This window comes from Corylus avellana, chromosome 6, assembly GCF_965113065.1.
Source record: "Corylus avellana chromosome 6, dhCorAvel1.hap1.2, whole genome shotgun sequence".
NCBI classification, from domain to species: domain Eukaryota; kingdom Viridiplantae; phylum Streptophyta; class Magnoliopsida; order Fagales; family Betulaceae; genus Corylus; species Corylus avellana.
Genome location: NC_142495.1, coordinates 11,153,870 through 11,225,655, shown reverse-complemented (window position 1 = coordinate 11,225,655; position 71,786 = coordinate 11,153,870). Strand labels below are relative to the sequence as shown.

General features: G+C 36.0%; 5 protein-coding genes, 1 long non-coding RNA gene and 2 pseudogenes across 9 annotated transcripts; 3 read left to right on the top strand and 5 right to left on the bottom strand.

The window, feature by feature from the left end:
- The first annotated feature begins 337 nt into the window (after window positions 1–337).
- Window positions 338–2,035, top strand: LOC132186499 (GDSL esterase/lipase 1). Its single transcript, XM_088517315.1, has 5 exons — window positions 338–626; window positions 708–838; window positions 963–1,193; window positions 1,302–1,545; window positions 1,634–2,035. The coding sequence occupies exons 1-5, from the start codon at window positions 362–364 to the stop codon at window positions 1,888–1,890; spliced, it is 1,128 nt and encodes a 375-aa protein (XP_088373441.1). The 5' UTR covers window positions 338–361; the 3' UTR covers window positions 1,891–2,035.
- Window positions 2,036–7,363: 5,328 nt separating this feature from the next.
- LOC132178258 (uncharacterized) lies at window positions 7,364–9,678 on the bottom strand. The gene is made up of 6 exons (XM_088517541.1): window positions 9,669–9,678; window positions 8,355–8,434; window positions 8,151–8,234; window positions 8,032–8,066; window positions 7,720–7,804; window positions 7,364–7,450 (listed from the first exon to the last, which is right to left on the bottom strand). The coding sequence occupies exons 1-5, from the start codon at window positions 9,676–9,678 to the stop codon at window positions 7,720–7,722; spliced, it is 294 nt and encodes a 97-aa protein (XP_088373667.1). The 3' UTR covers window positions 7,364–7,450.
- A 3,528-nt stretch (window positions 9,679–13,206) lies between these two features.
- On the bottom strand, window positions 13,207–18,624 carry LOC132183128 (uncharacterized; annotated as a pseudogene).
- A 4,350-nt stretch (window positions 18,625–22,974) lies between these two features.
- On the top strand, window positions 22,975–32,937 carry LOC132187868 (GDSL esterase/lipase 3-like; annotated as a pseudogene).
- Window positions 32,938–36,332: 3,395 nt separating this feature from the next.
- LOC148584867 (uncharacterized) lies at window positions 36,333–37,313 on the top strand. Its single transcript, XM_088517540.1, has one exon. It carries the CDS (start codon window positions 36,333–36,335, stop codon window positions 37,311–37,313), a length of 981 nt encoding a protein of 326 aa, XP_088373666.1.
- Window positions 37,314–42,532: 5,219 nt separating this feature from the next.
- On the bottom strand, window positions 42,533–48,804 carry LOC132188811 (protein MICRORCHIDIA 7-like). Of its 2 annotated transcripts, none has more exons than XM_088517952.1 (7): window positions 48,747–48,804; window positions 43,884–44,163; window positions 43,605–43,680; window positions 43,361–43,489; window positions 42,972–43,069; window positions 42,775–42,876; window positions 42,533–42,662 (listed from the first exon to the last, which is right to left on the bottom strand). In XM_088517952.1, exons 3-6 carry the CDS (start codon window positions 43,605–43,607, stop codon window positions 42,795–42,797), a joined length of 312 nt encoding a protein of 103 aa, XP_088374078.1. In that variant the 5' UTR covers window positions 43,608–43,680; window positions 43,884–44,163; window positions 48,747–48,804; the 3' UTR covers window positions 42,533–42,662; window positions 42,775–42,794. The 2 variants fall into 2 exon arrangements, with proteins under 2 accessions (XP_088374078.1, XP_088374079.1); XM_088517953.1 differs by having other exon boundaries at window positions 43,361–43,472.
- A 75-nt stretch (window positions 48,805–48,879) lies between these two features.
- Window positions 48,880–53,518, bottom strand: LOC132186041 (uncharacterized). 2 transcript variants are annotated; one of them, XR_009440697.2, is made up of 3 exons: window positions 53,416–53,518; window positions 49,080–49,154; window positions 48,880–48,959 (listed from the first exon to the last, which is right to left on the bottom strand). It is a non-coding gene; the product is annotated as an uncharacterized LOC132186041 (long non-coding RNA). The 2 variants fall into 2 exon arrangements; XR_015912615.1 differs by lacking the exon at window positions 53,416–53,518 and adding an exon at window positions 49,820–49,886.
- A 4,371-nt stretch (window positions 53,519–57,889) lies between these two features.
- On the bottom strand, window positions 57,890–59,519 carry LOC132187683 (GDSL esterase/lipase 1). 2 transcript variants are annotated; one of them, XM_059602074.2, is made up of 5 exons: window positions 59,234–59,519; window positions 59,029–59,153; window positions 58,709–58,939; window positions 58,362–58,608; window positions 57,890–58,268 (listed from the first exon to the last, which is right to left on the bottom strand). In XM_059602074.2, exons 1-5 carry the CDS (start codon window positions 59,493–59,495, stop codon window positions 58,030–58,032), a joined length of 1,104 nt encoding a protein of 367 aa, XP_059458057.2. In that variant the 5' UTR covers window positions 59,496–59,519; the 3' UTR covers window positions 57,890–58,029. The 2 variants fall into 2 exon arrangements, with proteins under 2 accessions (XP_059458057.2, XP_059458058.2); XM_059602075.2 differs by having other exon boundaries at window positions 58,512–58,608; window positions 59,234–59,505.
- Between the last annotated feature and the right edge of the window lie 12,267 nt (window positions 59,520–71,786).

Below are 71,786 nucleotides of genomic sequence, written 5' to 3'. Positions count from 1 at the left end.
ACATGCTTTTAAAACTATTTTATTAGTTGTAAAAAGACTCACAATAGAAGAATCTTGCATGCAAGACTCCTTCACACCTTTCAACACCTCCTCTCACAACAAACACGTTTAATATGATGTCACACCTCCTCTCACAACAAACACGTTTAATATGATGTCAGACCCGTGATTGTGTACTTTTTTGTCCTTATTAACCTACCATTTATTCAATCTTAGTGTGTGATTAGCTCACACAACCAATAGTTCAATGAAAATAATGATTTATTTCATTTTTGCTCACCGGCCAGCAAGCAGAAACCAGCCTATAAATGAAAATTACAACTAGTGAGAAATTAGCAGAAGGTACTGAACATGTTTTAACATGATGGGTTTAAGGTTCCATTTCTGTTTCTTGGTTTTGTGTGCATGCCTAATTCTCCCAATCACCCAATGCCTTGCTCACACCTGTCTACCGGAGGAACTTGCTGCCCTGTTTATTTTCGGGGATTCATTATTTGATGCCGGAAACAATAACTATATCAACACCACCACTAATTTTCAGGCAAATGTTTGGCCCTATGGGGAAACCTTCTTCAAGTACCCCACTGGAAGAGCTTCTAATGGCCGTATAATTCCAGATTTCATAGGTAATATACAATCATGGGTTTCTTTCTTTGGTACCTGAATTAAATGTTGCACAATTGACTTTTGAAACATTATTGTTGCAGCTGAGTATGCAAAATTGCCGTTAATTCTACCGTATCTACATCCCGCTTGTCCTCGATATACTGATGGGGCTAACTTTGCATCAGCAGGAGCTCGTGCTCTTAATGTTGAAAATAGCTCTCGTCGGGGATGGGTATGTGTATTTCTATATCTAATTATCAAATATTTTCACTTGATGGCAGCGCATTAATTGATTCTGTTTGCACTTGTTTTTTTGTTTTTTGTTTGTTTTTTTTTGTGTTCTTCGTCATTATCAGGTGATAGACCTAAACACTCAACTTAAATATTTCAAGAACATGGAGACGGTGTTGAAGCGTACACTTGGTGAAGCACAAACAAATAAATTGTTGTCCAGAGCTGTTTACTTATTTAGCATTGGAACCAACGATTACGCAGCCCCTTTCACTACAAACTCCAGCCTGCTTCGATCTTACTCACATGAAGAATATGTAGATATGGTGATTGGCAACTTCACAACTGTGATCAAAGTAATAATAGCAGCCTATTGTTGAATCCAAAATTTAAAACATACTTGATTTTGATTATTCTTGGTTTTCATTTTTAAAGTGCTTTGTAATTATATTTTGATATGTCAGGAAATACATAGGAAAGGAGGAAGGAAATTTGGGTTTCTAAACTTGCCACCAGCGGGTTATTTTCCATCTACGAAAGCAATAATGCCAGAAAATAGTGAGGAAATTACAGCACTGGTTAAACGGCATAATAAAGCACTCTTTCATGCCCTCCAGATCCTCACGAGCCAGCTGGAAGGATTCAAATATTCATATACCAATCTCTACAATTTTATCACCGAAAGAATGAATAACCCTTTAAAATATGGTATGTAATAGCCATTTTCATTTTCAGAATATAGTTTTTTTAATCATAGATCGATTAAAAGCATTTGTAATTTACCTTTTCTATGAAGGTTTCAAAGAAGGGAAGATGGGATGTTGTGGAAGTGGTCCATACAGAGGAATTCAAAGCTGTGGAGGGAAGAGATCAATCAAAGATCAGTATGAATTATGTGGGAACCCCAGTGAATATCTGTTTTTTGACTCTGCTCATCCATCTGAAAAGGCTAACGAGCAACTAGCCAAAATATTATGGAATGGAAATCTTGATGTCACATGGCCTTACAATCTAAAAGCACTATTTGGACAGAAGCAAAGCGAGATTAATTAACCCACAAGCAATTACGCAATATGCTTACTGCACTTGCCTAGCTTGTATGCTCAAGATTTTGAACTAAACTATGTATTTTCGAAGATGCATTAAAGTAATAAGGATTGGATGTTCTAATTTTGTTTCAGTTTCTAATGATATCTGCACTCTGGTGAAGTGCTACATCGTTTTCAATTCATGTCGATGCACTGCACGTACAGATGCTATATATTCAAATCCTTTAAATTTTCTTTTCCTTTACTCCAAATACATTTACCGACAGTGTTGGATCATGGATCAGCTATATTGGGCTCGGTAAAATAATCCATTGGCCCATTACTGAAGCTCGGTTAATTTTTACTGTTCATCAAAACCTATGATCGGTAACTCATACTTATCTGAACTCGGAACACAACGCTCGGTCTTAAGACTCGGTATGCCGAGTCTTACATGGACTACTGAGTGTTACTCTCGGAATATTGGATATATATGCATGATATTTTTTATCCTTCTTTGAATATAAATATTGTTTGACACATGGACCTTCGGTAAAGTCCACAGTGTCAAGTGAATAGTCACAACCTGATGCCTATAAAAGGGGGGTCCCTTCTCAGATTTTTGTAACTTTTCTTTCCTCTCCTTAACAAAATATCCTTATTCTCTCTGCCTTGTTGATCGCTTTCAAAGTTATATTTTATCTTAAACACTGTGACTAACTTAGGCATCAGAGCTATCCACCGTCGGACAATGCCGGCAGCTTTGATCCTTTTCCTTTGATATTTCTTAGCCAAATAATCCCAGCAAAGACCAAGATATTTACAGGGTCCATCCCACATCATCATTCGGAAAACTGTCCAAACCGACAGTAATAGGCTTACAAATATGTTGCATGGAGATTGGGGAACAGTGTATCATTAAGATTTCAAATAATTAAGGGAACAACAAGCTATGGAAAAAAGAGACCAGTACAGAATTTTCAATGGAAAAAAGACACTGATATGATTTTTTTTTTTAAAAGCAAGTCATCAACAACAAACCTATTCCTATCGTTGATAAAAATGTATTAGCTCTAACTTTTGCCTATCAACGCTGTTATGCATACACTTGTAAGGTTTGTGCCCACATTGAGAAAAGTATAAAGAATAAGAGTGGTTAATATACCTAAGTGGACTCAAGCCCATAAGCTTAGGCTTTTGGGCTAGAAGTGGTGTCCTAATATGTATATTAATTTACTTTTGTTTGACTCTCTTGGTGTTTATCTCCCCAACAGTTGATATCATAGCTCATAGTTAGCTTCCGCTGCTGCTAATATGAGTGTCGTTTCTCTTGGAGTATGCGTGACACTCTTGTGTGAGGGGTGTTGGATTGAGCCTTTGACCATCTCATCTAAAAACCAATTGGTGTCTCGTGAGGTAAGCCAAATCATTTTATGGCATTCGAAATCGCACACCGCAAGACCTGTTTTAAGAGCCGTCCAAGTGAGCAGAGTGAAATTGTTGCACCTCAACTTGATACTCTCGCGACTCGAACCCATAACCTTGGCTCTGATATCATTTGAAAAACACTTAAAAGATAAATATCACAGTTTATGTGGGATTAACAGATATTTAAATATATGCAAACAATCACCAAAATATGAATAATCACACACAAGGATTTTGGTGACAAGGAGGAAACTTTTTAGAAAACGATCTAAAAGTAAAACCTTTCCGGGGCAGCCAAACCTAGGAAATCACTATCAAGAGATTATCCAGAAATTACAGACATTAGGAAAACTTACAAACCGATGCAAGACCTTGACTCTGTAAGATCGACAAGCCTCCAACTTGTCTCCTCACTCATAATCTTCTTCAACGTGATTCTCCTTTGTCTGACCCTTCCGATAGACTTCAATTAAGCACAATAAAACTGACACAAAATCCTTTACGAGGAATAATAAGGCTCACAACAATTGATTACTCAAGCACAGCCTCTCACGAACTCTACGGTTCTAAAATTCGTACCTTTCTTTTTCTATAGAGATGTATTTAAAATAGCCCAACAATCCCTAGACCTAGGACACAGTTTGAAATCATTTAAAACTCTTACAGGTAGGTGGCGTCTGGACGGACCCATCCGGACGGACCCGTCCGGATGAGGATTAAATAACACGGCCAAAGTGGAATTTTGGTCATGGCCGTCTGGACGGGGAAAAGTTCAGTCCGGACAGAGCTAGGGAAAATCTCGGGAGCGCATCGCAAACTTTCTTTCTTGGAGCGGCGCATCCGAACGGGGTGCAGACGAGGCTCTCTGGAATTCTTGTTTATCAATCTCATTCGAACGGGGTGCAGACGAGATTACAGACAACGCTCTAAAAAAAATAGAATTCTTCGAGCATTCGAATGGCACGTTTTCCCGTCCGAATGGTACTTGCATGGATGAAGAAACTTAGTACTTTTGGTCCCCATTTTGCTTACCAAATTACGCCTACAAGAACTTACAAATTCTCTCCCTTTGGCAATTTAGTGACAAAATCAATTGCACGAGTCACCCATCATCTCCCCAATTTTACTCCCCCTTTTTGTCTCAAATTGACAAAAGTTATCTTGTTTCCTAAAACACTCAACAAAACTCATCAAAACATATGTGGAACTGGAACAACATAACCAAAACTCATGATCACATATAGGAAAATGCATTAAGATAATGCAAGATCATGAATAACAGAAACTCCCCCTTAATATATGACTTAGTAATCAACAAGAAATTGGAAATCAAAACATGTTTTCCCCCTCAAAATTCAAATGAACACGCATGATACACACATAAAAAACTTATGTATTTTAGCAATAAATATCCCACATGTGCTCCAAATATGCAAAATATATATGAGACTAGAAATGACAAGATATTTTCTTGGTATTTAGGTAACCCAGACAGCTCACGGTCTTCACCTTCGCCAAAGCAAATATATAAGTGGATGTCCTCCATCGTGTAGGTATGGTTGGTGCAAAGCCGTATGCTGCTCCATGTGTATCGGACAGTAAGTTATCTTCTCTGTCTGGGGAACACCGAGGTTAGTGAATATCCACTACAAAAATTATGGTCATTAGCGGCGACTCCAAGTTGCCGCTAATAAGGAAAAAGTTGCCGCTATTCACAAATACCGGCGACTTGCGGCCGCTATTTGGTGGTTGGTAGTAAGTGGACAGTGAAGCTAAATACCGGCGACTTTCAAAGTTGCCGCTATTTGTATGTCATTAGCGGCGACTTAGAGTTGCCGCTAATACTTTTTTTTGTTTTCCGGAAAAAATGGTTCAAAATGGTTCTAAGGTTGCCGCTATTGTATATCATTAGCGGCAACCTTTATGTTGCCGCTATTTGTGTGTCATTAGCGGCAACATAAAGTTGCCGCTAATGATATAAGAAAATTAAAAAAATAAAAAATAAAAAAAGTCAATAGCGGCAACTTGGAGTTGCCGCTATTGCTCTATCATTAGCGGCAACCCATAGTTGCCGCTATTTATCCAGTATTACCGGCAACTTTTAGTTGCCACTATTTGTAATAAGAAAATTAAAATAAAAAAAAAAAAAAATTGGAAAAGGTCAATAGCGGCAACTTGAAGTTGCCGTTATTCCTCTATCATTAGCGGCAACCTAAAGTTGCCGCTATTTGTCTGTAATTAGCGGCAACTTAGATGTTGCCGCTAATGAATTAAAAAATAGAAACTCAATAGAGGCGACCTAAGGGTCGCCGCTATTGAAAAAAAAAAAGAAAAAAAAGGAGCACATATATATATATATATATATATATATATATTCATATGCAAACACTACACACTTGAACCAGGAAAGAAAAAACTCCAAAATAACATTATTCAAAAGCAAGAATACAAGAAAAATACCTTACTTAAAAAGGGTCCTGTTCAAATAGCTATATACCTCCTCATGGAGTAGAAGAGTGCAACTTTCTATTTAATCTTAGTCAATCAGCAATCAAGATTCAGTCAATTTTAAGCAACATAGAAGCATGAAAGGAGGAGGTAATAAAAGTATTTGTAACTACAATACAATCTTATCAGTTTGTAATTTGATGAAAAAAATAATTTTACAAGCCAAGTTTTATCTGTATCTTTAAAAATAATATCCATAACCTACATTACACACACCACCACTTAGAACCAACAATTAAAAGTGAAAAGGAGTAATTTATCATGATTTATTACCTAAATACTGTTCTACATTTGACAGGGGTAGGCAGATAGAAGTTTCTTTGGCAAAGGTTACATGACTTTGGCTAAAGATTTGATTGCCATGGTAATACACAATCCAAAATATAAAATTACTTAAGCTTTTCAATTATATACCAAGGTACATATTAACTGCTAAATCACAAGGCCTGTCAACTAGTTTATAATAGACCAAGAAAGAGATGGGAGTAGACGGTGAGGGGTTAGTCACATAACTGATGTTCAGATGATATCAAGCATATAATTTGAAGAAAACATGCAGGTACCAACTTGAATGTACAAATTCATTTAGCAGCCTTTTGAAAATCCCAAAAACATAGTCACCTGAACATGCACTGACCAGCTTTTGATTCTCTTAGTTTGGTAAAGGCAAGCATGCTGTTTGAAAGTTAATAATTTTGGCAAAATTGCATTGCGCTAAAAACAAATCTTAACTGAGCTCAAAGCATATAGCGCAATGAATGAGAGTGGCAACATTTGGTCCCCCACCAGAAATCTCCTAACAGACCCTTTATCAGGCCAATTCTTAGTCTAGAAAACCCTCAAATCAGTATCTCCGTCAATATTTGCATTCCCTACAATCATCCATTTTTAATAAATGCAACCCTCAAGTATGCATCTCATGATATAATTGCATGAAAAGGAAAAGAATGGGAAGTGTTCCACCTCCGGTTTGAGATCTCGATGCACCACACCCTGAAGATGACAAAATGCTACCACATTCAGTATCTGTACCATGACAGCCTTTGCCTCATCTTCTGAGTATTTTCCACCCCTACAAAAGTAATAGAATAACTAGTTGACGACTACAGTGATGCACATCTGAAAGCCCCAGAGAAAAAACCTACAAAAATAAAGAAATAAAATAAATGACTACCTTGAAAGTATTCTGTCTAGAAGCTCCCCTCCTTCACATAACCTGAAATATTCACAATAAGAATTAAATTCCATAAGGTCGAAGGTCTAGTACAATGCAGTGAGCAATCATTCCAGGGACTTCTATGTTATAAAATCATATTTAGTCAGCCACAATTACAGATACCATATGCTTGTATTTAAGAGAGGCACAAGAATATTGGTAAATAAATAAATAAATTGTTATAAAGCCCTCATGAACCATCCATAGAAACATAAATTCATCATTCATGTCAACCAGTTATTATTTATATGAGCTGCAGTAAAACATTTGATGTCAAAAAGCAGAGTTTGTTCCAAGCTTACTCCATTACTATGTAGACATTATCGTGGTCTTCAAATGCATCATAGAATTGTACTAGATTGTTATGTCCTGTCAAGGCTCGCAATATTTTCACCTCCCTTCGCACATCTTCAATCGCAATTGCTGATGTCATCTGGCAACAAGGATTAGAACAGCATGAAAAAATAACAATGAACAACCCATAATTGAGCACTATAAAATTTTGTTAAATATTTCAAATATCCAGTTATCCACCAACTCCCAAAAGTTTACTAAATTGAAAAAAAAAAAGACCATACGAATAAAATTTTGGAAGCTAACCAAGACGTAAAGAACCAAAGCAGCCCAAAAGGTTATAAGAAGCCCTTTACTTATCCACTAAAGAAAAGGTCATTAGAAATTCTAAAAGACATGATTTATTACCTAAATCTTTCTTAGCTTGTTCTGTTTTCCCTGTTCTTGCAATTTCATATATCGCTCATGAGCTTTCTGTTTCTCTATCTCCTCTCTGCATGATACACAAAAGTTGATAATAAATACAATTGCTTTACATGCAAATCTGTTCAAAGTATAAAGAAGTATGTACTCCACAGAAGATTTGTGTCATAGGACTGAAAAAGAATCAAAGAAAACCACAAAGATATATTTAAAATAAAAAATAAAAAATATGGACTCCCACTTCGAAATAGAACATAAATATGTCCTCTTGAAGAACAAAAGTGACCATTAACAAACCTTTCACGCCTTGAAAGTTCAGTTGTTTTCCCCAACTGCACAGGAAGAAAAAACATTACTTCTTTTTTTGGCATAAGTTAATAAATGAAGAATGCATGAGAAAATTTGGTGGAGCTTACATCGATATCTCTGGCTTTCAAGGACTTTTGCTTTACCAAATTAGGATTTTCAATCTGGATAATACCTTGAGTGCCTTTCAGCTTCTGCTAAACATTAATTGAGAAAAAGACAATGGAATCATGTTGATGAGCAACACCCATAAAACAATCCAAAACATAAGCACAATAAAGCCATCAAAGTAACAGCTGGTCATTATTACTAACTTCATTATTTCCTTCAGATTCTTCTTCAGATCCTTTTTGAGATCCTTCTTCCTCAGAAACTTCCTCTTCATATTCAGCTTCTTGCCAATTACATCAAATTTATGGAAAAAGTGATGCATAACAACATAAAACAACTCAATAATAAGAAACAGGAAAGGCAACCTATTCCATAACAGACTCTTGTTGCAGAATCAATGGCACTTTCAATTAATCAATAATCTGCATTGCTACAAAATGTGTGTGAGAGTGAGTGTGTGTGTGTGTGTGAGAGAGAGAGAGAGAAACCTTTCTAAAAGTGCGATGACAGGAAGAAGTACCAGCAACTGCAATAATTAAATCACACAAAAAAAATATTTGATGTCAACAAGACTAAACTTTACCCACCATTAAATTATTACTTATCTCATATTGAAATTGAAACCAAAAAACAAATGAAAACCTACAGAAAATACATCATTAGGTTAGAGTACTACTGAATATATATATATATATATATATATATATATATATATATATATATATATATATATATATATATATATATATTCTTCTTTCTAAGCTTCCTCGTGAACATAATAGGAAAGAAATTACACTAATTTGTAATGACCATGGAGCAGGCATTCACATCATAACAGGAAGCACTTGCACGGGTACTTTCAAGTTACTTTTTACTCTACCCTAATTCTTCCTCTCCTCTCTCTGTCAAGAATAGAATAAAAGTGGGACTCTTACTTAAAGTAGTTGAACGTTTAGAACCACATTCTTTCACTTGCTATGATGTCTACCAAACCGTGTTCAACAAAAGCAAGAATCTCCTCAACATATATTTGACAAATTCCACAAGAACAAATTCAGTCCTTTCTTTGGGATTTTTTAAGAATATCTAATAAATCACAATCCTCTTTTATCTCACACTAGAATGCTTTATTGAATATGTTAAGCTTGTGCTCCTATCCCACTTCAGCAAGCATGTTGACAATTATCACCAATCCTTGGTAGCAACATAGAAATTCATGCTCTGTGATCAACTCAGAGATCATTTCAAAATTCACAAAACAACACAAACTCTTATTAATTGCACCTAATGCGAGCTATAAATGACTTCTTCCTCCCAAATCCTAGGAATAAATTCAAAAATAAAAAATAAATAATAACTGAGTTGAAGCAATAGCATCAAATCTCTCCCCCTGTATGATTGCAGTGAAAATCGAAAAAAAAAAAACAAAATATTACCTTAAACTAAGCATAGGAGAACAACAAATTGTTACTCTTCCCCAGAATCCAAGCATAGGAGAAATAGAATTACATTGTTACCTGAAACCATAAGTTATGAACTATTCTAATATTAAATTGAATTTAACTTACCCATTGTTATTTGAGTCCTTTAGCGCCACAACTCCTTACACATCTTCCACTCGTGCCATCCTGTATACACTTAAAAATGAAATATTGTTATATAACAATATTACTCTCTTGCAATGTTTACTCAACTTGATAAACATGTCAAGGGAGGTTCACTAACTCAAAGTTTTTAAACAAAAAACTAGTTGAAGTTGTTACCTTCTAACACAAACCAAATTTGTTATAATTTTTATAATATCAAGACAACTTCTTAACAATGTACACACAAGAGCTCTCTCCAAGTTCTTAAACAAAAAACTATTTGAAGTTCTTACCCTCTAATACAAACCAAAATTGTTATAATCATTATAATATCAAAACAAAGTCTTAAACAAAATACAACAAAAGCTCCCTCAAACGTTGCTTTCGCTTGCTTGAGATCCATGAGAGTTCCCTTCAAGCCTAGGAATAATAGAATTCATAACATAATCAATGATCTTTCTAACAATTGCTTGATATGTGTGTGTGAAATTAAATAAATTAAAAAAAAAAAAAAAAGTGACAGGCAAAATTCTCTTACCCTCCGAAATGTTTTAGTAGCATATTCACTTGTGCCTGCAAAGTAGCTCGGGATGCTTTTGATTCCTCCATTTCAGCCTTCATGGCAGCTTGTGTTTCCTGCATTTCAGCCTTCATAGCAGCTTGTGATTGCTGCATAGTAGCTTGTATTTCCTCCAACTTTTCACATTTCTCTAGTGATTCAGCTAGCTTCTTTTCAGTTTCTAGCTGTTTAGCCAAGCATTCATCATGGTGTTGTGTTGATGAGGAATTTAACTGGATAGGTATGGCACCACAACCCTGTCCTCTAACATGTCCTGAGCGGTGTCCACCTAGCACCTTCAAGACAATGCCTTCTTGGCTAATGTTGTCGGAGTTAGAGGAATCTATTGATTTCATTTCATCCTGCACAAGCCATATAAACCTCAACTAAATAAGTCATGCAAATTCATTAGACATATTCATCATGAGTACTCATTTCATTCACTTACATATTTACTCTCAGCGTAGTCACTCACAAATGTTCCATCCTTTTTTCTAACATGCGTTTGCTTGTAGATTTCTATGGGATTGGGTATGGACTTAGTAATCTTTGCCTGCACATAATACACCTAATTAGCTGGTACATTGAAGAACATTACTATAAAACCTTAACACTATATATTCTTACCTTTTTGTGAATAACATTGACGAATGACGAGGTGCCAGCGGTATGATTTGTTTGCATCTCTACTCTATTTTTCTTATTTCGCTCAGATTTTTCCTGCAAAAATTCAACCAAACATATTCATTTCATTTTTTATAGCTGAATACAAATCTTAGAAATAATAATTGACTATTTATTTGAATAAGATACATTTACCTTCCACAAGACGGTTTCGAATGAATCACATATAGCAGGCCATTGTTCTGGAGAAATACCTTCTGGAACATTGGCCCTCGCCTCAAGTTTAGCATTGGCCACCGCTGCCAAATCCTCACTGTTCACATTTTCAAAATGAATTTTGTAGTGATCTAAGTGCAAATCGGAGCGATGTCTCCTATAGGCTAGACGTAATTGATACTTTAAGCAATCCCTGTGCTTCTTTAGCTCCATATCCAAAGCAAACTTACCTTGAGACATAGTAATTACGAAAATAATGGTCAAACGTTTGTCACATTATTTGTAGCGACATAATACACATACAAAATCAGATTTATACCTTCACACGTTCTTCCAAGTTCTTCACCATTACATTCGGGACCTTGCTCCAACAATCATAATGGAGGTCGCAATGATCCCACACAATCGTAGAAATTATCCTTGACCACGATGCCGCATTTTCACCCACAGGTACCCGATACTTAGGATCGAATTCCAAAGTAAGCGGACCATCCTTATTTATCATAGCATTGAACCTCAAATTCTTGTTTTTACCCCTTGGCCGTCTAACGGATGTGCTAGCTATTAATCAAAATATGGAAACGTAGTTAGTTGTATCTAGTGAAGTAGTTTGCAAAGTGTCAGCAACAAATTAATAAGAAAAAGACCGTATATTCACTTACAGCTTGCGGTGGGTGCAACTCCTGATGAGTGTATGTGATCAGAAGGCTCTTCGAAAGGATGGGCCTCCGCCGAGTCAGGGGGCACCATTGATAGCATGTCCATATCGTCAACTGCATCAACTAGAGTCGACCTGTCACGGTCCTCGACATGACACAGGCCTCGACCTTGGCCTCGAACTCGGCCATGACCTTGGCTTTGGCCTATCACCATTTCTAGTTGCTATGATAGATCTGCAAACAACACAAAACAAATGCGGATCAATCATATAACCATAATATTGCATGTTAAACGGTTTGGACAAAAAAAATTGTTCATATACTTAATTTAGTTAATTGCAAATAAGTGGGCAATTTTTAAAAAAAGAAAAACCAAAATTAAAATATAAGTGCAAAGCTTCATACAATATGTTAATCCAATTCATACTTGGTCATTCTGTCTCATAGTCTGTATCATTGTTGCTTGAGGAGGACTGTTCATGTTCAGAGTTCTCTGTGTGTTCAGAATCTGTATCATAGTTACTACTTAACTCTTCTTCATTATCGGAGTTAGTATTATGCTCCTCAATCAAAAGGTTATCGTTAATGAACATGCTTGCATCAAGTTGCACATATAATTTATCAATAGGTATTGTTGAATCATCTCTACGTAACATAGTAGAGTTTTCAACAATGGCAATATTACCCCCAGCACATTCATTTTCTTGGTATACCTCATTGTTGGTTCTTTGGTCATCATTGTCACTATCTTCCCCTACCACTGTTGGATTATAGTATGTGTTTCTATTGGTCAACACCTGCGCCACTTTCCAACTACCACCCAATTTAGGATCATTCAAGTAAAACACTTGCGCAGCTTGGCATGCTAATATGAACGGATCGGATTCATACCATTTCCGAGAAGTATTCACAATTGTAAAACCTTGTTCCTTTCTTATTCCCCGCGTATTACTCCCAGTGTCCCACCAATCGCACTCAAATAGATACACCAAATTTCGGCCCGGGTAACATAATTCAAAAATATTCTTCAACTCACCATAGTACTCATCATCTAACGTGTTGTACCCACCTTTAACAACAATTTCACTGTTCTGGGTAGTACGAGTTTCTGCACATTCTTTTGTGTGGAACCTAACCCCATTCACAATGCAACCTCTATACGATCTAACTTGACGATCAGGCCCGAGTGAAAGATGATATAATTGTTCTGGGACATTTTCTGCATTACGCCCACCACTATATATATTATCTCGAAACCAACGCTCAAATGCGACCTCATGCTTCTTCTCAATGTCATGGCCGCCTTCCTTTTCAATTATTTGATAGTGTTCACTGCATATAAAAGTGTATGTTGTTAGTAATCATCTAGTGTCATGAATGAACATAACGTAAGGAACCCACAATTATATACTTAGTGCAAGTATGAAGCCGTTTCATTACAGTTGCCAAGCACATACCATCGAGCCCTTGCAAAAATGTTCTCATCAAGTGTCATATATTTTGCCGCACCCAACGGTCGAACTCGCTGAGAGAACACATCAAGGCCTTGTTCCGTTTCTTCCAGACAGCCATCAACATTTTGCTCTTCACGATTCCATCTCGTCTCAATACCACGAAGATACATTGAGCAAAACGTCAAACACTCATCAACTAAATAAGCCTCAGCAATTGAACCCTCCGGTCGCGCTTTGTTCCGCACACTCCTCTTATGTTTACCAAGCGTCCTTTCCATTGGATACATCCAATGGTTTTGTACTGGTCCCCCAAGCTCAGCCTCTCGAGGTAAATGAACTGCTAGATGGACCATAACATCGAAAAATGCTGGTGAAAATATTTGTTCCATCTTGCATAGAATGACGACAATGTCAACCTTCATTTGCTTCAAAATATCTACTTTTAATGTACGTGCACACAACTGCTTAAAAAAATTAACCATCTCAATCAATGTTGTTTCTATTTCAGGCGTCAATTTTCCACGGATTGCAACAGGAAGTAAGCGCTATAAAAAGACATGACAATTGTGGCTTTTCATTCCTGATATCCTGCCAGGTTGCTTGTTCACACATCGACCAATGTTAGACGCATACCCGTCAGGAAATTTCACACATTTCAGCCACTCACATAATTGGTTCTTCTCATCTCTTGTCAAAGTATACGCCGCAAGTGGCATCGTGGTTGTGGCACCATTTGTCTGCAAGTGCAATTCTTTACGTATACCCATCTCACGTAAATCTCTTTGTGCATTGGTTGTGTCCTTTGTCTTTCCAGGAATATTCATTAATGTACCCAAGATACTATCACATATGTTCTTCTCAATATGCATGACATCTAAATTGTGTCGTAGTTTCAATGTTGACCAGTAAGGCAACTTAAAGAAAATACTTTTCTTCCTCCAATTCGACACATTTAGATCAACACCACTTGTGCGACGCTTTCTCTTGTTCCCACTATGTTTCCCAAACTGCACATTTTCAACATGTATTAGTTGTTGCAACAGTTGATCTCTAGACATTTCTTCAGGTTCCAATCTATGCTCCTCTGTACCATCGAACAATTCTCTTTCTTGGCGCCACTCATGGTCTCGAGGAAGCCACCTACGATGACACATGTAACACTCTTTAGACCCATACTTCAACCTATAAGACATTGTATCCTTGTTACATATCGGACATGCCAGCTCTCCCTTTGTAGAATACCCAGACAAGTTCTCATACGCAGGAAAATCATTTATGGTCCGTAGTAATGCTGCATGCAACTGAAATGTCTCTTTAGTCGAAGAATCATAAGTGGTTACACCTTCATTCCATAATTCATGCAAATCATCAACTAGAGGCCGCAAATACACATCAATGTCGTTTTCCAGGTGATGTACGACCAGGGATAATTAATGACAATATCATATTTGGATCCTTTATACACATCCATGGAGGTAAATTGTACGACATTACTACTACTGGCCATATGCTATATGTGGTACTCATATTACCAAATGAGTTGAAACCATCACTTGCCAAACCAAGTCGCACGTTGCGGGAATCACAAGCAAACCATTCATGTTCTTTATCAAACTCTTTCCACGCAAGACCATCGGCTGGGCGTCTTAGAGTGTTGCCGTCATCTTTTCGTTCATCTTTGTACCACCTCATATGTTTGGCCATATCTTTTGACATAAACAATCGTTGCAACCTCGGTTTTATTGGGAAATACCGCAAGACCTTTTAAGGAATTTTCTTGCCACTACCCTTAACACAACTCCATCTTGAAGTGTTGCATGTTGGGCACTTTACTTTATCAGTATGTTCCTTCCAGAAAAGCACACAATCATTCTTGCATGCATGTATCGACTCATAACCAAAACTCAAGTCTCGGCAAAATCGCTTTGCTTCTCGGTACGAGCGTGGCAATGTGTCTCCATCAGGAAGGGCCTCCTTTATCAATTTAATTATCATATCGAATGCCTTATTACTCATGTTGCAAATTGTCTTTATATGAAGCATCTTCAAAATGAAAGCTACTTTTGTAAATTTATTACAGCCTGGATAAAGTCCACCCATGCCATCTTCCCATAATCGACCGAAAGGGGTTCTATATTCGTGACTATTAGTTGTCAAACCTGGAGTAGTAGAGTGCTCACCTATGTTGGCTTCAAAAAATGTCCCCATTTGAACATCGCCTAACAATTCTTCAATCTCATCAACCTCCTCTATCCTCACATTTGTATCAGTGTATAAGTTGGCAATCACGTTTATACCACACGGATCTTCTTCGCCATGGAATATCCATAGAGTGTATGTGCGATCAATTCCATGTTCATACAAGTGACTCTCCACCAACTCAATATGACGAAAATATCGATTTGCACAATTACGACATGGACACCTCATAATACCATTTACATCCACACATTGGCGCGCCATTCTAAGGAATTCTTCAACACCTTTTAGATATTGATCGGAACATCGAGTAGGTTCTTGCATCCAACTCTTATCCATCTCTATTCACTATCACAAGTTACTCCTTACCTACATTTAATCACAGGCGTGTTTAGAGAAGTTTTAATTTTCTGTCACAATTATCAAATTTTTTAGATTTATAAGTCACTCACGAAAGCTTTTAAGTACAAGATTCAAGATATATATGCAAAGTAATAATAAGTCTTACTTATTAATACTCATACTAGTACTATGACTAATTTCTTATGAAGTCCTTTAAAAAAATATAATGTTTTCTATGAAGTGGCCCAAACTAATTTTTTACTTCACAAACAATTCCTTTTGAGTATTGTTTTTTTCACGCAAAAAATTCTAGTTCCACCCTTAGTCAAACCCTCTCATGTCAATATTTTGGATCTCTTTAATCTTTTCAATCATTTTTGCCATCTTTAGGAGCTAGCTAGGCTTACAATGGTGAGATCCTATTAATTGACTTTCCTTCTCTTTAAGTTCTTTAATCGTTTTTTTATTCCCAAGAGGTTGTTGTACAATAGGGACACCTGATTAATTATTTTAGTTTGTAACTTAATTTTGGTTTAATCCTCAAAGTATCATCTGATTAATCTCTCAACATGTTTATATGGGGATGACTTGAATCATATGGGGATCTCTACCACATTTATATCATGTGTCTCATATGTAGTAAATATAGCTACAAGTAAAGTTTAAAGGTGGTGCATAAAAGGAGTGGTAGGAGGCTACTATTTACATAGCTACCTTATCCTCATTTTGACATATCTGCTCTAATGACATATCTGCAACTTTATCCTCATTTTGCATATATAAAAGCTTTTACTTTATGATCAATCATATGTCTAATCATATGAAAGACATGGGTAACATGCGTGAGTAGGGGAGAGGTACATCCAAGCAATGTCAATAATTTAGGTGTAAAAGAAATCTTTTTATCAATGAAGTTGCTAATCAAGCACAGACAATATAACATACTGCAGAACTTCACAACTAATAAAAATTAAAGCATTCATCAAGTTAGCAGCCTTACTTGAGCTTCAAGGATTGTCAATAGAGTCTTCGTTCTTTGCAAAAGCCCAAGTTCTATGTGTTTTCTCTTCACAGAATCGTAGAACTCTTCCACCAAAAAGGCTTGAACAATCCTACAAAATAGTTGGGACAGATGCTCATTCACCCAAGCACACACAAGAGAAAGAGAGATGGATAAACTGTAAATCCTTGTGCCTATGAAAAACAAACCTTTTCCTTACAGCACCACCAGAAAGAACTCCACCATAAGCCCGGTTAGCAGTCGTCCGGTTCCTTGATAACCTAGACCTCTTATACTCAGCAGTCATCCGGTTCTTCTTCTTCTTCTTCCTCTTCCCTCCTCTTCCTCTCTTGTTGATAAAGGCAATAACTTACTGTTTTTGTAGATGCTTGAAACTAGCTGGTCATGCCATTGGGCAGCTAGATCAAGGCAATCGGCATTGCTCGCATATGAAACAAAATTAGGTGCTCAAAGTTGGCATATATGTCCTGCAGGATGACAACATTACAACATTATGCTGTTGATAAAGGTCTTGCCAAAAAACTATAAGATATAAGCTATATAGCAAGTGCATTTTCTGACACCAAATCGATTAAAAAAAAAAAACAAAACAAAACAAACTCAAGAACCTCGATAAATATATAAGACATTCCAAAACACTATATAAATTATATTTTTGCAGTCACTTATCTGAATCCATTAACTACAACTCCTGAAAAATAAAGGTTACCTGAGAAAGTTCAGTGAAACCTCTTCAACGCCCATTTGACATAACTACTAGTTTCTAATCGTACAATTAAGGAAACCCCATAAAATCCAGAAGAAAAGAAGATACGGAAACACACACTAATATTTTTATGGAGAACTCATGGACAGAAAGAGCAAAAAGCACAAAGAGATATGGCCCAACATGTCACCAAAAAACTATAAACGAAAAATGACCATAACAGGTCTCAAAATCTAGATTTTATAGGAAAAGCATCTATAGTGGCAGATGTATGCAGGTTCAGTAATTATCAAAGAAGAAAACACACACAAGAACAGAGCCAATGATCATCCCATTACTTCATGGAAAAGCCAAGCAAAGCCCAAATGGATATGTCAACTATGTGATCGTATGAGTGTGAGACCAGCCTATTCTTGCAGCTACCCCTGATTTGCTACCAGAAAAAGTGCCAGCGTTGCCAAAGATATTGCTGGACTTAACACATAGCATCTTGAAAGAACCCAAGACGCAATAGAGCAGCTGAGGAACAAAAGTGGCATTGGTCTTCCCTAGCGCCTCCAAGTCTTTATTTGAGTGGATATCAAGCAATTTTTATGCCTCCAAAAGATAAATATTTCATTTCCTTTTTATTCTTAAGAGTTATTTTATTTGCTTCCAAACTAAATTCTTAAAAAAAAATAAAAAAATAAAGGTGAATTCCATAGCTTACCTTTTCTCTACATGATTGATCCTTATTGGTCATGCAATTGGGCAGCTAAATCTAGGCCATCGACATTGCTCACCTATGAAACAAAATTAGGTGCTCAAAGGTGGCTCAAATGTCATGCTGTACAACAACATTACAGCATTATGATGATTATGTTGGACTTTACCAAGCAAGTATGAAATAAGAGCCTAAGCTATATAAAAAAACTGGTAGGATTTCTGTAAATCAATACTGCACCTTGCCAGTAGACAAATTTGCATGATGAGAACACAAAAAGAGCTTTAGATGTGATACACATCGAGTATCAGCAACAGCCTATTTCATCAAAAACCGTCAAAACACAACTTGGCAATGTCATTCCATACAGTCAGACGCCCATGAGGAACTTTGTATCCCTTGGGTTCTTATACCTCCATTTAAGAAAAGGAAAACCATCATGTGCTTCCGATTCATATTTTTTACGTAGCCCCATCAAACTAAGGATGGTGAAACATTATTATCTCTCAAGTTTGCAAAAGAACAACCATCTCCAAAGATTAGAGCAGAAAGCATTGAGAAATTACCAGATACAGTACACACATGAATCATTCCTCCCACAAATAAAGTAAGATTCCATATATTTTATAATTGATTCATGAAATTCAATTAGAACCAACAATAAAATCTAAGGACCTACCCTTGAAATCCCAATATCTAAACAAACTAAATATATCTCAATGGGCTCTCTCCGGTCTTAACGCATCTCAGTGAGTTCAATCTAGCATAAATAAAGAAAGAAGAAGTCCTACATGCAAGAACAACGTTTACGACAATAGAACAAATGGGAGATTAATCAAATACGTACACCACCTAGAAAATCACCAAAAGCAAAAGAAAGAATATGAAAAGCATCTCATTGAATTCAAATTAGCGACTAATACAAAACAATCACTTGAGAAAACAGGCAAAAATATAGAAACACCTTGAAGATCACCAATAATCATTAAGAAAAAAACAAACAAGGAAACCCCATATGAGGTAATTCAAAATTAGCCGAAAGATAAAATACCCACATAAAAAGACATCATTTCACCGTCAAAGCCAATGTTCACAGAAAAGAAAACAACATATGCAAGCTCAACTCAAAATTACAGGGGACGAAAACAAAGACCCAGATCCATAAACAGCCCCAAAACACGAAAATACACAAAGACCAACGTACATACCAGGAGGATGTGCGTATGTGGGTCGGATCCGATTCGATTCGATCTAGGTCCGTCTATCTTCTCCTTCTCCTTCTTCTTCTTCCTCTTCCTGTCTTGTTGATTTCGCTGTTTCTCGAAGTGAGATCGAGAGAGAGAGTGAGAGTGAGAGAGAGTGATTTTATTTTGAGTCAGAGTGATTTTGGGACTTTGAGTCAGAAAACAAAAAAAAAATGGTATAAAAATTTCATAAAATTTCAGAAAATTAGCGCCAATTTCAGAGATGGCGCTAATTTTATTTGGTACAATCAATAGCGGTGACCACAGTCGCCGCTAATTATCTCAAATAGCGGCGATCCAATGTGTCGCCGCTATTGGAGGTATTTTTTTTTATAAAAAAATTATACTTACAATTATTTATTTATTTATTTTATTTATTATTATTATTATTTTTTAATTTTTCTCTTGTAATATGTTCTTATTATTATACTATTAACTAAAAATTTTCGTTTAATAAATTTTTATGATAAAAATAATTAAGTTGATATTTATCTTATAATTAATTATAAAATAATACAAAATCCAAAGATAATATAAGATCAATATAACTAAGGCACTAAGATAATTAATATAAAAAGCTTACAGTTCAGTTGAATGTTCGATCGAACCTAGAATTGTATGCAATTTGATCTATCAATTGATCATATCATGATCAATCAAACTAATTTATTAGGATCGATCGGATGTTTGTTTTTTTAATTTTTCTCTTGTAATATGTTTTTATTATTATAATATTAACTAAAAATTTCTGTTTAATAAATTTTTATGATAAAGATCATTAAGTTGATATTTATCTTATAATTAATTATAAAATAATACAAAATCCAAATATAATATAAGATCAATGTAACTAAGGCACTAAGATAATATTAAAAGCTTACAAACCTTCAATTATATCCAGTTTGATCTATCAATTGATCATATCACGATCAATCGAACTAATTCACTAGGATCGATCGGATGTTTGATCGAACATTTAATCCTATCACGATCAATCGAACTAATTCATTAGGATCGATCGGATGTTTAATTGATCATTTGATCCTATCACGATCAATCGAACTAATTCACAAGGATCGATCAGATGTTTGACCGATCATTTGATCATATCGTGATCAATCGAACTAATTCCTTAGGATCGATCAAATGTTTGATCGATCGTTTGATGCTATCACGATCAATCGAACTAATTTACCTGGATCGATCGAATGTTTGATCGATCATTTGATCTTATCACGATCAATCGAATTAATTCAGTAGGATCAATCGGATGTTTAATCGATAATTTGATCCTATCACGATCAATCGAATTAATTTAGTAAGATTGATCGAACATTTGATTCTATCAAGATTAATCGAGCTAATTCATTAAGATCGGTCAGATGTTTGATCGAACATCTGATCCTATCACGATTAATCGAACTAATTCATTAGGATCAATCGGATGTTTGATCGATCATTTAAATATATCACAATCATTCGAACTAAAGCATTTAGATCGATCGGATGTTTGATCGAACATTTGATCCTATCACGATCAATCGAACTAATTCATTAGGATCGATCGGATGTTTAATTGATCAATTAAACATATCACGATCAATCGAACTAATTCATTTAGATCGATCGGATGTTTGATCGAACATTTGATCTTATCATGATCAATCGAACTAATTCATTAGGATCAATCGGATGTTCAATCAATCATTTATTCTTATCATGATCAATCGAACTAATTCATTAGGATCAATCGGATGTTCGATCAATCATTTGTTCTTATCACGATCAATCGAACTAATTCACCTTGATCGATCGATCATTTGATGCTATCACGATCAATTGAATTAATTCACCAAGATCGGTCGATTGTTCGATCAAACATTTAAATAAGAATAAGAAATAGAAAACTTCAATAATAATTAATACGCGAATTTGTTCTCTTTAAAAGGAAAAAATAAATATTGATTTTTTTATAAAAAATAAGAATAGAAAATAGAAAAAATTCACCAATAATTAATATAAAATAAATAATGACATATTATTGGAGGTGAATTTTTGGTAAATAATCTTTTCTATTATATATGTAAGGTCAATAGCATTGCCCCAATATTTATAATTTAATTACTTAATTAATTAATTAATTTTTTTTCTTTCAGTGGTAAATAGAGGCAAATACTAAGGTTGCCACTATTGAGGGATCAATAACGGCAACTTTATGTCGCCGCTAATAGGCCAAGTATTTTTTTTATTTGTTTTTTGTGTGGACGAATAGCGGCAACTACCAAAGTTGCCGCTATTGATCTCCAATAGCGGCAACTTTTAAAGTTGCCGCTATTAGGCCCTCAATAGCGGCCACTTAATGTTGCCGCTACTAGGCCAAGTATTTTTTTTATTTGTTTTTTGTCTGGACGATTAGCGGCAACTACCAAAGTTGCCGCTATTGATCCTCCAATAGCGGCAACATTATGTTGCCACTACTAGGCCAAGTATTTTTTTATTTGTTTTTTGTCTGGACGATTAGCGGCAACTACTAAAGTTGCCGCTATTGATCCTCCAATAGCTGCAACTTTTAAAGTTGCCGCTATTAGGACCTTAATAGCGGCAACAATATGTTGCCGCTACTAGGCCAAGTATTTTTTTATTTGTTTTTTGTCTGGACGATTAGCGGCAACTACAAAGTTGCCGCTATTAAGTGCCTAATAGCGGCAACTTTTAAAGTGGCCGCTATTAGGACCTCCAATAGCGGCAACTTTATGTCGCCGCTAATAGGCCAAGTATTTTTTTATTTGTTTTTTGTCTAGACGATTAGCGGCAACTACTAAAGTTGCTGCTATTGATCCTCCAATAGCGGCAACTTTTAACGTTGCCGCTATTAGGCCCTTAATAGCGGCAACTTTATGTTGCCGCTATTAGGCCAAGTATTTTTTTATTTGTTTTTTGTCTGGACGATTAACGGCAACTACCAAAGTCGCCGCTATTGATCCTCCAATAGCGGCAACTTTTGAAGTTGCCGTTGTTGCACTCATAATAGCGGCAATGAATTGTTGCCACTAATTGTGTTTAAATAGCGGCAACTCAAGTCGCCGCTATTGAGTGCCTAACAGCGGCAACTTGGTAATTTTGCCGCTGATGGGTAGTAAATAGCGGCAACACAGGTCGCCGCTATTAGTGTTGTTGCTAAATATCAACTATTTTGGTATTTAGCGTCCGCTATTAGCGGCGACAATAAAGTTGCCGCTAATGGCCTCACATTAGCGGCGACTTTTAAAAGTCGCCGCTAATGACCCCTCATTAGCGGCAACTTTGGGGTCGCCACTAATAATTTGGTTGCTAATGACCAAATTTCTTGTAGCGATCGCAGTGTTGTGGGTGCCTTGCAATATTGCACCCTCACATGACCTGAAATTGCCCACTCGGTAAATCAACTCTACCAACACCTTCATGCTCCCACTATAGCTCACTGGACTTCGGCCAAACATGCCGTTCGCTACCTCAAAGGCACGGTGGACCATGGCCTCTACTTTACACGTGGTTCTCTTGACCTTCATGCCTATAGCGATTCGGACAAAGCTGGTGGCCCAGATGATTGCCGCTCCACCATGGGCTATGGTGTTTTCTTGGGTCCCTGTCTTGTTTCTTAGGCTGCTTAAAAAGCAGCCTACTGTCTCTCGTAGTAGCACTGAAGCTAAATATCGGGCTTTAGCAATGATAGTGGCTGAATTTTATTGGCTTCGTATGATGTTCGAAGACTTACTGTAACATCCCGATATTTCTCTTCTTTTATCTTGTAAATAAATTCGAATGTTACGCTGAAATAATCTCATATAGCGGAAAAACTGAAATTTTGAATACAAAACAATACCATTAAAATACTTTTCTTTATACAAAAATACCCAAAGCTATGTCGTACAATGCATTTATACAAATCTATCCGAGAGTCTAAACTCTAGACAAAACTTAACCAACTTGGAATCTTTGTACATCTCAATATGAATCTCTAATCATAACTGCATAATTACCTTGATTTTTCCATTCCTGCAAGCACTACAAAAACTGTGAAGTAGTGAGTCAATTGATTTCCGACAATATAAATCATTGTTGAATTATATATATCAAAATGATAGACAAGTTATAAAACCACAAGAATCTGTATTATTGGATATCAATATCATACTCAGTAAGTAAGAATACTTACAGTGATTGTAGGAATAGATCATCAAAGGTAATTACTTGTTGAAACCCATTCTGCTGCAATTGATCCTTATCCATAAATTTCCCATTCACTAACTCTCGCCCAAACTCTCATTCTCTCAAGTCTGCCTCTCTCGTTTTCTTTGGTTCAAAGGGATGAGAATAAATAAGTAAAGAAACAAAGAAGGGAGAAGCATTATCGGTATAGTGGGAAAGCAAGAGAAATAATAAAATTGAAAGAATACTTAGTGGTGCTAGGGAAAGTTGGCGTGAAAGTGGTTTAGGCCAATCACTCAAATTCATTAAAATAAACCAATAAGATCTCCAGTACCTAATTTCCATTAATAATCCCACGATTTCCTCAACTGATAAAATCTCATTAAATCAATCACCAATAATCACAATCATACTCCCAATTATATTAATCAATCATGAATTATCAAATCTCTTAAATCTCCCAATAAAATAATCAAGATATAATCTCTCATATAAAATCAACATCATGACATAATAACCTCAAATCAATATTCATTCCTATAATATTCATATGATCTAATCAATTCTTCAAGAATAAATATCATTACCTAATATGAATAATATATCATCAAATAAATATCTCTAAAATAAGACTTTAAAAATCTGGGACGCTACACTTACACCTCCCTTTCTTGTCTCGCCCTGTAGTCTGGTGTGATAATATTTGAGTGCTTGCTTTGGCCTTTAATCCGGTCTTCAACGCCCGTAATAATGGAGGTCGATGTTCAGTTTCTCCGGGAGAAAGTAGCCAATAAAGATGTCTAGTTGAAATTTATCTCCACCGTTGATCAAGTCACGGATATTTTTACCAAAGGTTTATCCTCTATTTGCTTCAACTTTCTCAAAGGAAAACTGATGGTGTGTCTTCCCCCATCAATTTTAGGGGGGTTGTTAACCAATCAGCCGTGACTCACTCCTCTACAGCTCATGAAGATCTGGTGCTTCATCAAGAAGGAAATATCCCATCAAACACGCCCAATCAATCAGAGAAATATCATGCACCGAGACTTAAGGAAATACAATCAAAGCATGGGTGAAAATAAGGAAAGACATATCAAGCTATACAAGGAAATTCTCTAGAAAACCAACGGTTACTTTGTACTCACTCTATTTATATATATCCATGTACATGACAGTGTAAATTATTGAATAAAAGAATTATCTCTTTATTGTAAACTTTCAACTAGATGACCTAAAAAATTGCTCCGAAAGTCGCTGGCCGATATATGCAGATAATGTAACAAATAACCACCACAAAGGATCCCTTCATATGAGACATAATTACAAAAGTCTCTTTTATAATTATGTCCAAGGGGAGACAAATCCAAAAGTCTTCATTTTGTCATTGTCTTTAGCACGTGATGATAGACCTAAACACTCAACTCAACTGAACTCAACTAGCCAAGCTAAATGGAAATCTTGATAATGGATTTGGCTCAAGTCAGCTATTTTAAGAATTAGTGTTATTTGGTAATTTAATAATGGATTTGGCTCAAGTCAGCTAAATTAAAGTTAGGATACCAAAAAAAAAAACATTAGAGCTAGGGTTTTTGTAAGTGTCTACTTTAGTGTTCTTTTGCACTCTAAGATTAGAAATCAAGAAAGAAATATATTCTATAGAACTTAGCGTAGGTGAGATACTCATTGTTTGAGATGAAATTTTTCTTTTTGAGGTGTGAATCATCTTCCTTTTGGTGATGAGACTAAGAGACTCTACTAAACTTCAAAAACAATTAAAGTTAGGGTTTTTTATCGGTGTCTACTTAAGTATTCTTCTGTACTCTAAGATTAGAAATCAAGGGAGAAATATATTTTATAGCAATTAGTGTAGGTGAGATACTCTTGTATGAGATGAAATTTTTAATTTTGAGTTGTGTTAAGGTGAAACAGTGCTACTCTACTCACGTGGACGGCTTTTAGAACATGTCTTACGGGGTGCGATTTCGAATGTCGCATAAAAGGTTTTGGCTTCCCTCACTAGACACCAATTGGTTTTAGATGAGATTATCTTCCTTTTCGTGATAAGACTCTACCAAAATTAATTGTTAGCCAATAATGTTATGTTTAACTTATACTTTATCTTTAAGGTATGTTTTCATTATATTTTGTTTTTTTCAACTAGAAACCAAGGGGTATTTCTCCCATGGTAGGCTCCATTGCGGAGTTCAACAGTTGTGTTCATCGAGCATACTACCACTCTCAAACTCTAAAGTTACAACTTTTTAACCGGACACTAAAAATTATAATTAAATTTTAGATAAATTACTGCTAAATTTTGAATCTAATGATTTTTTTATTGTCACCTTAAAAATAAAATTTTAGGACGGTCTGAGTAGAGTTGTGGATAGCATTTGAAACGATTTTATTCTCACATGTGAATTTCTGCCCCTGCAATCATTCACGTACGGCTTCAATCTCGAATGCCGACCACACACATTCACGTCAATTCCCCACTAGACGAAGCAATGATGCTTATTTCTGCGGGAAAGGGTAACATCATAAACCATTAATTACCAACAAAAGAATAAACAAAATGAAAAGAATATCATCCCTTCAAGATAATATTGACTCTATTTAAATTAAAGCAAGTGTGCACCTCTGTGATGCCGGCAACAACCAGTACCTGATCATTGGTACGGTAGGGGGATCCTTTTCCTGGCCGTATGCATCCAGTTCGCGCATTTGCCTCTACTTCCACTATACCTAGACCCAATTCACCATCGATTCACCTTGGGGGTTAAGACTTCTTAGAGCAGTACTTATGTTGACCTATTCAAATAAAAGTTGAATTTGATTAGAATATATATATATATATATATATATATATATAAATGGAGAATCACTTTTAAAAAGAATCAAACACCAAATTCGATCTCAACATCTTTCTGATCTACTTTAGTTAAATAATTTTTTGTTTCTTTTAATTCTTTTTTTTGTTCCGGGTTAACGAGAGAGAATGAAAATGAATGTATAAGCTTAAAAAATTAAATAACTATTTTTATTTTTTGGCTTTTGATATTTGGAAGAGTTAAATTTAAAATAGAGAAGATGGCTTATTAAATAGCTCTTTTTGTAATTTTTCAAAAAAGAAATAGAGAAAAACTAAGCTTAAAGAGCTCAATATAGGAATACTCTTATATGCGCACTTGATATAAAGATAACTTGGGAAATGGCAATATTGAGTTGACTTCTCATATTATTGCCCAAAATAAAATGAGATGTTTCTCTTGATTGCATGCGCCCTTATAAAAAAAAGAAAAAAATGGATTCATTTGGCAACCGGGTGTTTTTTGCTTGTTTGGTTGTAACTTGATATAAAGGTGGTAGTTTGAAAGATTTATATTTTGAGTTATTTGTTGTAAAATGAGCTCAATAAAATTGCCTACTTGCTAATGCCAACTTTGTGCTTAATTCATCTGAAAATCATGAAAATAGGTTAGCCCAACCTAAAAATCAACGTACCATACAATTTTTAGGTTTCATAGCTTGATTGTTCTTTTTTATTTCAGATTGATCTCCCAACGCAGCTAAGCTATTTTAAGACTGTGGTGACGTTGCTGAGGCAAGAAGTAGGTGATGTAGAAGCCGAGAAAGTGCTGAGCAGAGCTGTATACTTGTTTAGCATTATTGGAGGCATTGATTACTTTAGTTTTTCGATAAATAACCCAAATGCTACTCATTCCCAACAAACACAACATGTGGAGATTGTGATCGACCACTTGACTAGTGTGCTCAAAAGTAATGGGGAAATGTTCACTAGAAAGAAAGCATTTAATTAGTATGTGTTCAAATTTTTTAACGTTTACTTTTCCAGGAAATATATGGGTTAGGAGGTAGGAAAATTTCATTTCAAAACGTAGGGCCTTTGGGTTGCATACCGGTCGTGAAATCTAAAAAAACCTAATTGACTTCAAATAACACCTATTCTGAATATATAGGTGTTTTACACAAAATTATGGAAAAATAAATCTGACCTAACAATTTATAATCAACCAAAACAAATATGCAATAATCAATAAAGAACACAGATATTTTAGTTACGAAGAGCAAACCAATCAGAGAACTCTCTAAAAGTAAAACCTTTCCGAGGTATCCAAACCCAGGAAATCAACTAACTCAGTAAAAGAATAAAGGATTACAAGAAGTTCACACTTACAAAACCATTGCAATTGACATTATCTTGCATAAAACAAGCGACCCACTTGCCTACTACAGCAATAGCCCTTTCCAGAGACAGCTGGCACTCCTTCTGTGTGATCTCTCTTCACCGGAACTCCGATTGACTTCACTTTAACAATCAACAAGTAAAACAAACGATCACTCTAAGAGAGAACTAACGATCAATATCAAGACACTTTTAGCACACGACGGCAAACTCTAGATGCAAAATCGATCCCTTTCTCTTCTATAAGAATGTATTTATAACATCTACAAAACCCTAGACCTGGGCCCACATTAAAAAACAAGTTTTGGGCATAAAATCTATGGGGTGTCCGGACAGGGCCTTGCAGAGGACGAAAAAACATGTTTCCGGAACTGCTATCCGGACAAGCTGTCATGCTGTCCAGATAGCCTTGGCAGGAAGAGAATTTATGTTTCTGGAATTGTTGTCTGGACAGGGAAAGGGCCTGTATGGATAGGGCAGCATTGGAGGAAAAATTGAATTTTGGAAATGTTGTCCTGTCATGATCAACAGCTCCGATCGATGAGCGTTTGTGGTCTAATTGAGATGAAACTTTGTAGGGATGTTCACGACACGTGAATCCTCATTGTGAATGGTGGAGATTGGATTCTGAGCATTCTATATCAGTGTTTGAGCCCGTAAACCCTCTACATTTTGGAACCGAATTAAGCCAATAAAAATACTTACAAACTCCCTCTTTGGCAATTCGGTGACAAAACCAATATGCCGAGACATCCCATCATCTCCCCCCATATATACTCCCCCTTTTTGTCACAGAATGACAAAAGGTCACCATGGTTCCTGAAACACTTACAAAATTCATCAAGGCATATGTTGAACAGGAATAAACAATGACCAATAATATAACAGATTTGAATAGAATATAATCATGAATAGCTCACCAAATCTATTCGAACACCAAACAAATATCATTCATAAATGCAACAAGTATATCAAAATTAAAATCATCTATGGTGTTCTATCTATTTCCATCAAGGGTAATAAAACATCAGTAAGCCCAAGGAAAGTCATAAAAACATAAGTATGATCAAAGCTACGAATGCATGATGAGTGAAATGCAAGATCATGAAAAAAAAATTCTCCCCCTCAAACTGAAACCACAAACAAAAAAATATTTGACCACAAATAAAAACTTGTATTGATGTCCAACACCTCATGCGCGTCCTCATGAACACCCTAGCAAAACAGAGTAATCAACATACTACACAAACATCTGAGATTCAACATATGTATGAAGCAACTTGTTCTGCAAATGCAGCAAAGTAATCAAGAACTTAGTAAACTCATGCGAAAGGTGTAGTGTGTGAGACCTCCCATTAAATAAGATTTTATCAGTTGAAAAGAACATAGACAGACAACTTGGATAGGAAAGACAAATAGTCTAAATCAATCAACATTCAAACCTTATCATGCTATGGCCTAGACTCCCTCATCCGATACACTCCCCCTAAGACAAATCATTCGCTTTTCACTATGTCCTTTAGTGACCATTGGTTTCCGCAATGATTTGGTCACTTATTCTTTCTATAGGGGCACATTGAGGCAAACATAAGTCATTGATTACATTTTATGCTTTTAGCATATTGAATTTATTTATTTAATTTATTTTTTTTTTAATTTATTGAATTTTCATAGTTTTGCTTTTAGCACATAGGAGAAAAATGCCGAAATGTTTAGGAGGTAGGTTCAACTAACGAGTTGGCCAAGTTAATTAAACTAACACTGCCTATCTTCCTTAACCAAAAAAAAAAAGTCTTATCAAAGCTTCCAAAAATATATCAAAAATACAAACTTAATAGGAGTATAAAGTGCACAAATTCGATCATGAGAAGAATGACTCTTACTCCCTCAACAGTATCCAGAAAAACAAAGCAGATCATTCACATATGAATTATCAGATGTATAGTGCATAATTGTTGACCCTACACACATGCAAGATATGTGTTTAGAAACAATACACGAGACAATGAACATCGAACAAGGAAACAAAAAAAAAAAAAAAAAATCACAAAAACATTAAAAAAAAAAAGAAAGAAAAAAAGCCCTAGAATACCAAAGAGAAATGAAATATGCATAAATTCTAGGCATGTCATGTGCCCACCTAATCTAGGTGAGTCCATTACCACTCCCCCTCAATGGGTGAATGGTATTAATCTTCTTGACCCAAACTTTTTTTACATCAGGGACAAATGTGTGACTCTTATCCAAGACATCTAACCGTGTTACTACGCCCCTCATCATGTTGAATAATTTCTCATAACTATTTCTAGAATGGAAATATTCTCTTTTAAGCTCATGACTATTAAGCTGAAAACACTTAGGACGGATATGTCCAATCTTACCATAATTATGACACGTAGGAATAAACCTTTGAGACGGTTGGTTCCTTAACATATGCACACTTCTCGACTTAGAACTAGACATATAGGAACTAGTTAGAGTTCCCTTACCGTTTTCACCTTTGGAAATTTGAGGAAAAATTACCTTCTTTTCAGCCAAGCTATCTTCTTTGTTCACTGGTTTCACAAAAATCATCTTTGAAGAAGAAGTAACATTAGTAGATAAAATAGCAGATTTATCAAAACCCAATACAGTTCTATCAAACGAATGTTTCTGATTATGTAGCATTTGATTTAGCTTTTCACTAGAGAATTTTGTTAAATAATTCTTTGATTCATTCAGATCATTCTCTAAGGATTTCACTTTGGCAATTAGCATGTGATTTCAGACATCAAAGTATTATGAGTAGCAAGAGAATCAGTTAAGGTGACAGAAAGTTGATCATTTTCAAGATTAACCTTTTTTAGTTTCTTCAAGTGTTGCTTATTCAGCTTTTTTAGTTTAGTGCATTCTACAAAGAGATTATTGTAAGCATTTTGCAGATCATCTTCCTCTTCCGATTCATTATCGGACATACCTTGTTTGTCTTGAGAATTACACTCACTATCCTCATGCTCACTCTCATAACTAACTCCAAATGCTAAGTAATTAACTCACTGTTCAGCATCGTCCTTGTCAAACTCATCACTTTGAGTCATATTAAATGCCTTGCCATTTGACTTTCTCAAGTTAGCACAGTCAACACAAATGTGCCCATGCCCTCCACATTCGTGACACTTGATACCTCTAGGTGACTTACCTTTCTCAACATTCTCAATTCTAGATTTCTCATAAAATTGTGAATTGCTATTTTTAAAATTTCCTTTCTTGGGTCTAAAGAATTTCCTAAACTTCTTAGCAAACATAGCTACTTCTTCCTCATTTCCAAAATCCTCATCAGATGAACCACAAGAGTTAACCTTAACATTTTTTGCTTTAAGAGCAATATTCTTGGTGTTCTTGTGTTTAGGTAGAATTAACTCAAAAGTCTGAAGTGAACCTACAAGTTCTTCTACTCTCATTATGTCTAGGTCTTTGCTTTGTTGTATGGCAGCAATTTGAGGTATAAACCTCTCAGGTAATAACCTTAAGATTTTCTTAACAACTTTTGCCTCATCCATTCTTTTTCCTAAATTGATAGTAGAGTTTCTAATGACACTAAGCTTCGAGTAGAATTCATCAAACGTTTCATCTTCCTGCATTCTAATCTCCTCAAACTGAGAAACCAACATTTGAATTTTTGAAGTTATAACAACCTTAGTTCCTTCATGTGTGATATCTAAAGTTTCCTAAGCTTCCTTAGCTATCTCACATCTAGAAATTCTTGAAAATTCCTCATTTGAAACAGATATGTAAATAGCATTTATAGCTTTGCCATTAGCAATAGCATTATTCTTTTCCTCCGTTGTCCATTCAGTTGTTGCTTTGTCTGGACGAGTCCATCCAGATTCAACTATATGCCAAACACTAATGGATTTAAAGTATGCTCTCATATCAATTTTTCAAAGCATATAATTCGTTCTATCAAACACAGGAAGGGAATTAGGAGCAACAGTATGATAAATTTGATATGGAGTCTCGGATCACACTCAGGAAATAATGATCTATAGCAAGACTCTTTTAGTGCACGACGGTGAACTCTAGATGCAGAATCCTTCCCTTTCTCTTCTAAAAAGATGTATTTATAACATCTACAAAACCCTAGACCTGGGCTCACATTAAAAACACGTTTTGGGCATAAAATCTACCGGGTGCCCGGACAGGTTAAGTGCCTATCTAGATAGGGCCTTGCAGAGGACGAAAAAACATGTTTCTGGAACTGTTGTCCAGACAAGATGTCTTGCTGTTCGGATAGCCTTGGCAGGAAGAGAATTTCTGTTTCTAGAATTGCTGTCCGGACAGGGAAAGGGCTTGTCCGGACAGGGCTGCAATGGAGGAAAAATTGCATTTTGGAAATGTTGTCCTATCATGATCAACAGCTCCAATCGTTGAGTGTTTGTGGTCCGATTGAGCTAAAACTTTGTAAGAATGTTCATCACACATGAATCCTCATTGTGAACGGTGGAGATTGGATTCTGAGCATTCTATATCATTGGTTGAGCCAGTGAACAGTAGCCTCTGCATTTCGGAACCGAATTAAGCCAACAAAAATACTTACAAAATCCATTATGAATTTTACACATGCTAGTGAGTGTATCAAACAACCCTTAGCTCTGGCAAAGCTACACAACAAAGCTCTAGCCCAAGTCCTTAAAACCCTAGAGAGTGAGTTATCCGGATTCAAATATTCAATATTTGATTACTTCCATGAGCTTATAGACAGAATTAAAAACCCTTCAAAATATGGTAGGCTTGTCAACACAATTTTCACTTAAATATAACTTTCACTGATCTTTGTTGTAATTAATTTACCCTTTTTTGGTTTTTTAAGGCTTCAAGAATTGTGAGACTGTGTGTTGCGGCGCTGGAGAGTATATAAATTATGGAGGTGGAGGAAGCGGAGAACCACATTCGAGATATGTAGTGATCCGAGTGAGTATGTGTGCTTTGATGGTGTTCATACTTGTGAAAAGACAAACCACCAGTTAACTGACCTAATATGGAGTGGAGAACCACATGTCACAGGGCCTTACAATGTGAAACAACTATTTGAACATGTGTAGCAAATTATGTTCTATATAGCTAGCTTTCCTATTATGTTTTTGGATATTGTTTTCCTATGATGTTTATCGATATTGCAGTCCTATGTTTTAGGTAATCACTATCATGTTCTCTCCATCTTTCATGATTTCTCTATAAATAAGGATCATTTGTATTGTAATTTATCATCAATACATAAGAGCAAGATTTAACCTTTTATACTCTTCCCTAGTAGTAGACATAGTCTACCATGATATGATTCTACGTTTCCTTAGGAGAAAAGTAAGCTTCAATTTTTTTTTTTTTAAAGATTTTGTACCTCTGATTTATCAATTACTCTTTAAATGTACTTATTAATGAAGTTATCGAAATTCAAATAAGGCATATTTTGAAATTCTTCACTAGTCTTTTCCTTCCATAGCCTATTTGATGTAAATCGAAGTGTTTGGGATTTCATGAAGAAGACGGGAATGGATGGTAGTGTGGACATACCCCGGAAGATGGTGACGTGATCCCAGACTCGTGCTGCAGAAAAGGGAGTTCCTAGAACTGCGATCGATCGCACGTTGATTCTAATCGAGCGCCCTAGACACTGTGCCTGCACTCGAGCGTCCATCCCCTGGAATTTGAAGGTCGTCTTTGGTACTGCGACTGATTTGTCCCTGTACTGTAAACGATCGCATGCTCTAGCGCACCCCTTCCCTGGAAGTGCGATCAAGCGCACTCGGGGCGCTATGTTACTTTTTCTGCATTTATTTCGCTTTAAACCGACTTTCTTTCCTTCTTTTGCTGTGATTAGGGTTTTGAAAGTCCATATTCCGTGTTTTAGTAGTATTAGGAGTATTGGAGGTTATAAATACATGCTTAAAGCCTCTAGCAAACTCAGTTTAGGAATATTATTTGGTTTTCTAAATAAGAATACAAAGAGTTGAGTTTCTTCATTACTTTTCCTTAAATTCATAGACAACATCTATTGATTTGAGAAGGTTTCTTTGATTCTTGTGATAATTTCACAATCTTCGAAATATTTATCCCTTCTACTTGCTGTTTTCTTGTTCATTACTATCCATTGCTGCATCAATTGGTATCAAAGCCCAAGTTTCTTTCCATGGCGCCAAACACAAGAGGAGGAAGCGGTAACCGCTATGCAAATTTGGAGAACGTGTATGAACGTGAGGACTCATTCCGTGGAGAACAGGCGGCGGCACAATGGTAACTTATGGAGGACACAATCACAGAGTTGAGGGCTCAAATTGTTGCCACCAATACTCGATTGGCAAATCCAAAGTTCCACCGTGAGCGTCGCCACCAACCCTCACCGCCTGGCTCGGATGGGGAAGACAAACAAGGTACGAAGAATGAAGCTGGGAACCCTTTTGCAGGGAGCCAAGTACATGGCCATCAACCCCATGTACAAGCCCATGCCAATCGATGGGAGAGCGGTTTCAAACTCGATATTCCAGAATTCCACGGGGGTCTTCAACCCGAAGAATTTTTGGATTGGGTAGCGGCAGTTGGAGAAATTCTTGATTTCAAGGGGGTGCCCGAGGATCAAGGAGTTTCTTTGGTCGCAACTAAATTTCGGGGGAAAGCAGCGGCCTGGTGGCAGCAATTGAATCAATCAAGAGAGCGATAGGGCAAGAAGAAAATCAACAAGTGGGAGAAACTGTTGAAGCATATGCGATCGGCCTTTTTATCCTACAATTATACCTGAACCATGTATCAAAAGCTGCAAAATTTGAGCTATGGTTCAAAGTCTGTGGATGACTATACGGAAGAATTCTACAAGTACCTCACTCGTGTGGATCTAGTCGAAACAAACGACCAACTCGTGTCACAATACATTGGAGGTTTGCGCCAACAAATTCAGGATTCCCTAAACCTCTTTGATCCCCCTAATGTGTCCGAAGCCCATCAACGGGTACTACTGCTAGAAAGGACGGCTTCTAGAGGGCCTTTTGGAGGATTCGGTCGAGGAACCGAGGGCAGCACAAACCGGTCAAGTGGGCCATTCACTGCGCGCAGCACCACTCCAACTCCAAGTCAAGGCCGTACCCCAATGTTAAGTGCTAAAATATTCATATTTTTTGTCATTAACTTACATGTGTTAATCTTTTAGTTTTAGTTAATTTATGCCATTTTAGCTCTTTTATGAGTTTTCCTTGTTTTTGTAGGTCATTGGAAAAAAGAAAAGAAAAAGTAATCTCAGAAGTTTTGGACTTAAAAGAGCTATTTTGGGAATATTGGAGGCATTGGTAGTGCGATCGATCGCAGGGGAACTGCGATCGAGCGTACTACAGGCGAGGACCACAAACGCAAGGCACCTGTGATCGAGTGCCCAGCACAAATAGGATCGATCGCAGTCCTGCGATCGATTGCACACGGGCTGTAATCGAGCATACCCGAGGGTGATGGGCACGTCAGCTACCAGTCTTGTTATGAAAGTGCAAATTCTAGGGTTTTGTAAGTTAGTGCGAACTAGGGTTCAAACCCTACGATTTTTAGGGTTTCTAGAGTATTCCTAAGGCTTATAAATAATCCCTTAAACCTCTAGAATAGACATAATTTCCAAGGAGAAGAATTGGAGCTCTTCAAGTTCAAGTTTCGGATTTATTCTTTTCCTTTCTTTTATTTTATTTTATTTTATGAAGATGTTTAACATCAAACTTATGTGTAACTAATTTACTTAGTAGGGCTAGATTGAAGCCTTAGCTATGTTTAGTTAATATTCAATATTGGCGCCTTTGTGATGTTGTGGTATTTAACTTGATTAATTCCGGCTTTCATGAATTCCTCATATGTGTGTGCCTGATCAACATATGCATGTGGTATGGACTAGTTAGTTAAATCAATTTGGATGACCGCGACCTGGGTTTAATAAAAGTAACAAAAGAAATCCACACCCGATTCTTGGGTTAATCAACATGGGGAACCAGAAGTAGACACCCATGCCCTAGGCCTCATGTGTTTGTCGATTTCCACAGTTTTATGCTTTCTTAAAGAACAACTTAGTAGACACCCATGCTAAATCCTTTAAGAAATAAAGGAATTAGAGTAGACACACATGCCTAATTCGTTGCTTAGGGAAATCAATAGTTTAAGGAGTAGACACACATGCCCTTAGGTTGACAAACATTTGATATACATAACATGATCAAAACATTGGCATATCGATATATTATCTAAATATAATTAGTGGTGGATATCAAAGCTCTACCTTTTTATTATTATCAACTCAAAACCAATCTTTGTTTCGTTTTATTTTTGGAAATTATCTTAGACAAAATTTAGCAATCCTTGTGGGAATGACCCCTTCCTTGCACCATATACTACTATGTCGATCTCGTGCACTTGGGAGTAAAACATACAATTATTTGCCTATTAATTAGGTAAATATTTGTAACAACACCCAACCACCATGGGAACTCCGACCCGAGTTGCAGCATCCAATGGGCCTAAATGTTTTAAGTGTGGAGAACCCGGCCACCGGATGCCGGATTGCCGCAAAGGGAAAATGTATGGTAAAGGGCTACTCATCGACTCGGGAGACGCCTTCGGAGAACAAGGCGATGAGGATGAGCAAGAAGCAGTCTTTGACGACTATGGTGGGATGGATGAAGAATTTGTTACCGGGGATGAGAACCCTCTATCAATGCTTAGGAGGGTGTGTTTTACACCCTGGAAGGTGGAGAGTGACGATGGCCAGTGCCACAATTTGTTTCAGACAACATGCACAATTGGGGGCAAAGGGTGCAAGTTGGTCATTGATGGGGGCAGTTGTGAGAACGTAGTAGCGGAGGAAGTGGTTCGGAAATTGGGCCTTGGGATAGAGAAACACCCTGCACCGTATCGCTTAGAGTGGCTTAAGAGAGGAGCTGAGGTAATAGTATCGAAACGTTGCCTTGTGAATTTTTCGATTGGGAATAAGTATAAAGATGAAACATGGTGTGATGTGGTGGTGGCCATGGATGCATGCCATTTATTACTCGGAAGGCCATGGCAATATGATCGGAGTGTTCATCACGACGAGAGGAAAAACACCTATAGTTTTTTGATGGACAATGTAAAACTTACTCTCCTTCCAAATCCGAAAGAAGATTCCAAACCTTCTAAAGGGGCGGGTCAAACATTGTTAGCTAAGCATGAGTTCATTAAGGAGATGCTCGATTCGGATTGTATGTACCTATTATATGGCAAGGAGTGTGGTTCTACGAAGGTACTGCCGGCTGCGGTCAAGGGTTTGTTAGAAGAATTTTCAAATGTGTTCCTGGTAGAGTTACCTAAGGAGCTTCCACCCCTTTGTGACATTCAACACCAAATCGACTTGGTGCCCGGTTCTAGTCTTCCCAACCAACCACACTACTGCATGAGTCTGAAGGAGCATGAAGAGTTGAGGTGACAAGTGGAAGAACTTCTCGTCAAAGGGCATATTTGGGAGAGCTTAAGCCCATGTGCAGTCCCCCCATTGCTCACGCCTAAGAAGGATGGAACATGGAGGATGTGCGTAGATAGCCGCGCCATCAATAAAATCACCATAAGGTACCGCTTTCCTATCCCTCGTTTGGATGACTTATTGGATCAATTGAGTGGGGCAATAGTTTTCACAAAGCTGGATTTGAAGAGTGGATACCACCAAATTTGGATGCGGGTTGGTGATGAATGGAAGACCGCGTTCAAAACGCGAGAGGGGCTCTATGAATGATTGGTAATGCTGTTTCGATTGTCCAATGCTCCTAGTACCTTCATGAGGGTGATGAATCAAGCATTCCACCCATTCATCAGGAAGTTTGTAGTCGTCTACTTTGATGATATCCTCATATATAGCTCAACCACAGAGGAGCACCTTCGACATATACGGGAGGTACTAGATGTGTTGCGCCGAGAAAAATTGTATGCGGCGCCGGCTAAGCGTTCCTTCATGACCAATTCAGTCCTTTTTCTTGGGTACATGGTGTCCAAAGATGGGTTGGCGGTGGATGAGTCAAAGGTCGCAGCAGTTCAGGATTGGCCTCTCCCAACTACACTACATGAGGTACGTAGCTTCCATGGGTTAGTCTCTTTTTATCGGCATTTTATTCAGAATTTTAGCACCATCTTGGCGCTGCTTACGGAGTGTATGAAAGCGGGAAAATTTGTGTGGAGTGACGCAGCAACTACCGCCTTCGAGTTGATCAAGGTAAAAGTGACTACATCTCCATTACTAGTCCTTCCGAATTTTGACTTACCCTTTGAGTTACATTGTGATGCCTCGAAGATAGGCGTTGGGGCCATACTCAGCCAAAGGGGCAAGCCCATGGCTTATTTGAGTGAAAAATTGAAGAATGCACAACTTAATTATAGCACATATGATATTGAGTTTTATGCATTAGTGCAAGCACTGAAGCATTGGAGTTCGTACCTCGCCTACAATGACTTCATCTTGTATTCGGACCATGAAGCCCTCAAGCACCTTAATGGTCAAGATAAGTTGTCATCCCGACATGCTAAATGGGCCGCCTTTGTCCAACAGTTCTCATTTACAATTAAGCACAAGTCGGGAGCATTGAACAAAGTGGCCAATGCCCTTAGCCGAAAATCATCCCTATTGACCACCATGAAGTCGGAGGTAATAGGCTTTGACTTATTAAAATATTCTTTATCTATTGATCCATTTTTTGGTCCTATTGTTGGAGAGATATCCTCAGGGGTGAAAGACGACTTTGGCTTGTACAATGGGTTCCTTTTCAAAGGTACTCAACTGTGCATTCCTAAAGGCAACCTGCAGTTGAAGATTATCCAAGAACACCACAATGAAGGGCACATGGGGCAGGATAAAACATTACAACTGGTGGCGGACCAGCTCTATTGGCCAACCATGAGGAAATAGGTAGAAAGATTGGTGAAAAACTGTCGAATTTGTCAAGTGTCCAAGGGGTCGGCGACCAATGCTGGCTTGTATATGCCCCTTCCCAATCTGGAGGGGCCATTGACCAATGTGAGCATGTACTTCGTGTTGGGCTTACCAAAGACTTAAAGAGGTAAGAACTCTATCTTTGTGGTTATTGATAGATTCTCTAAGATGGTGCATTTTATTGCTTGTAAGAAGACAGCCGATGAGGTAAATGTAGCACAATTGTATTTTCGAAAGGTCTACCGCCTCCATGGGCTTCCATTGTTCTTTGTTTCCGACCGAGACACACGGTTCCTTAGCCACTTTTGGTGATGTTTGTGGCAATTGTCACGTACTAAGCTTGACTTCAGTAGCACCTACCATCCACAAACGGATGGGCAAACAGAGGTAGTCAACCACTCATTGGGAGCCTTGCTTCAGAGTTTGGTGGGGGGGCACCTCAAGTCGTGGGATCAAAAATTGTTCCAAGCCGAGTTCGCCTACAACCGTTCAACTAACCGGAGTACCGACCTTAGCCCATTCACCATCATTTATGGGAGTAATCCTCTTGCCTCATTGGATTTGGCGCCTATTCCAGATTTGAAGCGACCACATGATAAGGCCGAAAACTTAATAGCCCAGATATAAGAGGGTCATAAGTTCACCATTCAAAATTTACAAGAGTCTACAACAAAGAATAAGGCAGATGCGGATAAGAAATGTCGTGTTGTAGAATTTGAGGAAGGCAATTTTGTGTGGGCTATGTTGACTAAAGATAGGTTTCCGGTGGGAGGATACAACAAGTTGGCTGCTCGCAAGATTGGTCCAGTAGAGATTATAGAGAAGATCAATTCGAATGCTTATCGATTGAAGTTGCCTTGCCATATTAAGACGTCTGATGTCTTTAATGTCAAACACCTTGTCCCGTTCACAGAAGATTCTTTGGATGAGGATGCGAATTCGTGGGCAAATCCTCTCCAACCTAGGGAGGATGATGTAGATCGAAGTGTTTGGGATTTCATGCAGAAGAGGGGAATGGCTGGTAGTGTGGACATACCCCAGAAGATGGTGACGCAATCCCAGACTCATGCTGCAGAAAAGGGAGCTCCTGGAACAGCGATCCATCGCACGTTGATTGCGATTGAGCGCCCTAGAGTAGCGATCGAGCGTATGGTGCCTGCGCTTGAGAATCCAACCCCTGGAATTTGAAGGTCGTCTCTGGTATTGCGACCGATTTGTCCCTGTAACTGCGAATGATCGCATGCTAGAGCGCACCCCATCCCTGGAAGTCCAATCAAGAGCAAGCTTACCTGCAATAGAGCGCACTCAAGGCGCTATGTTACTTTTTTCGCATTTATTTCGCTTTGAACCGACTTTCTTTCCTTGTTTTGCTGGGATTGGGGTTTTGAAAGTCCCTATTTCGTGTTTTAGTAGTATTAGGAGTATTGGAGGCTATAAATACATGCTTATAGCCTCTAGCAAACTCAGTTTATGAATATTATTTGGTTTTCTCAATACTAATACTCAGAGTTGAGTTTCTTCATTACTTTTCCTTAAATTCGTAGATAACATCTATTGATTTGAGAAGGTTTCTTTGATTCTTGTGATAGTCTCACAATCTTAGAAATATTTATCCATTCTACTTGCTGTTTTCTTGTTCATTACTATCCATTGCTGCATCACTATTTATTTCTAAAAATAAATAGGAATAATAATAATGATAATAAACCAAATTCTTCTATTGTAGCTAGTGTTGTTGAATAAACTTCTAATAATTAAGAAATTTTTTAGTTAATTTTGAGATGGCAGCTTTAACGATAAATGAATCCTTGCTTCAACTTCACATTACACTTGTGCCCTCGAAATGATTGGTTAACTACATATGAGACAATTAATGGTGGTTTAGTTTTGATGGAAACCAACGTGACTTACAAGATTTATTGGAATAGATATAATTTAAAAATATGATACATCACAGAAATATTAAGACTTTGACTGATGTTTGACATATACAAAATTTGAGAAAAATTTTATTTTATTTGGGCATTTTGATTAATTCCCTTGATTAACTTTAGTGAAGGTAAAGTAATACAAATCTACAAATGTTCTTTCATTGTGAGTAAATGTAACGAGATTGATTACCTTTGTTGTTATAACGCCCCCAAATTAATTAATGAAAAACAATTTGAGAGTTACCTCTAACTTTGCAGTGGAAAGTATGTCCGAATTAACATTTTTCATTTTTGCACAAAAATGACATTACAAATCCACAATCAAAGCGCTAGGCACCATTAATAAACAACACTTGCAATGACCAAAATGAATATCTGTAAAAGAAAATACGTAAGTTCACAATTTAGTAAGTGAAATCGCTGGTAATAGATAATCCATGCTATGAAACCATGTTTTATGACAATTATGAAAAAATGTACATTATAAACATAGTATTTCGATGCTTGAAAAGTTTATTTTGATGCACGTTAAAAAATGTTGCGACTGCCCACGGTTGCACTAGCCACCTCGATGGTACATAAGGGTGGCCACAACCACTCCTGATTGGCAATGGGATGATCACCACCACCTCCAATTGGCACCAAGGGTGTCATCTCACTCCCGAGGCTTCTAGTTGAGATGACCATTGTAGATTTTTTTTTCTTTTTAGACAAAAAAAAAAAAAAAAAAACATAATGGTTTTTAGGAAGAATTTTATTTTTTATTTAAGAAAAAATAATTATTCCTCTCATTTTTTAGAAAAGTCTCACAAATAACAGAAATTATGAGATAGCTATACCATTTCTGTACCTATTCCTATCTACCAAGCAGCCCCAAGAATAGGAGCTATGCACTGGGACACTTCACATATGGTTGTTAAGCTCGGCCCACTCAACATTTATTTGCCAATCATTCTTAACGGGCGTTACAGCCACAAATTTGCCTCCACCACAAATAGTAATTCTAAAAGTCAATATTGTGTCTCTTTTGTCACTCTAAAATAATATGACTTCTAAAATTATAATTAGCTTTGTGATTAATTATGAAAAAAAAAAAAAAAAAACTTTAATCAAATTGTAATTTTAAAAGCCACTTCATTCTTAGAATGACACAAGAGAAATACAAAAATAACTTCTAGAATTATTCATCACAAACAAGTCGACTTAATAGATTTGTATGGTCTCATAAATTTTTTGCCTATATTATGAAATTGACCATCTTCTTCATCTTTTTATTTATTTATTCTAGCTTGTTGAAGGTGAAAACGTGGAATTTGTGACTCTAGAAAGAATGGTAAAAGTGGGGTTATGGTGAATTCAAGAAGATCCAGCGTTGCGTCCTTCCATTAAAAATGTAATCTTGAGGTTGGAAGGGACAATGGATATTCCTGCCCCTCCATCTCTAGTTGTTTAATTCCCATGTTATTCATGAAATGATTATCCTTTTATTGTTATTATTTTTTTTTTACAACTTTTATAGCAATCAACATATTCATGTGTACGCATTGTCAACAAAGATTTGTATGTCTGCACAACGACTATATGTATTACTAGTGGGATGGCTTGCACGTGCTTGATTCCCTGTGTTCAATAATAATATATATAATTCATTACGTGATATTTAACATTAAAATCTAAATATCATCTATAAAAAGTATTAATAACATAAATTTAATATCTAGTCCTTAAACTAGTGCACATTCAAATTCTTACACAAGTAAACTAATAGAATAACATTACAAAAGTGAGTAGATATGATGCAAAAATAATAATAATAAAAGAAAAAAATCTGAAATATGATACCATAAATTTAATGTCTATGTTATGATGTTGAACATCTTTCCTAGAAGTTCGCTGGAAGTCTCAGATAGAGAATTGATGTGTAACTCTGTCAAAGATGAAATACAAAAATGTCAATAACCATATATAGCAGTCATGTATTAAATTTAAATTTAACTCAAGTGCAAACAAAAAAAAAAAAAAAAGAAATTTACACATACCCTTAGTGAGTGTTGATAAGCTAAGGAGTGTCTAGCGTTGGGATATTGCTGTGCCATTTGTATGCTCTTCTCATCTCAGTTGACTCCTCTAAGTTTAATGTCCTATCACATTGAACATTATAAATATTTAGCCTTATTAGAAACTGCTTGAACCACCAAGTAAAATCAACAAATGAAAAAGAGTGATTCAAACTTACATGTTTATCGGTGTCAAAATCAAGTTCCAGATTCCTTCATCATTCTCCCAAATGTTGTATATAATTATTCGTGTTCCATGATCATTTAGGGAATTGAACTACATAGAGCAAAGAATGATAAGTAGTGATAAAATGAGAAATGTCATTAAATATATATATTAAAAAAAAAAATTATAGGAATGGTGTACGTGATCCATATAAGTTTTGAAACAGAGTAGTGCTACTTATATTTCAAGGGGCCAAAATAATTAAAAGTCCCTTTTTAGCTTTATTTGGAAATGGACGCACATGGGTGTGCATACACACAGCTTGAAGAATCTAGCATTGTGACAATGGTATGAGATTATTATAAGCCCTTTCTAAATTGAAAAAACCAAAAGAAGACTTACCTGCTTAAGAAGATCTTCTTCATTTGCATAAGGTGACCACTGCAATATGGTTGCTAAATTTCTATCCCAGTCATGCAGAGAAGATCGTGTCATCTTCTTCCACTCTTGTCCTCTTTTTTCAAAGTCATTCTTGTCATTCCAAAATAAATTAAACAAAAAAAAAATAGTGATAAAGAATGGTCCAACAGTTGGATGAAAATTTAAGTATATATATACATGCAAGAATCATTACAAGTGGTCTTACCATGGAAACCACAACATCTTCCTTTCCAATACCCCTTAGAAATGTTTAGGATATCATTCCGATGCTTTGTGTGAACCTTAAACAAATAAATACAGTTAAATTAGTCTTGATTCTTGAAGATGACATGCAAACAAATTGAGCCAACCCATAGAAAGTAAATAAATAGAAAGAAATTGATCTCTTGTTCAGCAATTTGCCATATATATAATCACCATAATAGAAAGATCAAAAGAAGCAAGCCATAAACAAAAATTAATTGCAAGCAAAAAAAGAACCTACCTTTGTCCATCATTCCCTTGGCAACGTGAAAACACAAGAACATTTGCTCCTAGCCTCATTGTACTTGTCTTGAACTCATTTCCATATGGGAGAAAATTGGGGGGAAAAAACAAGAAGAAAAAGATTAATGCATGTCAAGTCTTCTGCACATCCAATTATTTACCCATTAAGTAATTTAGGAGCTCACATTGACCAATGGTGTTCGCCATGTTGCTTTTTACAGAATAGCCAAGGGACATGCACTGCTGCATCTTATCAGGAGTCATTCTACCACCACTATCTGCAGCACAAAAGTAGAAAGCAATAGATATTTAATGAAAGAAATAGAGAAAAAAAGCCTTCGAGGAGCTAAATTGATCTTTTAAAAAAAATTTCAATATCCGTGTTAATTCTTGTGTTGGCTTAATTCAGTTCAAAAATGCAGAGATTACTATTCATGGGCTCAAACACTGATATAGAATGCTCAAATTCCATTCTCTACCGTTCATAATGTAGATTCATGTGTTATGAACGTCTCTGCAAAATTTTAGCTCAATCGGACCATAAACGTCCATCGATCGGAGCTATTGATCAAGGCTGGACAGCATTTCCAGAATGTTGTTTCACCCATTCCATGCCCTGTCCAGATAGCCCTTTCCCATGTCCGGACCGCATTTCCAGAAACCCTATTTTTGCTCTGCAAGGCCATGTCCGGACAGCCCATTAACCTGTCCAAACACCTCGTACGTATTATGCCCAAAAAAGTGTTTTTAGTGGGCCCAGATCTAGGGTTTGATGTACTGATATATATACATCATTATAGAAGAGAGATGCACGAATTTTCGCCCCCAAAGAGTTCGTTGGAGGCTGTGCTAAGAGAGATCATATGTGGTGAGTGTTAAATTGAATCTCTTAGAGTTTTAGTTATTCCTTTGATAAATCTATAGTTGAGAAGTATATCGGAAGGGCTCGGTAAAGGAGAATCACGTTGAAGAAGATTGTGAGCAAGGAGACGAGTTGTAAGCTTGTCGATCTTATAGAGTCAAGGTCTTGCAAAGGGTTGTAAGTGTTCCTAGTGTCTGTAATCTCTGGATAATCTTTTGATAGTGATTTCCTGGTTTGGCTGCCCTGGAGAGGTTTTACTCTTAGATCGGTTTCTAAAAGGTTTCCTCTTCATAACCAAAATATTTGTGTCTGCCTCTTTATTGCTTTATATATTTTGGGTGATTGAATTGTTTATTGCTTCATAGTATTAATTTCGCATAAATTGTGATAAACAAGTTTTTTGGAGTCGGCATAGCGTTTTTCAATTGGTATCAGAGCAGGTTCACTCTGTTTGGCTTAAATTCCTGAGTGAGATCCTTGACTCTTTTTTTTAACTATGAATACATCTCAGTCCCTTGTCATTGACTCTTTTGGTTTTGATGATCTTGATGACTTGTACAAGATCCTCTCTAATGAGTATAGTCAACTGTCCTACAGATACAAAAAGATTTGTAAGAATTTTAAAACTGTAGAACAGGAAAAAGAATCTTTGGTGAATGAATTGTCTAAATCACATGCCTTGATTATTTCTTTAAATTCTGATATGTCTGTGCTTGTTAAAAAGAATATATCACTTGAGAATGATTTGAAAGAACTCTCACAAAAATTCTCTAGTGATAATCTGAAAAGTTTTTTTCTATGTTAATAACAAGCATAGTATGATTGTTGATAATTGTGTTTGCTCTACTTCGCATGCTTCTAAATTTGAAAGAAATACCTTGTTTGTTTAGCCTGTGAATGTTAAAGAAGTTAAGGCTAATACAGTCTATTTGAATAAGGGCAAAAACTCTTGTTTGAATAATTGTGTAAAGCTCAAATCAAAGACTTCTTCTAAGAAACAAACTCAAGCTAAGTTTGTTCCGACATGCCACCATTGTGGGATTATTGGTCACATCAGACCAAACTGTTTTCAGTTTAAATCCCAAAGACTTTGGAACAACTCGGCTTCTCCTAAGAAAGAAAAATATGATATAGAGTCGGGTTTGCCTAGATCAAAGTCTAAATATATCCTTCCTCATAAATGACAACATTCTCAAAGGTTTGTTCCTACCTGTTATCATTGTGGCAAAGTTGGTCATATTCAACCAAATTGTTTTAAATTGAGACCCTATGTACGTCATAAATCTGGTCCTAAGATTGCTCAAGAATGGGTTAGGAAGGGTTATAACATTCACCCATTGAAGGAGAGTGGTAGTGATCTCACCTAGAGTTAGGTGAGTCATTAACAAGCCTAGGATTGAGTGTTTTACCCTTTTTTGAATATCCTAGAGCATGTTATCTTTCTTTGCTTTGCATTTTTTTTTTCTTTTTTTTTGCTTTCTTGTTTATGCATTGCATTGATTTTGTTGTTACACTTTTTGTATGAAGAGTGTAAACATAGTTGTTTTGAGATTCTTGTTATGAGGCATCTTCATAAAGGATTTTTCAAGAAATTCATATGTTATGATCTTTGAAAGGCTTATAGATGAGATGTTGTGTGCGGACCACTAAGATTTTTGTCTACTTGCTAATCAAGTGTTCATGAATGTGTAATGTCTTGTGAAGACATAGAAATAGTTATTAAACCAAATCATTATTTGTAGTGAGACCTATAAGATGTGATGAAAGTTTTAATGCTAAAGGACATTCATGTATTGCCTGTTGTAATCTCAACTCAAACATGTTGTTTTTTTTTTTTTTTTGCATTACATTTTTGTTTGTTTTGCTTTTGTTTTCATTTGTGTGCATTTCTTTTGTGAAAAATTTCAAAAAGACAAAAATATGTTACTTTGATTGTTTTCTTTTCTTTCTTTTGTTTTATGCACCTAGATAGTCCATTAATTTCTCATGTTTCTTTCATGGATTTAATTCCTTGTGTCTTGGAATGTTCTTAATATGCATGAGATGAAAATTTGCTCTATGGACTTGTTCTTGTTGTTACCTAAAGCCTGAGCTTATGTGGTACGTTTTGCCTATACTTTATCTCTTCTGCACATTTAAGCTTAAATTGAGGTTTTGTTCCACTTTCTTTGTGAGGTCTGTTAGGTAACCATCTGAGGTTTTTGACTAGTCATATTTTTCAAATTGACCATATGCTAGTTGAACCTAGGGCTTAAAAATTGCCGCTTTCTCTTTTATGATAAGCACAAAAAGTTTAAGGATATTTTCTCGAAGAGAAAAATAAACAAAATAGTGAAACAAATAAAATCAAAAGATCATATTCCAAAAGGAATTTATTTCACTATGTCAAGCTTGTGCAAAATGTTTTACAAAGAGAAATGTATAGGATGAGAGTAGTTAGGCCCTAGTATGATAAGGTTTGACTTTTGATTTGATATACTTGTCAAAACCTCATGATGATGAAACTTTCTCCTCATTTTGTAAGTTGAAAAATTTTCTCTTTGGATAGCTTACACACACACGCCACACAAGCATGGGTTGAATGAAACATTTGTCTTTGCTTGGGTTAAGCAATATGAGTTTCTTGCCACCTCTAGTCTCATGTATATTTTGCATATTTTGAGCATGTTTGGGATATTCATTGTGCAATACATGAGTGATTGATGTGTATATCATGTGTGTTCATTTGACTTTTGAGGGGGAGAAACATATTTTGCTTTTCCAGTTTCTTGTTGATAATTGAGTCATACATTGAGGGGGAGTTCTGCTGATGTTTCTTTATGATCTTGCATTCTACGTCATTTTTTTTATCACAAGTTTTATTTATGTATTCTTGTTCCACATATGCCTTGATGTATTTTGTGAAGTGTTTCAGGAAACATGAAGACCTTTTGTCATTCTGTGACAAAAATGGGGAGTAAATATGGAGAGATGATGGTTGGCTCGGCATTTTGGTTTTGTCACCAAATTGCCAAAGGGGAGTTTGTTAGTTCTTATCTTGGCTTAATTCAGTTCCAAAATGTAGAGGCTACTGTTTACGAGCTCAAACACTGATTTAGAATGCTCAGAATCTAATCTCCACCGTTCATAATGTAGATTCATGTGCTATGAATGTCCCTGCAAAATTTTAGCTCAGTCGGACCACAAACGCCCATTGATCGGAGTTGTTGATCAAGGTTGGACAACATTTCCAGAATGCTATTGGACAGGCTTTCCCCGTGTCCAGACCGCATTTCCAAAAACCCTATTTTTGCTTCGCAAGGCCATGTCCAGACAGCCCATTAACCTGTCCGGACACCCCGTACCTATTATGCCCAAAAACGTGTTTTTAGTGGGCCCAGGTCTAGGGTTTGATGTATTGATATATACATCATTATAGAAGAGAGAGACATGAATTTTTGCCACCAGAGAGTTCGTCGGAGGCTGTGCTAAGAGAGATCATATGTGGTGAGCGTTAAATTGAATCTCTTAGAGTTTTAGTTATTCCTTTGATAAATCTATAGTTAAGAAGTATATCAGAAGGGTCTGGTAAAGGAGAATCACGTTGAAGAAGATTGTGAGCAAGGAGACGAGTTGTAAGCTTGTCAATCTTACAAAGCCAAGGTCTTGCAAAGGGTTGTAAGTGTTCCTAGTGTTTGTAATCTCTGGATAATCTTTTGATAATGATTTCCTGGGTTTGGTTGCCCCGGAGAGGTTTTACTTTTAGATTGGTTTCTAAAAGGTTTCATCTTTATAACCAAAATATCTGTGTCTGTCTCTTTATTGCTTTATATATTTTGGGTGATTGAATTATTTATTGTTTCATAGTATTAATTCTGCATAAATTGTGATAAACAAGTTTTTTAGAGTCGGCATAGTGTTTTTCAATCTGAAAATCATAATAATAAGACAAGGACAATAAATAAAGAAATTTTCAGAAAACAATAATTGAATAGAAGGCAAAACAATAAAGTTACCTACCATCAACTTGCAACATTTTAGTACCATCTTTCATGTTTTCAAGAACATCTACATAAACATATGTAGCTTCATTACAGACTTACAAATTAAAAGACGAGAAAAAAAATGAAAAGATGAAAATTAATGCATGTAATGATTCTTAACTTTTGGAAGCAAAGAAGAGTCTAGGTGTACCTCATCCAAAAAAAGAGTTGTCTAGAAGCTCCGCAAAAGCTGTGCAATTAAGAACCATAGTCAATAATATTTTCTTTTATAAATAACACAGTTATTTTGGAGGGAAAAAAGAACAAAAACCAAAAAAAAAAAAGAGAGAAAAACATATCGACTACCTACCTCCCAGAGCCCATTTATGGCTGGTCGCATTTGAATGTAGAAATTTAGGATGGACCCTGACATGATCTATGCCTACTGCAACAAAAATTGAAATATGTTTAGAATTAACAGGTACGATTTTCTTGCTTGGAAATTGTTATACAAACATTTGATTTCCACTAATAAATCAAGTTTTTGTTTTTGTTAGATAATGTCAATGACTGCCCAAACAGGTCAACTAAACATAAATTACAAGAAACTCCTAACCATAATAATTAGAAAAACAATTTGACATGTAGAATTTATGAAAATTGATAATGAAGAATGCCAAGACCTAATTTTTTGATAAAGAAACAAAAGAAACACAAATTTAAATTGAAAATTAATCACAATGCAAGAGATTTGATTTGTTGTTATAAGATCTAATGCCCCAAAAATGCATATATTGTCAGTTACTGGCTCCTCATTAATTCCAGTACCCGCTCATATTCATTCAATATATAGCGGTAAGACAATCCACTTACAAAGAATGCTAAAAGAAAAACAGTCAAACAGTTCCAAGTATCAGCTTGTTCTTTTTTCTTTCTTTTTTTTGTTAGTACTTCCACGTGCAGTAGCAACATGATTCTCGTTAAACAAAAAAAGAAGAAGGAAGAAGCATTAAACGTCAGTCCTACCACAGACATGTAAGCAGTGAGAACGAAAAGAAAACAAAGGAAGAAAGAAAAAACAACAAGAAATAATAAGAGAAAAATAAGCACCTATCAGATCTCAACACCCTGTCTAGCAAAATGCATGTTCCGAATTTAAGAGCTTGCAACACTTTTGCAATTGAAGATTAATGTTGAGAGAGAGAGAGAGATAATTGGATAAGTAATATTTAGGATAGGTCAAGGTCAGCCGCTAGTTGCAATTGAAGGCCATTTATTGCATGGTTTAGATAAAATAATAATAATAATAATAATAATAATAAAGGCAAATTGTGTTTACAAAAAGCATAAGAAATCAAAGTAATTTGGCCTTCTCATTTGCCAATTTTTTAACCCAAAGGCTGTCACAGCATTCTACTTCGCACAAGTTCAAGTATAACTGTAACATCCCCAGCCCGTTAAGGCTGAGTTTGCCACTTTCCTTCTTTTACACCAAAAACTTTTGCAAAGATCTATAAGGTCTATCAGAGTAGTTGATTTTAAAGAATATGATCAATGTATAAAACATTCTTCAAGAGAATTTTATTACAAGTGAAATTAGGAAACATTAAACTTTAGTGCGGAACATCATATTATTACAATAACTAATATGAAAAGACTTTGAAAATTAATAATTATTCCCGCCCTCATTCCGGCCTCCTATTCCAGCATCCTTTCTACTTGAAAACAATAAATAAAACTGAATTAGCTCAAAAGGGGCCTAGCAAGTAAAATCCACAACCATAAATAGTTTCATTTCTTGTTCTCAGTTTTGAAAATCGTTTCATAAATAAATATACATCCAGCCATAATAATACATATATGTACGGTTGCATCTCCCGTAGCATATACGTACTATTACATCTAGTAATAGATCATCGTCATAAATCATCGTTATAAATCATCATCATAATGCATCATTATAAATCATCATTGTAAATCATCATAGTATATCATCATTGTAAATCATATTATCATTTTCTCATATTAGGGCCCATGTACACTATTACCCCTGTGTACGAGGGTTGTGGGTCCTTGTGACCATGGCACTGAACTGTGGCCTCAGCCATGCCCGGCCGTCAATTAACTCTTTTCTTGGTGCACTCAACGGTCATGTTGATGGAATACCACCTTCTGGCATAGCCTCCTTCAGTGGTTTTGCCTTCATCCGAGTATCGGTACCGAACTCTCATCTTTACTTATCTTGGGGCCAAAAATACTCTCCTCCATACATGTGCCCTCATTTCATAAACATTTAACTCATTTCTTGTACTTTTCTTTGTACTTCTTTTGATGCATCTTAGGGCAACATGTAGGAGGGTTTACCATCATTCTTCTTTCTTATAATCATCCTTATTTCTCAACTTTCTTTCTTAAAAAATGGAAACTTTTCCAAATATAAACTTGTTGTACTTAGAAAGCATTTAAAGAAATAGAAACTTTCTAAATAATTCTTTTAAAAATCCTTCATGCATGCAATATATCTCCATGACAGGTAATTAAAATAAGCATTTACAGTTTGATACAAGAATGTATAAATAGCATGACATGAAGTAATTTTACAAGGGGTAGTGGATTTACTTACTTCTAGACTGAAGCTAAAAAGTGGTATGAATGATCTAGTTGCTCCAATCTGACTAACACCACTAGTATATCTTTGAAACTAATTTCTCAAGTCCGTTCTCTCTCGTATTCTTTCTTTCTTGCAACGCTTTGTCTCGCCCTTTCTTTCTCTGTTTCGTGTAAACACTTTCAGAAAGAAGAAATTACAATAACTAATATGAAAAGAATTTGAAAATTAATAATTATTCCCGCCCCCATTCCGGCCTCCTATTCCAGCATCCTTTCTACTTGAAAACAAGAAATGAAACTGAATTAGCCCAAAAGGGGCCCAGCAAGTAAAATCCACAACCATAAATAGTTTCACTTCTTGTTCTCAGTTTTGAAAATCGTTTCATAAATAAATATACATTCAGCCATAATAATACATATATGTACGGTTGCATTTCCCGTAGCATATACGTACTATTACATCTAGTAATAGATCATCGTTATAAATCATCATCATAATGCATCATTATAAATCATCATTGTAAATCATCATAGTATATCATCATTGTAAATCATATTATCATTTTCTCATATTAGGGCCCATGTACACTATTACCCCTGTGTACGAGGGTTGTGGGTCTTTGTGACCATGGCACTGAACTGTGGCCTCAGCCATGCCCGGCCGTCAATTAACTCTTTTCTTGGTGCACTCAACGGTCATGTTGATGGAATACCACCTTCTGGCATAGCCTCCTTCAGTGGTTTTGCCTTCATCCGAGTATCGGTACCGAACTCTCATCTTTACTTATCTTGGGGCCAAAAATACTCTCCTCCATACATGTGCCCTCATTTCATAAACATTTAACTCATTTCTTGTACTTTTCTTTGTACTTCTTTTGATGCATCTTAGGGCAACATGTAGGAGGGTTTACCATCATTCTTCTTTCTTATAATCATCCTTATTTCTCAACTTTCTTTCTTAAAAAATGGAAACTTTTCCAAATATAAACTTGTTGTACTTAGAAAGCATTTAAAGAAATAGAAACTTTCTAAATAATTCTTTTAAAAATCCTTCATGCATGCAATATATCTCCATGACAGGTAATTAAAATAAGCATTTACAGTTTGATACAAGAATGTATAAATAGCATGACATGAAGTAATTTTACAAGGGGTAGTGGATTTACTTACTTCTAGACTGAAGCTAAAAAGTGGTATGAATGATCTAGTTGTTCCAATCTGACTAACACCACTAGTATATCTTTGAAACTAATTTCTCAAGTCCGTTCTCTCTCGTATTCTTTCTTTCTTGCAACGCTTTGTCTCGCCCTTTCTTTCTCTGTTTCGTGTAAACACTTTCAGAAAGAAGAAAGACCGAGTGGAAAACGGAAGAAGGAAGAATATGTGGAAGAAAGGATATGAGTGGTGAAAATTGTGAAGGGGAAGAGCTCTATTTATAGGAAAAAAAACCAAATACTATTCCGCCTTTCATTTACAATTCTACCATTCAATTACTATTTCACCTACCAAATACTATTATACCTACCATTTACTATTTTACCTACTATTTACTATTCTGCCTACCCTATACTATTCTACCTACCAATCTCCAATTACCATTCATACAATATCATAAATTCCTCAAAAATTAACATCATTACCTAATATGAATATTAATATAATCATAACATCAAATCAATATCTCTAAAATAAGACTTTCAAAATCTGAGGTGCTACAATAACATAGCACCAAGGCCAACCAAGGTTTAAAAAATAGCATGTTGGGCCAAAAAGACAAACTGAGTTCACAAAAAACATAAGAAATCAAAGTATATTGGCCTCTCACATGATCAATCCCTTCCCATCGGTCAAATTAAAAGAAAAAGAAAAAGAAAAAGAAAAAGAAAAAGAAAAAGAAAAAGAAAAAAAAAAAAAAAAAAAAAAAAATTCAACCAAAAGGCTCTCACAACATAAAAAAAATGAGCAAAACCTGGAAAAAGATTGAACAAAACCCAAAAAAGAAAAAGACAATAGGAAAGAGAACCCAACACAGTTCTACCATATTAATGCCTAAAATAGAGAACTAATCCAAGAAGCAGGATAGAGCACTCAATTACCTAAGAGTATGAACATCGGGCATTGAGGAAGTAGGTGCAGAGATTTTTCAGGGGTATTGTGGTCACTGGACGTTGCTTTACTTAACTTGTGTTGGTTATGGTTTTTCCAGTGGGATTTGCTTCAAAATTTCGCAAACATGAGAAAGAACAAAAATTTCAATTTGTGCCAAGTTAAGACAATGTTTGGGTAGTTTAACAATTAAATCAGTGCAACTTAGGAACACGCTGTCCATTTTGACATTCAGAGAAAACAGAACATAACATAAGAAAAAAAACAAATATTAGAGTCTGCATGTCATTGGAGTTAAAAAGCATAACAAAGGAGAGAAAACAGAATCGAAACACATTTGCACACAAATATGACTATCACCCCAAAAGAAAAAGAAGGAAAAAAAATTAATACAATCATGTAGATAACCTAACATTTAATGTTAAAGAAACGGAAAACAGAAATGGAGAAAAAATGTTGGGGCTTACCATGGGTGACTGCAGAAGAGCAGAGAAGAGCTGAATAGATAATGAGAATACAGGAATTGAACACTCTCTGTCTAGCCCTCCTCTTTCCCGCCCTTTCTCCTCTCAAAACAAAATGGATTTAGGTAGATTTTTTTTCTGACTCATGTACTCCGACCGAAGAGGATGGACAAACAAACATCAATATATTTTAGAGCAAAGAATTACAATGGAAGAGAAAAATATACTTTACAGTGGAGAGAGTTTGTGATAAACAGCTGCCTCTCTCTTCAGCAATAGCAAAATGATGGGAATTTATTTTTGGTTTTTATTTGAGTGTCACTTATATCTTTCGCGACCAAAGACACCAGATTTTTAGCCGAAAATCCAGGAGGTTGTTGATAGAGTTGGTAGATCGTATATTAGCATCTCTCTAAAGAGTTGGTAATTTCTGAAGAAAAAAAAAATTGAAGATTTTGTTTTTGACTCGTTTCACCTCCATTCCTTCTCTGAATACAAAAATAGGTTTAGGTAGATTTGTACACTTCTCTGTAGCAACTGATGAAAAAAAAAAAAAAAATTTGCTTTTCTTTCTTGCCCATTCCTTCTTAATCACCCATGAAGTCCTTCTGAATCTCGCCCATTCCTTCTAAAGCCTCCTTCATAAAAGACCAAAACATCTCTCTCAAAAAGTTTGACTCTTTACCTACTTAGAGGACAAAATGGTAATTTAAACATAAAAGACAAAAATATCCAGACAACTTTTTAAATTCATTAGATTCAAGAAGAACAAATTAGTAGTTTTGCAATATAAAAAAATGTCAAAAGACAAAAATAACCTTATCTAACTAAATCATGATGAACAAAGAGTAAGAATAAAATAATAAATTTAAAGTGCAAAAGAAAAGTTATTGTTTAGAAGCCATTCCCACCTTTTATATATATCTTTAAGTAAAGATATACTCTAGCCTATTTTCTTTTTATTTGGAACAACCCTTTCTCGGGATTGATGCCCTGCAAAATCTTATTTGTTGATTTTTTTTTTTTTTTTCCCTTTTGAATTGGGGTTGTATACGCGATTCCAACACTCGTAGCCCAAGTTACGTCTAAATTACTAACATGTGCACGATATCACTTGATCGACTAAGTATGGAAGGGCTTGGCAGAGATAACACAAAATGGATTGAAAAATGAGATGGAAAATGCAAGGTTAATGTGACCCCCCAAATTTTCAAGATTTATTATCCAAAAAAAAACCATTCTACTTAAGCCTAAGAAAACCTTTTTATAATCCTCAAAGGAGTGTCTTAACCCTTAAACAAGCCCTCACTTGAAATTAGCCCTAAAACTCCAGCCTTAGCTATCTGGCCAAACATTCAGTAGGGGACCACACGGAGCGTTCAACCATGTCCTTAGTGTGAACATTAGGGAGGGCAGCACGGCGAACATTCGTTGATCAAAGTTTGAACCAATGTTTATTGACAAAACATTCCACCTGCAACCCTAGAACTACTGTATAATAGTACACTGAACGTTCCCCCCTAGTATCGAATGTTAGGTGACAGTCTTAAAAGCATTTTTTAACTCATTTTCCACCTTTCCAGAGAAGAGCATGCCTCCCCACCCCTATAAATACCACACCCTTGTCCCTCAACCCTCCCTTACACTAGAAACCCTATCCCTAAATTGAGAAGAGAATTTCATGTGTTTTGGGGGATTTTGCTACCTTCAAGATAATTCTTGAACCTTCACCAAGCTTTTATGTTATTTAGTTATTATCTTTGTTTTCTTCAAGTTTTAAAGATGCCATGACTTGTGTGCCATTTTCCCACTTAAAAGAAAGAAATGATTTTCAAATGTTTTGAAAATGCTCATTGATTTCCTTAGTTTTCTTGTATATCGGGCTTTACTATGTTTGTATGAACTTGTTTAGGGTTTGGGTTATAGTTTGTAACATGGTGATCTAAGGGTAGAAGCCCTAACTTTGCATTTTTTACCCTAGCCGAACATTCTCTACCTATTTTGGTCGAACGTTCTCCCCGAGACAGAACGTTCGCTCCTTGGACAGAACGTTCGACCAGAGCCCAATTTAGAAATAGGATTTTGTGACATTTTAGCTACATGTATTTGATTAGAACCTGCCATGTCTTTAGTAATCTCCCTAGTACTGCATATAATGATAGCCATGTTTTGTCATAGCAGGGATTCAGAATGTCGTACGACTCGAGCCAGAGAGTCAGGGTTGGATTTTTAGGGCTAATTTCCAATGGGGGCTTGATTAAGGGATGAGACACTTCTTTGAGGGTTGTAAAAATGTTTTCTAAGCTCAAGTGAACGGTTGCTTTTTGGATGTATCATTCTTTGGTAATTTTGGGGCATCACAAGTTATTTGCTTTTGAATCAAAAGCCCGCATCATACATTTTCACTTTCAATTAGTAACTATGAAGAAGAACGGTCTCTCTATTTTTGATTATTTTTAGAAGGCCCAAAAATTTTGGCTGCCATCAACGAACCTTCGAAAGAATTGGAGCTCGTTTTACATATTCTTGCAAGTCTTTCTACAGAATACGACTTCCTTGTAAATAAAAGCATAATGTAACCCTTAAAGCTTTATTTTCTGAATGTAGAATTTTTTGTTCTTATTTTATTTTATTCCTCTATTGTTTTATATTTCCATTAGCATTATTAATTTCTTCAGAGACTTCTGGCGGGTGGTCCTCGACAACATTGGTTGTCCCATCTATACGGTACCCTTGTCATTATCACCCTACTTATCCTTAGTTTCGTGGTTCTACTTCCTTACCCGAGTACTCGTTTTCTAATTCTTGACCTCAAACTCGTTTTCTAAGGGAATATGGAAACAAAACTGTGTTGGGTTTACAAGTTGACAAGTTGGGTTTACAATATGGAATATGACAAGTTGACAACAACTATTTACAAGATTATCACGACAAGTTCACGCATGTGTTGGGTTTCTGCTTTGAAAATTCTGAGTGGTCCTTGATGTTGCAATTTGAAGACCCTCGTATACCATGCCAAAACTCCAAACATCAAGCAAGTTTGTTTTATTGAAATTCTCAGATATTTGCATAAGTTGTTGCTATCGAAGTCTTCAATGTTGCGCCAAATGAAGTAGATTAGCTTGATTTGCTTCTTTACAATCTGTGTGATCAACATATTGCAGTGAGTATTATTGGCACCACTGTAGTCGATCTCTATCACTGTACATGTGGCATGGAAGGATTTGAAGCAGATAAATAATGTAAACCGATAATCAACAGAGAAAGATTTCATCTTAATTAGTCATGAATCTGCGTTATCCATGGCTAAATTCAAGATAAAAGATGTGCAATAGTCATTGTGGCATAATGTTTCATACCCTCTTTGTAGTAAATTATTATTAGATATTTCTAACACAGGGTAACAGTTTTAGAACTAGGTGTCACCGCTGTTTGGCACTCAATAGTGGCGAAATTGTGTCGCCGTTGATTCCCAATTTGCCGCTAATGAGGGGTTAACAGCGGCGACCCCTGAGAGTCGCCGCTGATGAGTCACCACCACTATTTAGGTTGCTGTTAAATACCAATTTTTTTTTTGGTATTTAGCATCCACTATTAGCGGTGACCCGAAAGTCGCCACTAATGACCCCTCATTAGCGGCAACTTTTGGGTCGTCGCTAATTGTTTGGTCGCTAAAGGCCCTTTAGTGTTTATTTGTTTTCATACTTGGTCATTATGTAAATTAAGGGTCGACAGAGACGGTAGGAAACATATTCTTTACAAGTTCCTTTTCCTTGGGAGAAAAGTAAGCTTCAAATTTTATTTTTTTATTTTATTTTTAAGATTTTGTAGCTCTTCTCTTTAAATGTACTTATTAATGAAGTTATCGAAATACAAATGAGGCATATTTTGAAAATTATGTACTAGTCTTTTCTTTCCATAGCCTGCTAGTTTCCCTTATTTGAAATCTTTAATGATACATTGTTTTTCATACAAAATATTGCAAGCCAATAACCATGGGTAAATGTATTCTTAATACTTTAATGCATCTTCTCAAGTACATAGTTCAGAACAAACTCTTGAGTTTCAAAAGAAGACATATATAGAAGGGAAAGTGCAGTAAACAAAATGAAATTGACTGTGAGTTAATTAATCTCCCTCTCACTTATGTTCAATAAGTGCTCTTAGATTGTAAGGCCATGTGACATCAAGATTTCCATTCCATAATAGCTTGGCTAGTTGCTCGTTAGTCTTTTCAGATGGATGAATAGAGTCAAAAAACAGATATTCACTGGCATTCCCACATAATTCATACTCTTTGACTGATCTCTTCCCTCCACAACTTGGAATTCCTCTGTATGGACCAGTTCCACAACATGCCATCTTCCCTTCTTTGAAACCTTCATATATAGAAAAGGCAAATTACAAATGCTTGTAGTCTATGATTAAAAAACTATATTCTGAAAATGAAAATGGCTATGACATATCTATACCATATTTTAAAGGGTTATTCATTCTTTCGGTGATAGAATTGTAGAGATTGGTATATGAATATTTGAATCCTTTCAGCTGGCTCGTGAGGATTTGTAAGGCATGAGAGAGTGTTTTATTATGCCGTTTAACCAGTGCTGTAATTTGCTTACTGTTTCCTGGTGCTATTAATGCTTTCGTATATGGAAAAAAACCCAGCGGTGCCACGCTTAGAAACCCAAATTTTCTTCCTCCTTTCTTGTGTATTTCCTGACACATCAAATTAAGTATAATTACAAAACACTTTAGAAATAATCAAAATCAAGTTGGTTTTAAATTTTGGATTAATTCAACATTTACTATTTATTACTTTGATCACGGTTGTCAAGTTGCCAATCACCATATCTACATATTCTTGAGGAGAATAGGATCGAAGCACACTGGAGTTTGTAGTGAAAGGGGCTAAGTAATCGTTGCCTCCAATGTTAATTAAGTAAACAGCTCTCGACAACAATTTCTTGGCTTGTGTTTCACCTACTTTTCGCTTCAACATCGTCTCCACATTCTTGAAATTTTTGAGTTGAGTGTTTAGGTCTATCACCTGATAAGAACGGATCGAGACAAAAAAAAAAAAAAAAAAGTAATCAATTAATGTTCTGCAATCAACTGCAAATACTTGATCAGACATACAAATCCTGGATGAGTTTCAACGAGAGCACCAGCTCCTGATGATGCGAAGTTAGCTCCATCAGTATATCGATGATAACCAGCAGGGTGTAGATATGGGGGAGTCAATGGCAACTTTGCATACTCAGCTGCAACAATATATAATGTTTCAAAAGTCAAATATTGTGCAGCAAAGAAAGAAACCCGGCTGTAACTATATCTTACGTACCTATGAAATCTGGAATAAGACGGCCATCAGAAGGTCTCCCAGTGGGGTACTTAAAGAAAGTTTCCCCATAGGGCCAAACATTTGCCTGGAAATCAGTGGTGGTATTGATATAGTTATTGTTTCCAGCATCAAAAAGTGAATCCCCGAAAATGAACAAGGCAACATGATCCTCCGGCAGGCAGGTTTGAGCAAGGCATTTGGTTGGGATAATAAGACTCCCACACAAAACCAAGAAACATAAATGGAACCTTAAACCCATCATGTTAAATCCTGTCGTGTACTTTTTGCTAATTTTTGTTGCGATTTTCATTTATAGGCTGTTTCGTGGTCCCTGGTGGGGAAAAATCAAATGTAAATTGCTTGAGATGAGTTGAACTTTCACAGGCTGATTGCTTCGTTGGGCGTGTGAGCAATCACATACGTACGTTCAAGACTGAATAAATAAATGGTTAAATACTAAATACTCATGGGGTTTCACAATTTTATGTTTTTTCTCCTTAGAGTTTGATTTTTATCACAGGAGGTCCCTGTGGTTTTGATAATAGACCAAATTAGCCCTCCGTCAGTTGACTTAATAGAATTCCACGTGGACCAATCAGATATTGACACGTGGCACTTACTTAATGTTTTTTAATTAAAAAAAATGTATTTTTTAAAAAACAAAAAACAAAAAATAAAAAAATAAAAAAGAAAAGGAAAAAAATTGGCCATTTGGGGGTGGCCTTGGCTCCAAGGGGGTGGTCGAGCCACCCCCTAGGTGCCCAAGGGGGTGGCCGAAACCACCCCCAGTGGGTAGGGTGGCTCGGCCACCCCCATGGAACCTAGGGGGTGGCCGAAACCACCCCCAATGGTGGTTGGTGGTGGTTTCGGCCACCCCCTAGGTTCCATGGGGGTGGCTAAGCCACCCCCAGTACCCACTGGGAGTTGTTTCGGCCACCCCCTTGGGCACCGAGCCACCCTGTTCAAGCCAAAGGGGTGGCCGAAGCCACCCCCTTGGGCACCCAGGGGATGGCTCGGCCACCCCCTTGGAGCCAAAGGGGTGGTTGAGCCACCCCAATTTTTTTTTTTCATTTTTTTAAAAAAATTTAAAAAAAAAAATAAAAAAAAAATTAAGTGTCACGTGTCAACATCTGATTGATCTAAGTAGAATTCCGTTAAGTCTACTAACGGTCAACTGACGGATGACTAATTTGGTCTATTATCAAAACCATAGGGACCTCCTGTGATAAAAATCAAACTCTAAAAAAGAAAAAATAAAGTTGTGAAACTCCAAGGGTATTTAGTATTTAACCCATAAATAAATAGTATTATTAATAAGGACGAAAAAGTAGAGTACATATATTATATTGCAAAAATCGTCATAAAAGAAAAATAAAAAAGGTGGATTACTTTATTAAATAGAAAAAGAAAAATTGGAGCCATCAGCAGGCAACCTTATTTAGACGTTTCCCCAATTCAGATCGACTCACGTGGATGATCAAAGAAGCTTTGGCATGCTGTCGACACCAACTTAGAACCAGTCAAATAATGGATAAGGGTTCTTCTCCACATCTAATTAACGACAAAAACTAGTAACTTCTACAACTCGCATTCTCTTACTCTCTCTCTCTCTGTGCATGGCCCACCTTCAATTGAGCGCCAAATATCATCTACCAAAAGTCATCAGCCAATTAACAACGGGAGATGATCAATGATCTTGAGTTTATTATAAGCATTACCGGTTTAAAATAGGATATTTGTATGAATCTCGCTTATTTGTTAAATTATTATTTATCTTAAAAAAATTAATAAAAAAGAAAAAAAAATGGATAGAAATGTATGAGTTACATCTTGTATATATTATATAATTATCTATTTATATAGAGAGGTAGAACTAGACTCTTAGGTTTGGGGAGCAAATGTTTTTAAGGGTATATTTTAAAAAAAAAAATCAAAAACAAAAAATTAGGCTTGCCCTGGTTTCTCCCCTGTTTATATAGTATCAACGTTAGAGGTAGTGAGTTCGAACCCTGACTCCATCAATTCATCACCAATTTTAATTAAATATTTGAAGTATTGATTAAATGATTAAATTTACTTCGACTTTCTATCAGTTTAAGCCCTTTCTTTTTTTTAAGTACAGCTTAAATTTTTGGGACAAATGATATTAACGTTATTTTTATCCTTACCCAATTTGGAAATTGTTACTATATAAAAAATAAAATAAAAATAAAAAAAGGAAAAGAAAGAGAGAGAGAGAGAAAGAAAGTCCCACCAAATTAAGGTGCCATGCACACCGTGTCTCTTGTGGCGTATAGAGGATCATAATTAAGGGCATATGACTAAAGGTGTGACATTGTTGAAAAGTTCAAGTTCATTCATGGTTTAATTTTGCCTTACTTCTTACCTGCAGATAAGAAGAAAGGGAACAAGAAAAGTGAAAAATAAGAAAAATGTTAGGATAACAAATAAATTTTTTTTAAAAAAAAAAACATTTACAACATAATGTGTTACAATATGATTAAGTTTCTTAAAAGTTAAATTATTTTTAATCATGTTATGCCAAATTGTGTTGTAAAAAAATTTTATAAAATTTATTTGTGAGCATAGCATTCCTCGAAAAGTAAAGATAAGTGAGAAGAGAGGGAGAAGCTTCTCTCTCTTCCCAACGGCTAGCGGAGAGATGCAAAGGTGTTCTTTTTTTTTTTTTTTAGAGGGTGGGAGAAGGAAAAATCCTCTCAAATTAACAGCGGTTTTTTAAAGAGCCACACAATGTTTCAAATATGTTAAAGTAGTCCATCAAACTACCGAAGTGTGTTAAAAAGGTCATATCTTTTTTTATATTCCTATAATACCTTTATTCTTTTAAAAACTAAAATTAAAAATTAAAAAAAATTAAAAACTAAAAAATTTTTATTTTTATTTTTTAAAAAAGGAAACGGGTGACTATCGGTTTGGCCAACCACACGGTTTGATTTTTCATTTATCCATATTATTTATAGCACATGAGCGATTTGTAATTTAAACCATGACTAATTTTTTTATTTATTCCAAAAAAAATTGTATTTATTCACCCTTTGTTTTTTTTTTTTTTTTAAAAAAAAAAAACGGTTTGTCTCATCTATAAAAGAAGAGGGATTCATTGGACATTTTCTAATTCTGGTGAGTCAGTCGCAGGTGCTAGAGCTGTTACAGATGCAGAATTTCTTTCTAGGGCGCTAATATTATTTCGGGAGTCATGCTATCCAGCATCCTAGAGGCAGTCCAACATCGTCCAACGTTGACGTTGCTGCATCTAAACAAAACAAAAAGAAAAAAGGAAATTAAAATTCTATTGTCTTTTTTATTATTATTTATATAAAAAAACACGTTTATATGAGAAGAAAGATTTTTGTTGGTTTTTTTTTTTTTTTTCTTCATTGGTGTTTATGCTTATGTTTTTGCATTCTATATGTTTGATGAAATTTTCATGAGAAAAAACAAGTTTTTTGAGTTGTATTTTGAGATATTTTGAGTGATATTAGCTAAATTTCCATAAGCTAATATTTGGGTTTTAATGCCTCAAAACTTGTTTTTGAATTCAAAACTAAAACCTAGAGGTGGAAGGTTAACCTTTTAAGGATGATATCACCCTAAAGGGATTCGGTCATCCTAAATTTGGAGTTAATGCCTAAAAACGCTATCTCGGTTTTATATACATTTGCTGATACTAATTTCTGATCAGTGATTCATAGAGGCCAGTGAATTTGATATATAATTTGATCAATTTCTGATCAGTGATTCTCGGTTTTAAATTTGGCAGACACTTCCCCTCTTATAGCCTCTTCTCTCTTTAATTAAAAATAATAATAAAAAAAAAAAAAAGAATTGGCAGACGCTTGGCTGACTCTCTTTGGCAGCCAAAAATCTCACTCTTATTTCAGTGGTGTTTCTCTGCAAGCTGGATGCAAGCCAGTTCTTCACATTGTGGTTTTTAATTTCATTATTTGTGTTTTGTTAGTGTTTAGCACTTTGATTATTTTCATGAACATGAGTGGCTAATTAAGTCTCTAGTTAGGGTTAGGGTGAAGCCTAAAATTTTTATTATATGTATTTAAAACTATTTTATTAGTTGTAAAAAGACTCTCAATAGAAGAATCTTGCATGCAAGTAGGGCTGTAAACGAACCGAGCTTGGGTGAGCTTTGCCTGTCCAACCTCGGCTCATATAAGTTTAAGACGAGCTCGAGCTCGAGCCGAACTCAAACACGAGCCTAACAATTGTGTTCGAGCTCAGCTCGCCAAGGAGTTACCCTTGCTCGAGCTCGGCTCGCCAGCTCGCTTATTCAGCAAGCCGAGCCTGTCAAGCCTGACTCGACAAATTTAAACCTTTATTTTTCTATTATAAAATTTATATTTTAAGCCACCTTGCCCAAGCTACTAGCTTAGGCAAACTCCAACTAAGTGAGCCAAAAAGGCTCAACAAGTATTGTAAAGTGTGAAGGTGGGACCCTCACAAGCAATGCTTCACGTGAGCCAATGCTTTTGTTTTTAATAATTATCTTCTTGTGAGGGGGATGCCCTTTTATAGATAACTGAAGGTGGGATTTTTTGCTTCCATGTCGATGTGGGACGGATGAGCTTCAATTCTTTCACCTTTTTTCCCTTCTCATAAATTCTACTTCACAAGAATCACAACTCTCTCTCCCTCCGTGGACCCACTGGACCATGGCAATTGTAGATTGCTTATTTCTTTTACTTATTTCCTCTATTCCATCCATCCCAGGTGTTCCAATCTGCAGCAAATCAAACAAAAGAATATATCTCAAAGAATATCTAGATATGAATTTGATTCAAGAAGGAAAATGGGAAGTGTGTAATGTGAAAAAAAAAAAACAAAAAATTGAGCCTTGGGGCTTTTCTTCTTCTTTTTTTCTTATAGCAAAAATGAATTAATGTGAAAAAAATCAGAATGTTTGGTATGAAAAAGATTAAAAAAAAAAAAAAAAACATTGTTTTATAATGAGAGCCCACAAGTTTTTTTTACCAAACAGAGGCCACAAACACTACAAGAAAGTTACTCATTAGGGGCGACTTATTAGGGGCGACTAAAAAGTCGCCCCTAATACTCAACTATTAGGGGCGACTTTCGAAGTCGCCCCTAATAGTTCCGTATTAGCGTCCACCTACGAGTGGACGCTAATAATGGGTCGAAAATTGGACTATTAGCGTCCACTGTAATACGTCGACCCTAATATAAGTGCGGGAATTATCCGAGGGGCGGGAAAAATTTAAGCGGCGAAAAAAAAGCTTTTAGGGTCAAAATAGTCGCCCCTAATAATTAACCAATAAGTGGACGCTAAAAGATGAAAAAAAATATAAAAAAAGAAAAAAAAATCACATAAAAGCTCAATAGGGTCGACTTTGATCGTCGACCCTAATAGTTAGTTATTAGGGTCGACAAAGTCGACCCTAAAGAGTGCGTAGAAGAATTAAAAAAAATATATATATTTTGATTACCAATAGCGTCCACTTTTAGTGGACGCTATTGACATATTAATAGGGTCGACTGTGAGAGTCGACCCTAATAGTTACTTATTAGGGTCGACTCTAAAGTCGACCCTAAAGAGTAGGTAGTAAATCAAATAAAAAATAAAAAATAAAAATTGATGACCGATAGCGCCCACTCTAAGTGGACGCTGAAGATACCTCATTAGGGTCGACTTTAAAAGTCGACCCTAATGCTTAAGTATTAGGGTCGACAAAAGTCGACCCTAAAGAGTCGGTAGTAAATCAAAAAAATAAATAAAAAATTAAAATCGATGACCAATGACCAATAGCGTCCACTCTAAGTGGACGCTGAAGATACCTCATTAAAAGTCGACCCTAATGCTTATGTATTAGGGTCGACAAAAAGTCGACCCTAAAGAGTAGGTAGATTAATTAAAAATAAATAAAAAATCTGTTATTGCGATCGATCGCACCCAAGGTGCGATCGATTGGAATAACAGAGTGTTGAAATCCAATATTCGATTACTGCGATCGATCGCACACAAGGTGCGATCGATCGCAGTAACAGAATGTTGAAATCCAACTTTCTGTTATTGCGATCGGTCGCACACAAGGTGCGATCGATCGCAGTAACAGAATATTGAAATCCAACTTTCTGTTATTGAAATCAGTCGCACCCATGGTGCGATCGATCGCAATAAGAGAAAGGCTGAAATATATATATATATATATATATATATATATATATATATATATATATATATACACAATTTTAGTAGACGTTATTGGACAGCAATAAAATATATATATATATATATATATATATATATATATATATATATATATATATTTTATTGCTGTCCAATAACGTCTACTAAAATTGTGTATATATATATCACTGCATTATTTAAAATTTTTAAATAAAGTGGCACAATATGCACCGTCGATTCCATCCTCCTAAAGAAAGATTTTAATGTGTATATATTTGCCATTTGGTTAGTTGTTACATTTGGACTAATTTGAAGAGTTAATTCCCATTTCATAATTCATATTAAATTTTACAGATCTAATAGTGTATATATATTATATGATGAATATATTGATACCTTATGGAAAGATTTTACACTGTTAAATATAACAAAATAAAATCTAAACCGTAAAATAATTCATCTCAGTTTTAAGTGAAAATATATTGATACCTTGCAATTCAAAAACCGGCCATGTGCAAATACGGGGTCATTTCCATAAGAAAACACAAAAGCAAGTCAAAAGAAACAAAACTAAAGACAAATAAAAAGATTAACTTAAAACATACTAAACAAAATAAAAATGGTAAACTATGGGGTGCCTCCCATGAGCGCTAAGTTTAATGTCTTCAGCCAGACGGTAGTCCCTGCTTACTGTTGTCCAGAAGATGATGCTCCTGCAGAAGGTGGTGGCAACCGGTTGACAATGGACTACATCAATTCTTCTAAGGCGACTAGGCGTTTGTCCATCAATTCGTTATTTTTCCGAGCCTCCTTTCTTTGGCCAGCCAACTCTCTCCGAAGGCCCGCTATTTCTTCACTAAGTGAGCGGTTTCGTGCTTCACGAAAAATTCTCGGGGCCTCCTCCTCAGCTGTCTCTGAATCAACTATAGGTTCATCTTCGGCCATTGGCTCGGCCTCATACTCTTCTGCACCAGCTGCTGGTGCTGGAGCTACCTGGGGCATGTGGGAGAGGCTCTTGTTCCATTAGCGAATGCCAAATATGGGAGTAGTAGTGACTGGTTCATCAGCTCCGGTACCCTTGACGCCTTTCTTCCGGAGGATGTAGGAGATTAAGTATGGGAAAGGCAACCCCCATGAATGTGTGGACCCCGCTCCTCCAACGTGCACCCCATTCCAAAATTTGTAAATTTGCCTCCAAATTATGTCGGGAATGGAGTACCAAGCACCTTTATGGAAGGCGTAGAGTGCTTGAAGAAATTGATCCCGCCTCTGACTTTTGTGCCCCAAGGGAAAAGCATTACGGCGTAATACGGAGTCCACAAACCAAAGCCGTTGAGGTAGCTTGGATCGGTTGGCGGCATTATGGTGGGCATCGGCATATATCCCTTCGCAAATGTCGACAATAATTTCTGCCACATAGAAGCTGTCCGGTTGGTCAGCAAGTTGTGCGGCTTCTGGAGGTTGCTCATCATTGCATTGAAGGGCAGCAGCAATGTCGGCCCGTGTTATGTCAATAGCTTTGCCTTGCACTTTCGAAGAGAGGGCAGCTATGTTCCTGCAGTCATGAGATAGGTGGACATAAAACTCGATCACCAATTTTCTGTAAGCAGTGGGGGTGACCGGCTTGAAAAGCTTCTTCAGCCCCCGTCGCTTGAACTCGGCGACCGCCCATTGAGTCCCCTCAAGATTTTCAAAGTCTTCGCGAATGGCGAAAGTGGTCTCAAATAGCAGCTCCCGTTCCTCAAAAGTGGGCGGGGGAGAAATGGCTCGGGTATCAGACCCTCGGGAGGACGAAGCTCGAGTTCTTGGCATGATGAGCTTGATTGGGGACTTTTGTCGAACACCTGGCGTGCACTAGAGATAGGCAAAATTGCAAAACAACGCAACTTCGCTCAAAACCCCCTGCAAAAACATCCAAATCCAACCACAACAAAGCAATGTGGGTGGATGAACACCCACAATTGCAGAAATATGAGGAAAAAAAAAAAATTCAAAAGTGCTCGTGGTTGGGGTGTTGATGGGAATAGGGAATGGGGTGTAAAGTAGAGGTGGTGAAAAGTACCTGGTATGGTTGCCGGAGAAGAGAACCGTGTGGTGGTTGTGTGGTAGAAGTGATTAAAAATGGTGGACGAGTGGTTGTGCCGGAGGTGCGTGGGTGCCTTGGAGAGGTGTACGGCGCAGGGGGGAAGAAAATTTTGTGGGGGGTGGGGGGAAAGTGACCTAAAATAGGTCACGTAGTGTGCTGTCCGAGTGCGATTGATCGCACACATAGTGTGATCGATCGCATTCGGCCAAGGATGTGCGTGGTGATTCTGTTATTGCGATCGATCGCACCCAATGTGCGATCGATCGCAATAACAGAATCACCATATATATATATTTTATGCAATTATTATTTTTTTTAATTTTTATTGCATAATGTACAACAACTTCGATCATGATATGATCAAATGATCGATCAAACTTGAAACAATTGAAATTGAATGTTTGATTAGACATCCAATTGGTCCAACCTAGTGCATTCGTTCGATCGATCGTGATAACATCAAATAATCGAACAAAATTCAAACAAATTAAATGTTCGATCGAACATTGAATTGAACTCTATGCATTTTCTATTATATTAGTGCATTACTTAAATTGATCAGGATACAATCAATAAAACTTGACATGATTGAAGGTTCAATCAAACATCTTCTAAAATCAATTCCGATCGATACTATTACATATTAGTTCGATTGATCGCGATAGGATCAATCGTTCGATCAAACATCCGATCGATCGTAATGAATTAGTTCGATTGATTGTGATATGATTAAATGATCGATCAAACATCCAATCGATCCTAATAAATTAGTTCGATTGATCGCGATAGGATCAATCATTCGATCAAACATCCGATCGATCATAATGAATTAGTTCGATTGATCGTGATATGATTAAATGATCGATCAAACATCCGATCGATCCTAATGAATTAGTTCGATTGATCGCGGTAGGATCAATCGTTCGATCAAACATCCGATCGATCATAATGAATTAGTTCGATTGATCATGATATGATTAAATGATCGATCAAACATCCGATCGATCCTAATGAATTAGTTCGATTGATCGCGATAGGATCAATCGTTCGATCAAACATCCGATCGATCATAATGAATTAGTTCGATTGATCGTGATATGATTAAATGATCGATCAAACATCCGATCAATCCTAATGAATTAGTTCAATTGATCGCGATAGGATCAATCGTTCGATCAAACATCCGATCGATCATAATGAATTAGTTCGATTGTTTGTGATATGATTAAATGATCGATCAAACATCCGATCGATCCTAATGAATTAGTTCGATTGATCGCGATAGGATCAATCGTTCGATCAAACATCCGATCGATAATAATGAATTAGTTCGATTGATTGTGATATGATTAAATGATCGATCAAACATCCGATCGATCCTAATGAATTAGTTCGATTGATCACACGGATATCCTATTAGTGTTATAATTTATTTACTTCATTTTTGATCGATCAAACATCCGATCCGATCGATCCTAATAAACATAAAAATTAATGTCATATTTATTTACTTCATTTTTTATTCTTTTTCACTTCTCTCATTCTATAATTCTAGTGCAATTTTTTCTTTTCTTTTTGAATTTCCCTTTATTGACAAATCAGGACATCTATCTCCAACACTAATCTAATCTTCAACTGTCCACGTATCAGGCCTTTTTTTTTTAAAAAAACAAAAATTTAAAAACAATAACAAAATATCTCAATATATAAAATACTAAAAACTACTTTTAATTTTATATTATATTACAACCAAAGCAAAAAAATAAAACACACACACACACACACACATTTTAAAAAATATTAAAATTTAGAGCATCTCCAGCAGTATTTTTAAACTAGATTTTTAGTTAAATTTAGCTATTTTGTTAACTTTTCTTGCTCCAATAGATACTGTAAAATAGAAGATTTTCCTATTACTGCTACAATGAACTTTCAAGAGCATCTTCAGCAGTAAGATGTATTCTACCTAGTCAAAGCACAATTCTATATTTTAGCTACTCATTTTTTAATACCAACTCCATATTCTTTATTTTATTAAATATTATTTTTTAATCTTTTTTTTTTGATTTGGGATTGCTTTTGCATCGTCTTGTAAATTGTAATAGAATTGATTCACGTAGGATATCCGTGTGTTATTTTTATTAAATGTTTTTTGGAATAAATAATAAATAATAAATAATTAATCATTGTAGTTTACCTAAATTACAAATTTCTTCATATCGTATTAAAGTAAAATTAAAGGTACAAAATTTGACTTCATGAAATAAACTGTTTATTTTTTTAAAATATCTAAAGAACCGTACATTTGATTTTACTTTGTTAAAATAATAGGGATATTATAAAAATATAACAAAATAAGTAGACTTTTTGATACAATTTGATAGTTTGACAGGCTACTGTAGTTTGGAGGATTTTTATTTATATTTTTCTCTTTTATTTTTTTTGTAAATAAAATACTCCAAATATTTAGCTGCACAAAAAAGTTTACCAATAGCTTTTTTGTGAACTACATCTGCTAAAAAAAAATCGGAACTAAAATTGGCGGGGGTTCTAAAATTTTCGGAACTAAAATTTCACCTAACTCCCACACCTCCCGCCATTCGTCTCTCACTCTCACTCTCACTCTCACGCTGTCTCTCACTCTCACTGTCTCACTCTCTCGAGCTCACTCTCACTCTCTCCCTCCCTCTCTCTCGAGCTCTCTCTCTCTCTCTCACTCACTCCACGCAAGTTTCTCTCCCTCTGGCAGCTGTTTCCGGCGCACCTCTCTCACTGCCAGCTCTCACTCCGGCGAACTTAACGCTCTCTTGTAGCTCTCTCAGGTATGAGTTTCTCCTAAACCCTTGCAAACCTTAAATGCCTCTCAATCACTCAAATAGTATCCATGAATTGTGATTTGAAGAAATGGGTAAAGAAAAGGGGCAAGAATGGGTAAAGAAAGCTGGAATTCTTATAAATTCAAACTCTAATAGCTCAAGAATGGGTAAATAATGAATTAGTTTCACAATATTTCTTTACCCATTCTCAAATGAATTAGTTTCACAATATTTCTTTACCCATTCTCAAATGAATTAGTTTCACAATATTGCTTCATTTCTCATGAAATTGCTTGTTCCAATGAAATTGCTTCAATTCTCATTATCCCACAACCTGGGAGCTTAGGATCTGAAAAGAAGCTCTATATGCAATTTATTTCTTATAATTATACTTAGCTTCCAAAGGCTACTCTTGATTAAAGCTAAAGGTTTTAAGATACACTTTGTGGTGCTAAACAAAAATCATCAAACATATATGAGAAAAATGTCACAGCTTTGTTACAAAAAATATTATGCTTGTAGAATTAGAACATATATGTAGTTATCCTACAGGGCAAACATGACAAAGTGTGATTAGTTATCAACAAATATAACTTGGTTGAGAAAATACCTGCACTAAAAAACTAGTCAATGGGACAAATGGTTAGTGTTTTTCCTAACAAAGAAATAGACAATTCTGACAAAATTAACATTAAACAGTATACTAAAGAGACATGAAGATGAGTTTTGTACAGAGCATCCATTGCATGTAAAACAATGATAATTTTGCTGGACATTATATATCTGAGATTCTTCTCAATTAGGAAACAGGGTCCATGCTGTTAGTTTAGGTTATGTAAAATAATTAATGTAAATTCATAACTTCCATCATTAAAAAAATGAAAATACGAAGATACAAGAGGTTTGTTTATTCAGCTTCATTCCTGGCCAAGTGCATCCCAAAATAAACACTCAAGCCACCTTATAGGCTTATACCTGGTTTCTAACACATGCAGCTTGCAAGTATAATCTTGGAAACCAATGTTACAAGAAACCTACCTAATGAGGCCAAATGACATCATCATGCCTCAAGATGGTGTAAAAAAATATATATAGAGGTTCTAGATGAAGTCTTCCAATTAAATGTCCTACATGTCATGTTAGAATTGGCTCCCTTCAATGAAGCTAGCAACTTTAAGGTCCTCTAAATGTCTGGTGTATAAGAGCATATGAACTAAAATATATATATATATGCATCCATTTTACTTAGATCTTATCAATCCATAACCCCTTCAAAAGTCATAAAGAAAAAAAAAATACTGATATGTATTTGTGCTTGTGTATTTGAGATGTTAAGGGCTGTAATATACTACACCTGAATGCCACCATCTTCACCAAATTTACCATGTATAACTGGGAACACTATGTCTACAGAAGCAGCAAGATGTTCTGCAAACGCCTATCTGCGATCGATCGCATCAGGCCTGCGATCGA

Bases quoted from the DNA above. Each gene is read 5' to 3' on its own strand.
- LOC132186499 (XM_088517315.1), top strand. From the start codon at position 362: ATGATGGGTTTAAGGTTCCATTTCTGTTTCTTGGTTTTGTGTGCATGC. The intron at 839-962 runs GTATGTGTATTT...CGTCATTATCAG, and splicing joins ATAGCTCTCGTCGGGGATGG to GTGATAGACCTAAACACTCA. The intron at 1,194-1,301 runs GTAATAATAGCA...TTGATATGTCAG, and splicing joins ACTTCACAACTGTGATCAAA to GAAATACATAGGAAAGGAGG.
- LOC132178258 (XM_088517541.1), bottom strand. The intron at 8,235-8,354 runs GTTAGTAATAAT...AATGTTTAGCAG, and splicing joins AATCTGAAGGAAATAATGAA to AAGCTGAAAGGCACTCAAGG. The intron at 8,067-8,150 runs GTAAGCTCCACC...CTTCCTGTGCAG, and splicing joins TGAAAGCCAGAGATATCGAT to TTGGGGAAAACAACTGAACT.
- LOC148584867 (XM_088517540.1), top strand. From the start codon at position 36,333: ATGGGAACTCCGACCCGAGTTGCAGCATCCAATGGGCCTAAATGTTTT.
- LOC132188811 (XM_088517952.1), bottom strand. The intron at 43,070-43,360 runs GTAAGTCTTCTT...TGCTCTATGTAG, and splicing joins AAGAAGATCTTCTTAAGCAG to TTCAATTCCCTAAATGATCA. The intron at 42,877-42,971 runs GTAAGTTTGAAT...TCAATGTGATAG, and splicing joins ATTTTGACACCGATAAACAT to GACATTAAACTTAGAGGAGT.
- LOC132187683 (XM_059602074.2), bottom strand. From the start codon at position 59,495: ATGATGGGTTTAAGGTTCCATTTATGTTTCTTGGTTTTGTGTGGGAGT. The intron at 59,154-59,233 runs GTACGTAAGATA...ATATTGTTGCAG, and splicing joins TCTTATTCCAGATTTCATAG to CTGAGTATGCAAAGTTGCCA. The intron at 58,940-59,028 runs GTATGTCTGATC...CGTTCTTATCAG, and splicing joins TTGAAACTCATCCAGGATTT to GTGATAGACCTAAACACTCA.